Below are 72,089 nucleotides of genomic sequence, written 5' to 3' on the forward strand. Positions count from 1 at the left end.
AAGATGATGATTATTATTCTTAATTAATCGAATTAATCTCATGAATATTCTAACATATATATACTTCCACATGATCAATGATCAACGATTAAATTTGCATAACTTATTTTAAAAATATAATAAATATTAACAAAATTAATTGTACCACGGTAGAAATTATTTGAAAAACTAAGTATATAAATAGTTATCAACTAAACTCTTTTTTCTTATTAAGATAGAATAGTCAAGTATAAGCAATTTGTACGTTCTAATAAATTATACTAGAAGTGGATTATAAGCACGTTTTTTTGTTGAAAGGATTATAAGCTAGTTATTAATAAAGTAAATAGCAAACCTATAATTCAATCATTTCTAAACTTGGTTATAGAAGATATGTACCTATTTAATTTGTAATTCATATTACACGTTACATTTTTTTGATTCATTAATTTGATTATAATTGTTATATAACTATTTTATATAATTTATTTAAGGTTCGTAAAACAGATTACTTATTCGAAGTCTAAATTAATCTTAACAATTTACTAATCGTATATTGAATCTTTTTCATTTATAAACAATTTGATCGAAGACTTAGGGCCTGTCTATAAACAATTTATAAAATATATTAAATCTATTATTGTTGTTTAGTTTTTAATATTGTGAAAATATGTGTTTGAGTGTTATAGAAATACATGTCAGAAATGTTATTATTGTTTAAACACGGCTAATAAATAGTCTCTTAGTATGATTACCTTCTAAACAAGTCCTTGTTATTAGTCAATTATCTATTTTTGTTAGACTAAAAACACATTTACTTTTTTTTTTAGAAAGAAAATACATTTACTTAAATCTAAACTTATAAATTTGAAATAAGTAAAAAATTTTAACAACTTGCTACAGTAAGTTATAACTTACAACTTACTGTAGCAAGTTGTCAAATTTTTTTATGTTTAGCAATTGAAATTGCAAGATTTTTGAAGCTTGAATTTTAAAATAAGTGTTTTTTTTTTTTTTTTTTTTTTTTTTTTTTTTTTGTATACCGGATGCTAATAATCTTACATCTTACAATTTTCATGCACAACCACACCATGGCCAAAAACAGCACAGTTAGTAAAATCTAGGGGCAATTGCCCTGAACTTAAAAGCACAAGGCTGCAAATCGCTAGGTTCAGTCACTGTCCCACTAAATTAACATAAAAATTAATATGAGAAAGAGGTGAATTCTTGAAATTACTACAGTTATAAACAACAACACAACAAATCTAACTGGAATTACAGGGTAAAAAAGAAAAGACAAAACTAGAATTTACAGAATCCTAATTTTAGAGAAAGTCAAGTTCTATATACCCTAAAGTTATTTGAAGCATGCCGTGTGGTTGTGCTAAGGCCTATATCTCTGCCATGTGTTTTTTATTTATTATTTATTTTTTAATTTTTTTGGTTCTAAATATTTTTAAAATGAAAACTTAATTAATATTATAATTAAATTCATTGAATATTATTGTTATTGTGTAACATATATTTTGGGAAATGTTTGAGTTTCATATTGACGTATTATTATAAAATTAGATTGTTAGATTGAGGCCATGATTGTTTCATTCTATTGCACCTGATGGCCTAGTGGGAGATTGATGGCGTGTAGTTACAGCTTCAGTTTTTTCTATTAGTGCACATCAAGTTTGTAAATTTATCAAGGAGACTAATTAAGGACCTTGACCTTCCTGCTCTCAAGGTAATATTGTGAAACAGAGGAGATTTATTTTAGTTACATTTGATTACGATTTTATTTTTGTAACATTTGGCACTGAGTTGGTTCATTTGCAGTTTACTGTGGTCACTGATTTAAGAAGGGAGGAGAAATGGCAGAAAGTGCAGTCAACATAGTCATAGAGAAATTGGTCCTGTTGTTAGTCCAAGAAGCGAGATTGCTAAAGGGTATCCATGAAAAAGTTTCAGGCATCAAATGTGAACTGGAGATGATTCAGTCTTTCCTAAAGGATGCGGATGTAAAAGCTGAGAAGGAAGACATGAGCAATGTTGTGAAAATATGGGTGAAACAGGTAAGGGAAGAAGCTTATCACATAGAAGATGTCATTGATGAATACATACTTCATTTTGTTAATCAACCTTACAGGCAAACGCGATACTTTTACTTCCTCCAAAAGGTTTTTCAATTTACCGTAAATTTGACAGCAAGACATGTGATAGCTTCTAAGATACAAGATATCACTAAAAATCTTAAGGAAAGGAGAGAGATGGCTATAAGCTATCGCTTCAACACTATAGAGCAAGGAGGACCAAGCAATGACGCTAGAAGTGTTACATGGCATGACCCTCGAGTGGCATCCCTTTTCATCGAGGAAGCTGAGGTTGTGGGTATTGAGTCTCACAGAGACAAACTGATAAGCTATCTAGTAGAAGCACAATCTAATCGCATTGTAATTTCAACAGTTGGCATTGGTGGGGTTGGCAAAACTACTCTTGTCAAAAAAGTGTATGAAAATGAGGTGGTGGTAGCACACTTTGATTGTCGTGCTTGGATCACAGTTTCTCAATCATACCAGTCAGAGGAGCTGTTAAGGAACATGATAAAGCAGTTTTACAAGTCAAGGAAGGAGCTTGTTCCTGTGGAAATAGACACAATGAAGGAGACACCGCTGATGGAGCAATTGAGGCTATGTTTACATGAGCATAGGTATCTAGTAGTTTTTGATGATATATGGGAAAAACAGTTTTGGGATTTCATAGAACTTGCTCTACCTAATAATGAAAAAGGCAGTAGAATATTAATCACATCTCGAAATGAGGATGTTGCTCCCTCCAATTATTTGTACAGATTACCAATTCTACCTTTAGAAAAAGCTTGGGAGCTCTTTTGCAAGAAGGTGTTTCGAAATGAAGGGGGAAATTGTCCTCCTGAGTTAGTTGAGTTGTCACATGCCATTGTTGAGAGATGTGAAGGATTGCCACTAGCAATTGTTGCTATAAGCAGTCTTTTATCAACCAAAGACAAGGTTTTCTATGAGTTTCACAAATTGCATGAAAGTCTTAGTTCAGAGCTGAAAAGTAATCCTGATTTAAAAAATTTCACCAAAATTTTATCCCTCAGTTATCATGATCTATCTTACAATCTCAAAGTTTGTTTCTTATATTTTGGCATTTTTCCAGAGGATTACTACATCAATTGTGCAAGGCTAATTTGACTTTGGATTGCTGAATGTTTTGTAGAAGAAATGCAAGGAATAACATTGGAAGAGGTTGCACATGGCTACTTGAACCAACTAATTCATAGAAGTTTGGTTCAAGTGGAAGAAGTCGATTCAAAAGGTATGTGTAGAAGTTGTCGAGTTCATGATATGTTGCATGAGGTCATTCTTTCTAGGTCTGAGGAGTTGAGTTTCAGTTTGGTCTCAATGCAGAACGCAAGTTCTGACAGAATTGGTCGACGAGTTTCAATACAGAACAATGTAAATACTCCTTTGAAGAGTATTACTAGTTCCCAAACTCGTTCTATTCTCATTTTGAGGGTAGAGGAAGTTCCAAACTCTTTTCTTGCTAAATGTTTTGCAAATTTCAAGCTCATAAAAATAATGGATTTTGAAGGTGCTCATATTGATTATATTTCTAAAGAAGTGGGAAACCTATTCCATTTAAGATATTTAAGTCTAAGAGATACAAAAGTACATATGCTTCCTAAGTCCATCGGTAAATTACACAACCTAGAGACTTTGGATTTGAAACGTTCCCTTGTGTCTGAGCTACCGACAGAGATCAGTGGACTCCGTAAGCTACGATACCTTGTGGCATACACTGAAAATTAGGATACTGAATTTGCCATTGATTTTCAACAACCGGTAAAGATACACAATGGCATTGGGTGTTTACAATTCTTACAAAAGCTTTGTAAGATTGAAGCTAACAGCGCTGCCCTTATTGAAGAATTGGGAAGTTTGGTACAATTGAGGAAGTTGCAAATCTCTAAATTGAAGAGAGAAAATGGGATGGCTTTGTGCACAGCACTAGAGAAAATGAGCCTCCTTCGTTCGTTGAGAATCAATGCAGTAAGTGAGGAAGAAGTTTTGGAATTGCAATCAATGTCTTCTCCTCTGCCCCTCCTACAATCTCTCTACCTATCTGGGAGACTAGAAAAGTTGCCAAAATGGATTTCCAAACTTAAGAGTATAGTTAGAATTGGTTTACATTGGTCTGGATTAATGGATGATCCGTTAAAGGTCCTTCAAGCTCTGCCCAATTTGATGGAACTTGGGTTCTACAATGTATATGGAGGTGAGCAATTACATATTGAGGGAGGAGGCTTCCAGAAACTCAAGATTCTATTGCTTGAAAATTTTGAAAGATTGAATAGGTTGACAATAGATGAAGGTGCCCTTTCTCTTCTTGAGAATCTTGCAATTGGATCCTCCCCACAGTTAAAGGAGGTGCCCTCTGGCATCCCCCATCTGAAAAACCTCAAAAATATTGAATTCTATGACATGCCAACTGAATTTGTTCTTAGTCTGCAACCTGATGAAGGCCACAATTTTGGTAAAGTCAAGCATGTTGCCTCTGTTCGTTTTTGGTATAGGATTCAAGGGGAACACTACAAAATCTACAAGCTCGGTGAGTCAGAGTTGTTGGAGCGTTTGCGAAGGTAGTTCAAGAGGTGGAGAACCAAAGTGCCCTCACCACTTTTGAGAAATTATAGGTATAACCCTCTTAGCCATTGTACTATTATATTTATGATATTACCAATGGTTCAAGACACAAACATTAAACTAATGTTTAGGGAATGAACAGTGCTCCCTAAATATAGGAAGCAACTGTAGCTAAAGCTCAACTTGGGTAGGAAATGGGTAAACTAATCCGGTAAGTTTTTGGGTGTTCCTCATTTGTAACATTATCGAGGAATTGAAATTATTTTTACTATACTACTACTGTGATGTAGCAGTGCAGTTAAAAATTTATAACTTGCAGACAATTCTTTTTGTAGCCTTATTAGTTACTAGTTAGTCAGTCAAGTTTATTCATTGTGATAGGTAACACGTTTGAGTTCTTAAGTTTTACTTGCCTTCATATTAGAATTTGTAAGCCTGAATTTCCCCCTCCTCATACTATAGACTGTTTTCTTTTATGCATTGTTTATACCAATTTATTTTTATTTATATTGCTTTTGTTCTAATTGTTAGGCTTCAAATGCCAACGTCTCAAGGTTTTCAAGTGACAGATCAAACAGGATACTGCTCTGTTCTCAATCAAGGTCCAGTCTGTCCAGAACATCAGTGGTTGATTCAACCCAGCATCGCAGCCTTTGTCATTGTATTGTTGTAAATGTGTTATCATTTCTGTATCAAGCATGTTAACCTCTTGAACTCATGCTATGTAAAAGAGTCATGTTTAAGTTATTTTGTATTTGTTGCCTTTAGAGAAGTTTAAATATCTGAAGTATTTCATTGGTATGCTGACATATAATGGCTTTGATGTAGCTAAAAGTTCTATTTTTACGTATATGTTTCCATTGTTCATTCAAAGAAAAAATTAAAACTGTTATGAACAGGATTCTTTGCTCAGATTATGGAATATCCTCAGCTGTCTTTAAATACAAAATGTTGTATCTGATGTGGCGCTGTCATTTCTGTTCTTGTGTAGTTTTCTCTGTTGCTGTAGTGTTGCAGCCTAGTTTGTTGCAGGTTCTGCTCTTATGTTTGGTAGGTACTTTTAGATTGTTGTATTGATTCAGCTTTTGCAGATTATTTTGAACTCTCGTATTGCGGTTTTGACTTCTTGTTTCAAAAACTTTAACTCATTCATCTTTAAAAAAAAAATGAGCTAAAACTTTGCTGTATGCACCTTTCATAATGATAAGAGCATTAGTACTAAACACTACAAATTTAGTTAGTGATGAGTGTCTCCCCAAAAGGCTTATCTTACAAGCTGAATTTTGGTAAGGGAATCCTAACCTTAAAATGCAGCTCCCTTGATTTTTGGAAAATAAATCTGAACCTTGCATTGCAACTAATGGAGGCTGATATGCTATATCTTCCTCATTTCTATCTTTCTCAAAATTTATCAATAGGTGAGTACATAGTGCATACATTAGCTTGTCATTGCCACTGTAGGTCTTACATGAAATTTATCTTCTGTAATTATCAGATATGTAATATAATGTAGTTCTACTAAAATTTACTTATTCCAGTGAAATCTTGACTGCTAATAGATTCTATGAAATTTTCTAATCTAAGTTGACATTTGTTTGTTCTTTTTTTGGGTAAGTATTTCCAAATCATCAAATGTTGGATGTTTTCCTTTGTTCTCTGGGCCATGAAAGTGTAAATGCTAATAGATGGAAGCGTGCCAAAGAATATATATATATATATATATATTTGTGTGTGTGTACTATTATAGTAGTATTAAACCACAATGTGTTATTACAAAAACAAATCAACATTAATGAAAGAACTTAGGTTTATTGAAGAAATTTTCAAAATAGGAGATTATGAATGTAAAACCATTATACCACTGTTTTTATCCCCATTTTAAATAGAGGGCTACTGAGATTCTAGTGAGTCACTGATAGCCTGATAGGCGCTGATTTAGCAGCCAATGTAGAGAGTCCCCCTGTGATGTTAGTGACACAAGTAAATGAGATGCTTCTTTAATTCATTCAAACTAAATTCTGCCATCTTTATGTTCTACTTTAGGCTGATCTTTGAAGACTTTTGCTCTGCTTTTTTCTCCATATTTTGTTTGTTGCAACCTTGAGAAAAAGATAAGACATTACTAATTAAATGAACAGTTACAAAAGTGGTTGAATATGGATTTCTATATTATATTTAATTTTGGTTTAGGGGCATATAGTTTTTTTTCCTTTTATATATAACCATATGGACCACTCAGCAACTCTTTCAATTGTAATCATCCACCCAAGTTTTGATAAAAGAGCTCTAGTGAAGTCTAAATTCCTCTTTAAGACAAGCCCACCAACTTGAGCACAATTAGAATGCAACCCCTTGCCACTATTTGTTAGCTTCTACATGAAATTTCAAAGCCAAGCATAAATGGCTTTCCAAATAGATTTAGGCAGGGCGAATTTGGTTTTAAAGAGTGGTATCTTCCAGGAAGATATTAGGTGTCTCTTATTTCAGGGAAATTAGTTTTAAAGAGGGACATCTTCCCATAATATATTAAGATGTCTCTTATTTCAGGATTGCAGCCCTTTGTCAGAAGAGATTACAAGAAGAGTTTCATTTTGGAGTTCTGATCTATTATCCTTCGCTTGAAGACTTCAGTTGATCCAAAATATCCTATTTAGTATTCAAGTATTTTGGTCAAGTGTTTTCATCCTTCCAAAGAAGGTTGTGAAAGCCATTGAGCAAAAACTGAATAGCTTTCTTTGGAAAGGTTTAGGTTCCTCAACTGTTGGAGCTAAAGTTTCCTTAAAAAGAGGGTGGTTTGGGTTTGAAGAGAGAGGGAGAATGGAACGAAACTGTTGTCATGAAGTTCATTTTGATTATTTTCTTGCAAACAGGTTCTCTTTGGGTTGCCTGTGTTAAAACAACCTCCTGAAGAACTAGAGCTCCCGGTGTGTTAAGGCTCCTTAGAATTGTTCTTGGGGGTGGAGGAAGATACTAAAGCTAAAAGATTTGATGAGACCAAATATCAAGTTTCAGATTGGGGATTGATCTAATAACTTTTTGTTGCATGATAATTGGCACATTGAGAGTCTTCTCTACTTAAAACATGGTTATTTAATGGTGTATGATGCCATATTGTCAAGTGTTATTAGTAATAGAACCTGGAATTGGTTACCTACAAGTTTAGGTGCTATTGTCAGGATACAGAACAGTCTTCCATCTGTGGTCTAGGTGATGCAGATTGGTAGCTTGGATCTCATCTAAATTTGAGCTATATCCAAGGCTCTAGCAGTGATGTCGAAACTGATTCGGTTTCCACAGTCAATCCGAAGCATACTTTTATCAGTTGGTTAATGATGAATGGAAAATTAAGTATCGGAGATAGAATGGTGAAGTAGGGAGTGGGAGGTGATGTTTTTTTTTTTTTTTTTTTTTTTTTTTTTTTTTTTCTCTCTCATGCAGATTAAAGATGGAAAGTAGGAATCACTTATTCTTTGAGTGTTCCTTTGCAAAAAGAGTCTGGAAGGCAATCCTGGCGCTTCTCTTATGCAGATTAAAGATGGAAAGTAGGAATCACTTATTCTTTGAGTGTTCCTTTGCAAAAAGAGTCTGGAAGGAAATCCTGGCGCTTTGTCTTTAGGACAAGCTTGAAGGAAATTGGAAAAAAACTTGATGGAAATTGGAAAAAAAATCATAGTTTGGGCACGAGCTTTACAGCCGTATGTTGCAAGCTTGGCTTAGGTGCAGTTAAGTATCATATCAGGCAGAAAAGAAATGAAATTTTACATAATGGAAATGAGAGTGCTGAGGAGCAAGTGATCAAAATTCAAAATATAAGGAGACAAGTGAAAGCTAGGATTGAACATAAGGGTCAGTATCCTTTTTCTATCACAATGGAACTCTGCTGCAGACGGGGCATTTCTGCAGCAATACTAAAGGCTTCAGTCCTAGTTTTTTTAATGTGTTTTGGCAATTTTTCTTTGTTTGTAATCGGTTTGTTTCTGTACTCTTTCTATCTGTGATGGCTGTGTTCAGCTTGTTTCAATGAAATACCATCTTAACTATCAGCCAAAAAAAAGTTGTCATAGTGTACATTGACATCTATGAAAGGACTGAACCAATGAAAGTAATCCTTGCTTCCTGCTATAAAACTTTAATGTTCCAGCCCCAAGTTCTTGCTTAAATCCTTCCGGAAAAAGTTTGGCTTCAGACATGTTTGGAGTTATCTTGCTCCAACTCATGATGTGTAGTTTTAGACACATGACCTTTTTAATGAGTCATGTGACTTGTTTAAATAATATATATGAATAGTCTTATGAGTTGGAACATATAACTCCAAACATGTTTTGAAACCACCGCTGATAAAGAAGCTTCTTTGGATTGTCCTGGTTAAGAAGTTGCTGAAATGAATTGATGATTTGGCAGGATAAACTTTTTGAACAGACCAAGCATAATATGTAGCCGGACAGTTCATGATAGTTGACTAAACAATAGAATGTGAACATTGGTTAAATTAGTATTAACACTATGGATTTCATAACTTAACTTGCATCCTAATTTTGAGCAGGGGATCCAAGCTACAGGATTGCAACTTTGCAACTAATGGAGGCTATTAGACTATATCTTCCTTATTTCTTTCTAAAAACTTGATAACTGATGAATTATTAATTAACACATCTAAAGAGGCGGTAATTGAATCAAATACATGAAATTTCGCAAAAAGAAAAGAAAAAGAAAGATAGTTATCAAGCAAGGCACCACTTATATGTGTAACTTAACTTGGTCCACCTGAGAACTTGGATCAAACTCATTTTTGGGTTGGTTTCATTCAACAATTGTTGCCTGGTCATATTTACACACTCCACTAGAACGTGACCCACATAACAAGTTGTTAAATAGCTTGCATTCAAGCAGTTGTAGTATCAATATAAGATCTCCTATAGAAGAGGATGGCAACAAAAATCATTGAAAAAATGTGGACTCGTATGTGTAGGTTCGTTTCTTTGTTTTCTTGTAGTTACTTAGCAGCCAATCAGGGAACGAGAGTAGTTTTGACAGTGGGCGTGCAATGTGATATGTGAGGTGAATGGTGATGAGTAGTTTTGTTGAAGTCATTTTACATTTTGTCATTTGTTTATGGGTTGTGAATGTGGTAATGTGGTAATTTTGTCATTTGTTTATGGGTTGTGAATGGTGCATAAATTATAAAGGCAAATGCCATTACCAAAGATGCTGGAATGGAATCGTTATTTATAACGATTTGGCATATCTGGCTGGCATGACCCAAAGAAGGGCATGACTAAAACAGAAGATGCGAACCCCTGGACAGACAGCATCAAAGGTCACCGAATTTCTCTATGAACTGGTTTTCACTTTTCATGATTCGATTTGTACTTGGGTGGAGGAAGCATCAAAGGGATGTAATGAAATCAATATATCCGGTTCCCCCTCCCCCAACCCCCCCAACACCCCCCCCCAAAAAAAAAAAAAAGCGAAAATTTGTGAGAGCTTAACAAGAGAAAACAATCCACATTGCCATTATAGTACGTGAGATCAGTTAATAGGGGTTTTTTTTGTTTGGGAATTTCTAATTCTAAGTTAATTAGCTTTAAGGCGAGTGATATTTAAATTCAGACAAAGTTTGGCTCCAAATGTTTGGAGCCAGTGATTTTAACACCCACTAAAAAACTTAATTACCACAATTACATATTTTGAAAATTTAACGTTGAATTGCATGTTTTCTATATTCTTAACATGCATGTCAAATTTTGTTTCAATTGGATGTTATTTACTTTTCAATTCATAAACTATTTTTTAAGCATATATAATCTTATTATATTACAAAAAACTTGATATTTAAATATTTGTTAATAACATATTAACTAGTTATTGATTTTTGATTTTTTGAAAATTTTGAAAATATAAAAGATATGAAAAGAAAATTTAATCTAATAGTGGATTTGTCAAAATTCTTATCCAATAAAAAGATATTTAGTGATGTTGGAGCCCATAAATTGATTGGGTTGAGACATCTTGAGATTTTAAATGGCTTTACACTAATAATTTGGTTACTTTTGAGAAATTTAAATCCTCACGTCAATTTTTTTTTTGGGGTTAAAAATCGAGCACTGCCTCTCTTTCTCTAGAAAATAACGACTTCAAGCATCAACAACTCCCATAGTGTGACGGGTGTTGTGTACAAGCACAGTAGATTTTATGCCAATAATACATGTGCTCTTTTTTTTCTTATCTTTTGTTTGGCAATCTATTGTACATTAATAAATGTAATAATTGGGAATCTCAGTTGTATGTATAGCTTAGAGGGTGATCTTTCAATTTATTTCTCGCTCTCTCTCTCTGGAAATCTCTACTAAATATCTCTCATTATTCCTATAGAGACTTCCTGTATAAGTAAATTTCAGCCACAAGTTTTTAAAAAAGGATAAAGTTTGGGTCCAACTCAGTTTGAAGTTATATCCTTTAACTCATGACTTGAAAATTTATAAGATTATTCATGTGTTTATTTAAAACAATTCTTATGACTCATTAGAAGAGTTAAATGACTAAAATTACACATGGAGAGTGCCTTTACTTGTAACATAATGGGTGTTTCAAAAATATAAATTGTCATATATGTTGGGTTAAGATGGCTTGACCTCGATTAAGATAGCTTGACCCCAATTAATTAATTTAATTATCCAAGTTGATTAATTAAATTAAATTATATGCAAATCGTGGAGGTACCAACAAATCACCAAATAAACTAATTAAATGTAGTGGAAATTAAATTGACATGGTAATTTGTTGACAAATGGGGAAAACTTTTTGTAAGGCAAAAACCTCACCGGGTGAATTTAAAGTTATTACTCCTAAGAATCTATTAATTAATAATCAGACGGTTAGAAGTATGTAGAATCTTACCACTACCCTATCCTATACCAAAGTACCAACCTATAGTTGAACCTTCACTCTAATATCTAATTGGACTTGATTTTGTAGTAGCCTTCTTTCCTTTGATGCACAAATCTCCAATCTGTGACTAACTCCTTTGCATAGATTCCTGTATGTGACTAACTCTAGTAACTTGAATGATTGTTGTTGGCTGCAAAATTTTTCACTTTATAAACGATAAAAATTAGGAAGCACTTGGTTACAAAAACCTATGGCGTACAAATGCAGTAACTTCTCACAGTGAAAATTAAACTCCTCGTCTCTGTAGCCATGTATGACGTCTTTTAAAATAAGCCTTATATATATTTATGGTTGTGAGAAAAGAAACCCTAAACAAATACATCAACATGGGCCGAAATTCTGATCTAGAAATTTTGAATTCGTAAAGCTTGATAGATTGATCTTGTGTCAAGCTGCCCATTAAGTCTCAATAGTAGCTTTCTATCGAGCCATTTGTCGAGCTATCTCTCGAGCTTTAGTGAAACAGTTTTTCTTTACTTTTTTTCTTGGATCAATCTTCATGTCTTTAATACAACCACTTGATATATATCAAACCCAACTTAGATCTATCCAATTTACAAGTAAAGTACATTTTGTAAAAAATTAGTCAATTATATAGAAAATATGACCTTAACAATATAATTGGTTGGAAAAAGATAAATTCAAACTGGTTCGAAACTTAACTATTTTTTTTTTGATATTTGCAATCTTAAGATTTTACGACTCACCCAAAACTCATTAGCCGAACCTCCATCCCCATTGATCCCGCTAGTCTCCAATTGTTGTTGCCGATCACTAGTCACCAGTAGTTGTTGCTCGTTGCCACTATATATTGCCACTTTCTCTCTCTCATGATTTTTTTATTATCTAAACTTCTCCTTATTATTGTTATTATTATTATTATGGTTGGACGCTAAGAAAATGTGGTGAATATATAGAAAACATGTTTTCTATAGCATTTTCTATAGTATTATTGTGTTTGGTTTGGTGAAAATTGATTTTTGGATGATATTTTCTGCATTTATGGGTGTTTCAGCAATGAAAAATGTTGGTAAATCAGATATTGTTTTTCAGTTGACCAAAAAATAAAGACACTTATGACAAAAATTGGTTTATACTTTTATTTTGCACAAATTATTTTCCACCCTCATCCAAAATTTATCAGTCAAACCTCTACCCTCCACAGCCCACTATTTGCCACCCAACCACAACCCCAAACGCTTCACCCAAATTTGATGACGATTTTTTTTTTAATCTAATTTTTTTATTATATATTTGCTTGGGAGATGAAAAAAATGTGAGAAAATAATAAAAAATAACATTTACAATATATTTGAAAATATTTTCTAGAAGCACTTGAAAATATTTTCCACTGAATCAAAACATAGCCTAAAAATATTTTTTTGGCCATCTGACTGAAAAAATATTTTCAAACGAAACAAACAAGTAAATGCGTTAAGGATCGTAAGAGTCGAGTTTTGCCACGTATCTACATGGTGCACAAGTAGAGAGGTGGCCAAACTCATTTGAGTCGTTATTTGTGTCATACGCAGGTTTTCCATAAGTCAAAAGTGTTGTACTTTCAAAGTGTCTTATTGGAAGATAAAAGTATTTTGTTCTCCTATCACGTTCACGTGTTCTGTTCAACATTCTTGTCTACTGAACATAAGCTTCTAGAACAATAAAGGAAGTTCTAAGGAACAAAATTATCAAGCACACTGTGGATCTCGAAATTAGAGGAGCTGCAGTTAGAGACTAGAGTACGTAAATTATGATAATCTTATCGTTTTTGCTATAGAATATCGACAAACATTTCCTGCAGACTCCTTAAAATAGATTCCTATATAGAATAAAGAGATTGTTTATTGCTAATAATCGAATTCAATTCTTTCTTCCCTCCATTCGATAATGGACCACTCTTGTTAATTAGATGATACTCCTACTTTTCAAATATTTATTTTCTTGCATTCTTGAGTCTTTAGTCTTATTTCTTTGATACAGTATTCACTGCTGCATTCTTCAAAAGATAGGTTCCTCTATGCATGGAATAAAGAACCTGAGCTGAGACACCTTTTAAAAGAAGAAAGAAAAAAGCGATAAGAAGAGCGTCAATGTCATACTTTGCATCTTATTTGGTATGGCCATGGGAATTTTCTTTACACCTCTGGTCTATATAAATTTGGAGCAATTGATAGAGAAAATTCGAGGTCCCCATTTCCCTACAATAGCGTTGTGCGGCTGGCTCTTTCTTCTTTACCATAATGAAAACCATTTAATCACTTGTAAGTTGTAACCATATCTAAGATCATACGTAAAAAACCATTAGGATAGCCAAACACTACAAAGACAAAGGTGTTTCTTCTAGCGTTTATATGCACTCATGTTTTTACGTAAGACTACTACTATCGGCTCAGGTTCCGTCCGATGCCCTTATCTTCTTTCTTGATTGTGTCTAAAATATCTATGTTATTTCTTAGGGTTTTGCTAGGGTTTGTGTCCTTATTTAGTTTTACTTTTATGTTATTTTAATATTGAAATGGTTCCTTAAGCTTGAAATATGCTTGTTATCTATATCTATATCTAATGTATTGATACCTTTTTCATGAAGTGTTTTATGGTTTAATGACACTATCTAAGTCTTCCCATGAAAAATTTATCCTTGAATTCCCCAATCCCACTTGTTATAATCCCAAAAAAGAAAAAACCCTAGTCCTTTGGTTTCATATTGTTTATAATGTTAAACAAATCCAACTTCTTAAGAGAATTTCATTTAATGTATTTTCTTTCAAAATAAATAATTTAAAAGTTTTTAAAACTATCTCATATAATTTAATATTATCAAATAAAACTAATGAAAAAGGGCACTTATCGAATTTTCAAAATGAAGTAAAGGGTAAGTTGGAAAAAGATGATTATTATTATTATTAATTAATTAATCTCATGAATATTCCAACAAATACTTCTGCATCGATCAAATAAATTTATATAATTTTTTTTTTAAATATAGTAAACATGAACAAAATTCATTGTATCATGATAAAAATTATTTTAAAAACTAAGTATATAAATAGTTTAACAAACTACACTCTTTTTTCTTATTAAAATATAATATACTTTTGTATATTCTACTAAATTATACAAGAAGTGGAATATAAGCTAGTTTTTTTGTTGAAAGGATTACAAGCTCGTTATTAATAAAGGAAATAGCAAAAGCTATAATTCAATAATTTCTAAACTTCATTACAGTAGATATGTACCTATTTAATTTGTAATTCATATCACATGTTACAATTTTTTAATTCATTACTTTGATTATAATATAATTTATTTAAGTAAGGTTCTTAAAACAGATAACTTATTCGACGTCCATATTTATTTTAGAACCTAACAACATCAACTCTCAACACTTAGAGATGGTTTATATTGTGATGGAAATTATGCCCTGTTAATGACTTGGCTATAGTGAGAGCGAAAGGGTAGGTGTTTGGCTCTCACAATTTAAAGGGTCTCTCTCAACTCTCAAATTGGAATTAGGGTTTAATTTTGTGTAAAATGAGGTTTACATAAGTTGGGTAGAGGCTTGAATGGTAGAGAAAGTTCGTAACCGAATTCTCTGTTGCTCTGCCCATTTTGGTCGATCAAGGGTCGGACGAAAGTCAAGTGAAATTGGCCCAACTGAAATTCAAATGGCAGCCGCATGTCCAATTCGTGGGACCGAGATGTTGTTTCGATCGAACAAAAATCTTGCTCCAACAGCTTCACTTTTCAGCACTTGAACTTCCCTAAATACACAGCAACCCACCAAAACAAAATATAATATATTTGAATGAAAGTTAAAAAAAAAAAAAAAAAAAAATTTGACAAGGAATTAGCCAACAAAACACCATTAGACTTAACAGAACTTTAGAAGAATTTTCTTATATCTGATCTAATTGAAAAATTATCAGTAATACCTGTTAAGTTTAACAACAGAGCTAAAAGTCTCATTATAGTCGAATCTAGGTTATTGGCCATTAGCAACAAGACAAGCTTTGAATAAGAATTGCTTAACATCAGACTTTCCATTTATTTTATAGACCCATTTATTGGAGAGCACGTTCATGTAGGATGTAGATGATACAAGGGACCAAGGTTATCAACAAAAAAAAAAAAAAAAAGGTGATACAAGGACCAAGTTCCATTTTGTTGAAGTGCATCGAATTCAACACTCATTTACTCTTTCTAGTGGGGTTCTCTACTAGTCTAGCTAATAAAATTTGAAAGAATTCAACGAGGTCAGTGTCAACAGAAGCAAGTAAAAGTAATGCATGGTGATGTTCCTTTTAGGAACTGGTGAACATAGCATGAGATGGTGGATTTTTAACATGTTTAATTGCTTGAAGGATGGTCAAGGGAAGGAGATGATGAGGGGAATTTTTGGTTGAGAGTTCGCTTAAGTAGGTGGCGAGTGGGTGGCGGTTGAAGTAACTGGTTGAGTAGGTGACGGGCTGTGTTACTAGCTGAGGCTTTGCTAGAGTGAGTCAAGCGAGTGATGAGTGAACTTTCTTGTTGAGGGTTTGCTTGATAAGCGAGTGGTGAGCAAGGGCTAGGATAAATTTTTGATATGTGGATGGCAAGGCAATAGGTGAAGCAATACCATGGCAGAGGAGGTTTAGGAGAATCCTCGTGGGAGTGGGACTTAAAAAGAAAAAAGAATTGCACATACAAAATGACGTGAAAGCTAGACACGATTTGTGCTCCCATCAAGACATCGATAACCTTGGCGATTAATTCTAGAGCGAGAATCAATTTTGTGTTTGTTATTAGGTCATAGGCAAGGAAGACACTCACATACAAAAACACGTATGCATGAGTAATCGAGAATGTAGTTAAAAAGTTTTTCATAAGGAGAAACAATGCCCAACCCTCTAATTGGTAAACGATTTACGAGATAAATAGCACGATTGAAGGATTATACCCAGTAACTAGTGTCCATTTCAACATGTGCGAGAGGAGAGCGAGACCAGTATCAACTATGTGTTTGTGTTTGCTTTTAAAGACATCATTCTGTTGGGGTGTGTGTGTTGGGAAATTGCACAAATTCCTAGGTATGTGAGATGGGAAAAAAAAAAAAAAAACAGATAAAAAAATAACACACAACACAAAAAATTCATGTTTTGGCAATTTACTTACATCCATCGAGTTACAGTGATTTATTTTTTTAAGGAAAAATACAAGATGCGGCAGAAAATCCATTGCAGTGATATACTATTAGTTTTTATGGACTAAACTTCAGAAAATCTCTCATCAAAACCGTTGCACTTTTATATCGGGTCAATTCATAATCCGTATCATAAAACACAAATTAACTAGGCTTTACATATATAGCCCAATAGTGTGAAAGTAGGACATGCGACCAAAAATTCTATAATTGGAGGAGACAAAATTTTGGCATGCAGTGTCAAAATACTCTCTTCCTTCATCTAATTGAAAACTTGTCATTCTCGGATGGAGTATCATAGAACTCTTGGTGCCTTTCTTCAACCCTCAATACAAATGTCCCAAAATCATATCGATAGGGACTTTTGAATAAATAAATAAATAAATAAATAAATAAATAAATTTATTTATTTATATAAAAGCTGGATTGGAGTTTACAATTGCTTCAAAGGTTGGTCCAACATCATTTAGAATAAGGAGAATAAGATCCTCTTCATCAACAAGTTTTTTTTACTAATGCACGGCTATCAACGAATTCTACTAAAGAGATTTCCTGTATTGTTGATCTAAAGTTGATGAGTGAGGTGTAGGACTCGAGGACAAGATTGAGATACCTAGCATTTTTCTAGCTATTTACACATCTTACAAAATTTAGTAAAACGAGCTACCACGGAATGAACACTAGGTATAATGGCGTATAAGTGTGGAATTGATCCAAGCTAGTTAGTGAAATTTGTTCTTGTCGATGCCATGTGCGGAAGTCAGGGTTAATTGTGATAAGGTGAAATTAAGATGGACATTTGTTCCATGGACAACATCAATTTAATATTGAATTTTCAAAAAATAGAGAAGAATTGATCAAGACTAAAAATGTATATTGTTTGATCAGCTTGATCGATAAAAGGTGACTAGGTGCAAGGCAATAAGAAATGAGGAGGAGGCCATTATTGTTAAAAAATAATTATATATATACACACACACAAAAGATTCATTAGTTGGGAGCTAAAAGATTTTAATTTTAGATGTCTCTATTGAAAATATCAAGAGGTGCTAATTGAGGTTAGTAGCCACCTTGGGATAGCATCACTTACATTAATGAGCAAGGTTTGGAATTGAATACAAATAATTTTATTTCAAAATTCCTAATTTTCTGTTATTTTAATGATTTATGACTATAGAGCTGGGCCAGTTAGCTTACTGTAATTGAACTTATTTGACATATATTTTTGTGTCATCGTGTTTCTAAATAAGTAGGTTGTTGGCTTGAGGCAAGGATTCTTTCGTTCTACTGCATCGCTGAGTTCGTAGGAGATTTTCCTTTTAGTGCACAATAAATTTGTAAAAGTTTTCAAGGAGAGCAAGGATATTGAGGTAAATTTTGAAACAGAGGCAAGTTTTTGTTTTACATCTAAATGTGATTTTATTTCTGTGACATCTAGCATTGAATTGGTTCATTTGTAGGTAATTGTGGCGAGTGATCAAACAAGGGAGGAGAAATGGCAGAAAGTGCAGTCAACCTAGCTATAGAGTATTTGGTCCCGTTGTTAGTCCAAGAAGCTAGATTGTTGAAGGGTATCCACGATGAAGTTGCAAGCATCACAGGTGAATTAGAGTTCATTCGATCTTTCCTAAACGATGCAGATGCAAGGGCCGAGAAAGAAGACAAGAGCAACGTTGTAAAAACATGGGTAAAACAGTTAAGGGAGGAAGCTTATCACATAGAAGATGTTATTGATGAATATATACTTCATTTTGCAAAACAAACTCACCGGCAAAGGAGAAGTATCTGTTTCCTCCCAAATGTTTTTCACTTTACCATGAAACTGAAACCAAGACATGTGATAGCCTCTGAGATTAGAGATATCAACAAGAAACTCAAGGAAACCAGGGACAAATTTGAAAGATATGGCTTAGAGAAAGGTAGATCCATCAATGACGTTGGAGGTGTTTCGTGGCATGATCCTCGACTGAAATCCCTTTTAATTGAGGAAGCAGAGGTTGTGGGCATTGAGTCTCCCAGAGCTAAATTGATAGAGTTGTTGGTAGAAGGACCGACAAAAAGCATGGTGATTTCAGTAGTTGGCATTGGTGGTCTTGGCAAGACCACTCTTGTCAAAAAAGTGTATGATAGTGAGAAGGTGACAACACACTTTGATTGTCAGGCTTGGATCACTGTGACTCAATCATACAAGATGGAGGATTTATTAAGGGAAATGATACAGAAATTTTATGAGACAATGATGGAGTGCGCTCCTAAGGAAATTGACACAATGAAAGAGACATCTCTAATGGAAGAATTGAAGCAATATTTACGTGAAAAGAGATATATAGTAATTCTTGATGATTTATGGGATACAGAATTTTGGGGACATGTAAAATGTGCTTTCCCAGAGAATAATAAAGGTAGTAGAATAGTAATCACAACCCGAAGTGAGGATGTTGCTCCTTCTGAAAAAGAATCTCCATTTTATTATGTGTACAAATTGCCACCTCTACCTTTAGAAAACTCCTTGGAGCTCTTTTACAAGAAGGTATTCCAACATGAAGGGGGGCATTGTCCTCTAGGTTTTGTTGAGATGTCACGTAGCATAGTTGAGAGATGTGGAGGATTGCCACTAGCAATTGTGGCTATAGGCGGTCTTTTATCAACCAAAGAAAAGGTTCAATCTGAGTGGCACAAATTGCGTGATAGTCTTAGTTCAGAGTTCGAAATCAATTCATGCCTAAGAAGTATCCCCAGAATTCTATCTCTTAGTTATCATGATTTACCTCACAACCTCAAAGCTTGTTTCCTATATTTTGGCATGTTTCCAGAGGATTACTCTATTAATTGTGCAAGACTAATTCGACTTTGGATAGCCGAAGGTTTTATAAAAGAAAAGCAAGGAATAACATTGGAAGAGGTTGCGCAAGACTACTTGGACAAACTCATTCATAGAAACTTGGTTCAGGTTGAAGATGTCGATTCTATTGGCAAAACTAGAACTTGTCGAGTTCATGATATGATGCGTGAAGTAATTCTTTCTAAGTCAGAGGAATTGAGCTTTCGTACTATTTCAATACAAAACTTCTCAAGTTTTGATAAAATTGCGCGACGCTTATCAATTCAGGCCAATATAAATACTCCTTTAGAGGGTATTACAAGTTCGCAACCTCGTTCTATTATCATGTTTGAGGAAGATAAATTGCCCAAGTCTTTGGTTACTGGTTTTTTTGTAAATTTCAAGCTTATGAAAACAATGGATTTTGAAGGTGCCGCTATTGATTACCTTCCTAGAGAAGTGGGAAACCTAATCCATTTAAGATATTTAAGCTTGAGGGAAACAAAAGTACAAAAGATTCCGAAGTCTATCGGTAAACTTCACAACCTAGAGACTCTGGATTTGAAATGTTCTCATGTTTCTATACTACCAGTAGAGATCAGTGGACTCCGTAAGCTACGATATCTTGCAGCGTACATTGAAAACCATGAAGTTGAACTCAATATTGAATCTCGACGAGCAGTGATGATACCAAGTGGCATTGGACATTTAGAGTCCTTACAAAAGTTGTTTACAGTGGAAGCCCACAATGCTAGCTTTATTGCAGAATTGGAAAAGCTGAGGCAATTAAGGAAGTTGGAAATTGCTAAACTGAAGAGAGAAGATGGGATGGCCTTGTGCACCGCATTAGAAAAAATGAGCCACCTTCGGTCATTGGATATCAGTTCGACAAGTGAGGAAGAAATTCTTGAATTGCAATCGATGTCTTTTCCTCCACCCCTTCTACAAACTCTTTGCCTAAATGGACGACTAGTAAAATTGCCGGAATGGATTCCCAAACTTAAAAATGTAGTTAGAATTGAATTATTCTGGTCAAGTTTACTAGATGATCCATTGAAGGTCCTTCAGGCTTTGCCTTGTTTGATGAGTCTTCAGCTTCATGACGGATACAGTGGTGAGCAACTACATTTTGAGGAAGGAGGATTCCAGAAACTCAAGGTGCTAGAGCTCAAAAATTTGGGAGGATTGAATAGTCTGATAATAGATGAAGGTGCCATGCCTCTTCTTGAAGAGTTTGTAATTGGACCCGCCTCACAGTTAAAGGAGGTTCCCTTCGGCATCAAGCATTTGAAAAGTCTGAAAAGTCTGGAATTTTATGATATGCCAAGGGAATTTGTGCTTAGTCTGCAACCACCCGAAGGCCCTGAGTTTTGGAAAGTAAAGCATATTCTCTCTGTTGATTTCTGGTATAGGACTCAAGCGGAAAACTATGAAGGGTATGACATTGGTGAGTCAGAATTGTTGGAATATCTACGAAATTAATTCACAGGTACGCCCCAGTGCCCCACCTAGTAAACCATTTAGACCATTACATTTACCTTATTTCCAAAAGTTCTCGAACTTGCAATTGAAACTTTATTTATTTATTAATTTTTTTTATATCCTTCTGCTACTACATAATGAAAAATAAATTAGCATAAATGGTTACTGTAACCTTTCGATCTTTCCTGTGTTTTCTTCTTTTTCGTACCATTGCTTCTAACTAAATAGTTTGAAACTCATCAATAAGTCTAAATAGTTGAACAAAAATCATTATGGAGGATATATTTGGTGAATCAGTCTCTTATTCTAGTATAGTAATTTGTAACATTATCATGGAATCGACCTTATTATTACCATACTATTGTTGTTGTAATAACAATTTATAATTTATAGTAATTTGCAACCAATTCTTTTAGTAAAGTTCTCATTCACAATACCAACTTTGTTTACTTTGATAGGTAAGGAGCCCCAATGCTCAAATTTTACTTGCTAAGAAGCAAAATTTGTAAGCCTGCATTTCCCTTTTCACATATTATTGACTTTTTTCCTTTTTTACATTGTTTTGACCATTTCATTTTTATTTATATCGGTATTGTTATAACTGCTAGGCTTCAAATCCAACATCTCAAAGATTTTCAAGTGCCAGATCAAACAAGAAACTGCCATTTTCTCAATCAACCAAAACATCAGTGGTTGGTTCTCCCTTGTATAGCTGCCTTTGTCATTGGGTTGTTGTAATATGTTTGTGTTTGACTATATGAAGTGCATGAACCTCTTGAACACATGCCACGCAAAAGAGATATGTTTTAGTTAAATTGTATTGTTGAGAGTGTTTCAAGTATGTAAAGTATTCATTTTTATGCTTGCTTATAAATATAAGGGCTTTGATGTAGCTAAAATATTCTATTTTTAATGATATTTGCCTATAATTTGTGAAAGAGTAAACCATATGTATATATTTTCTCTATTCATCCAAAGGAAAAAAATCAAATTAGAAAACTGTAATGAATAGGATTCTTTGTTCGGATTGGGGATGGTCTTCAACTGTCTTTATAGACTAAGATCTTGAATGTTATATGGTGCTGTCATTTCTATTTTGTGTAGATTCTCTTGTTGCTGTGGTGTTGTGGCTGAGATTGTCGCAATTTCTGTTTTGGTGTTCGGTAGGTGTTGTTTTTTTGTCGTGTTGATTTAGCTTTTGTTGCTTCTTTTGAAACCTCTTCTACTGTGATTCTTGCTTCAATAAATTTGAATACATCTATATAATATTTAAAAGTTGAAGCGTGATATTTATTGTTGCTTAGCTCCTTTTGAGCCACATTAGCATAGCATTCAAATCTACTTCAGTCAATTTTGGTTTATTTCAGCCCACTTCGATCTAATTCGGTCCATTTTGGTTCATTCAGTACACTTTGGTCATTTTGGTCAATTTCAGTCAATTTCAATCCATTCTGTCCATTTCAAACCACATTAGTGTAGCATTGCAATCCACTTTGGTCCATTTGATCTTTTTCAGCCCACTTCGGTCTAATTTGGTTTGTTTTGGTTCATTTAGTCCATTTCTGTTAATTTCGATCCACTTTGGTCCTTTTGGTCAATTTCGATCCACTTCAGTTCATTCAGTCCATTTTGAGCCACATTAGCGTAGCATTCCAATTCACTTCGGTCCATTCGGTCTAATTCTATCAACTTTGGTTCATTTGGTCCACTTTAATCTAATTTAGTCAATTTTGGTCCAGTTAGGTCATTTTGGTCAATTTTGGTTCATTTCAGTTCATTCAATCTTATTCAATCCATTTTGGACTAATTGTGCCATAAATTAATTCTTGTTATAGGTTTCCTTTTCAATTTTTGGCTTAAAAATTCTTTTTTTTTTCTTAATTTTAGTATTGAAAAATATGAATTTTATTCTATTTGAGCCAAACTCTTTAGTTTTGGGTTAAAATATATAAATATATATATATAAACAAAATAGACATTAGAAATTAGAGATATGGACCCTAAAAAGTAATAAAAATGATAAATATTCAAAAGATTACCTTAAAATTCAGGTTTCAATAACATAGGTATTATACTTGTATTTGAAAAGAAAATAAAAATGCTACAAATTCTAAACTTATATAATAGTTTATAAACTTAATGTAATATGTTACATACATACATGTATTCCATGAAATAAGAGCGTACAACTCTTTTTAATATTCTTGGATATGTTTGAATTAATCAATTATTGTGACTTTATATATATAAAATAATATTATAATTATGTGACTTTATATATAATAATTTATAAACTTAATCACTTTAAATACAAAATATATCATATGTTCAATTATATAAAACTTACAAAAATAGAAAATACTTTTAAATAACACCAACAAACAATGCATGGATTTGCGACTAATTTATATAAAGAAGAAAAAAAAAAAGTTAGAAAAAGGTTGCCATATGCATTGGTCAATCCTCAGCCCTTTTGCTCTGTTGTCAGTACCGGAGGTTTTTCATCGGCCTAGCATTAGGCCTTGGTGGGGCACCTATTTGAATGCTATCCGAATATTCCAACTGGACTTTTGGGTCTTTCTTCTCATCTTGCTTTCCCGGCCCACCACATGGGTTCTTGGACCGGGCCTGTTTGTTTCCTCACTACTACCTCATAGGCCCAGGTGTCAAGGGCCTTGTGAATAGGCCGACCCCTACATAATCTTAAACTGTGGATTTTGTCACATAATCCATGTATATATAGATTCCTCTAGGTCTAGGATATGAAGAATTATGGCAATTTACATAAAGAAAAATTATTTAGAGGACAGAATAAGGCCATACCGCTGATTTCACGTGAACTCATTCAGTTGGCATACCACTGCAAATGAGCAAAATGTTTGAACCTATCTTAATTTTGTACTAAAAAAAAAAAAAAAAAACTATGATCCTTTGTCAATGTACGTTCTTTGGTGGAGTATTGGGAAAAACAGATGGAGAAAAATAATAAATTAAAAAAATCTATAAAAAATGGTACGTGTCAGTTTGCCAGCAATGGGAACATCCTTGGTGACATTCGTTTCCAATCAGCTTGTTTTCAACATGTTGAATTTAAGTATATTAGCTTTGTTTGTAACTTTGTTGTTGATGCGTTGGAAGACTTACCTAATGACATTGCCCCCCTTGTGCAGTTGTGCTTAGAGATGTTCATTAATTTTGGCTTTGAATAAATTGCCCAGGCTTTTGGTTTGGTTTCTCAAAAAAAAAAAGAAAAAGGAAATGGTTACACGATAACCCAAAGAAATCCAGCCCACATGAAATTAAACTCTTTATTATTAGTTTGTAAAAGTCGTGGCCAACAAGAATTATGAGCCGTGTGCACTAGGAGCATATAAATGAGATAAAGTCGTGTGAGTGCTCTATAAACAGAAGAGAGAAATTAATATATATATATATATATATATATATATATATATATATATATATATATATATAAAGTGATCTTTCTTGAGCCGTGAGTGAGTGAGTGGAAGAGAAGATTTCAGGTTAGTTCTTATTATTGTATTTGGTGTGAATATTTAAGTTATCTATAAACTTGAAAAGGTAGGTAATTGATTTTATAGTTGTGAATTCCTTTGGATTTTTATTTTATTTTATTTTTAAATTTACATAGATTTGATTGATGCTTGAACCACTTTGAAGTACTCTATATCTTGATAAAGTAGATCTGTTTTTATAATGTTGTACTGTCTATTTTATTTTAATAAATAAATTAATAATAAGTTGGTAAAAATATTGAGATTGCCTAGGTGGGATGTGATTAATATGTGTTGATTTGTCCAATATATGGAGTCAATATTCTACATGCTCCTTGCCCTTGGATGGGTAGCCCACATCTCAAAAAAAAAAAAAGTTGGTAAAAGTCCACTCTTCAAATTTGCTGCTAGCCTCCTCCAGATATAGTAGAGTGATATTAATTGTATAAGAAAAAAAAGAAAAGAAAAAAAAAAATGATGCAAGAGTTAATATGATTTAACTTGACAGACATAAATCCACCTCAAAAATTCCCCAGCAACTGTATCTTTACCATAATGAATTGTTTTGAATTACAAGAAACCTTAAATAGGATATATATATATATATATATATATAGAAGCTAGGTTAATCTTGAGTTTCTTGATTTAATACATTTCAAGATTCGTTTTATGATCATGCCTTTTCCTTGTTATGTTAATCTGATATTGAGTTGATCATATTTAGTTTTTAGGGTTTCTTGTTTTTTTCTTCAGTTTTTTTTTTTTTTTAGTAAGTTTTTTGGTTAACTCAATCTAACTTGTAAAATTTAAGTTCTTGTGTTAGGACTTGGGATGCATACATGTAATCGAGAGTGTGTGTGCAAGATTTCAATCCTACATATGCATATGGTTGAGTACAATGTTATTAAAGCCGGCCCAGCTAGTCAAACTGATAACCCAATGACCTGGCACATAGAATGGTTCTGGTTTACCTTGTTGACATAAGAAAAAAGGATTAGATAATTTTTTGAAAAAGGTTCTAAACTCTAGTATACAAATGTTGACTCTATGACTATGAGATTAAATAGAAATGTCACTACTTTTTTGCTTTAGGTAAAGAAAAGGTTTTCATAGGCTAGGTTACATGAGCTTTCTCCCACCTTACGTCCTTTATCTCTCTCTCTCAATAGTTTATAGAGTAAAAAGGAAGGTATTAGAGAACAAATTCCTGAATTAAGGATTGATTAGGATGGGAAAATTACGATAGAAGATAGTGATTGACAAAGCTTTGTTTTCATTAGAGCCCTGTTTTTATTTAACAACAAAATTATTGAAGAAAAGGGGCAAAGGGTTTGTCTTTTTCGTTTGGAATAACAAAGCCAACCACAAATGCGGCATTATGAAGGTAAAAAAAGAAGAAGAGCAATAGGCGATCAAAAGGAAACAAATGGTGGAAACAATGATAAAAAAACTGGTGGAAACAAAGAATATATGGTCTATTATAAGCCTAAGACCAAATCTTATGTACACAAAAGATTAGGTGGTGGATTCAAATAAAAATAGTGATGTTTGGATGTTTCCTTTTGTGGTATTGCTTGTATAATTCATCCAAAATGAAGCAAAGAGTGGTCTAATCTTAACCCATATATAAGTCCATTAACAGCGCACTTAGAGAATAGAGGGTGGTTCCCAATTAAAAGTGGCTAAGGTGATGCTTTCATACTTCTTTTGATCACTTTTATATGAATCTAGCGACAAATTGTCATTCAATTATATGCGCTAATTGATTATTAAGGTTGAGGGAATCTTGGGAAAAAGATTTTGTTTCCAACGAAGTGTACCTTTTCACCAATATTACATTGAAGCTAACAACATTTTTTTGAACAAAATATATGATGATAAGCACAAACACGTGGAGTTTGCCACACATAGAATTGAGGATTTATAGTTGACCCTAAGAACTTGGGACTAACATTTTGTTATTATTGTTTGAAATCTTTAAAAAAGAGATCCCTACCAATGTTTCCTAGCTTTCTCTGTAAGTATTAGATGTAACTTGGAAAGATCAATCAATGAGTTTTGGCCGGATGATTGGACAGAGTTATCTGTTTTATTGGATGGAAAATCTCTTAGGACGCTCATGGACCAAATGGATTCAAATTAATATATATATATATATATATATATTTTTTTTTTTGGTAGAGGATTCAAATTGATATTGCACTTTATGCAATGAAAAATCTTGTTTTGGATCCATCATGGTGTATTATTATGTTCTAAAAAGTCTAGTTCGCATATCCAATATGGGAACCCCATTGCACGAGTTATGCGAACCCCATTGCACGAGTGACAAGTACCAATAACACTTTTGCTTTTTGCTTTTTCCATTTTTTTTTTTTGTTTTGGGATGCTAGAGCACTCACAGCAAAGTATGTAAAAAATATAACTTTTAGCAACTTAAAAAACAACTTTATCTATTTTAACAGTTTACTTTACAATGCACCCAGCATCAAAGACTATCTTTTTAGCAACCCATTTAAAATAATATAAACAACTCAATAAGATAATAATATACATTCACCACAAAAACCAACACAACAGCAACAGCCACCTCCACCGTCACCCTACTAGCCACAACCATAAACCACAGTAGAAAAAAAAAAAAAAAATCCAGCCACCAACAATGTTTCTCTTCCACTTCTCAACCCACGTCCACCAACCAAAAAAAAAAAAAAAAAAAAACCCTACAATCCAGCCACCACCAACCTTCTTCTTCCACTTCTCAACCACAACCAGAAACACAACACAACTTAATAGAAATCAAACTGTTGGGTTCTAAGATTTTAGGTTTAAATCTATTAGAACTTTAATTTGTAATGTTGGCAAATCATGATCAAAATGTTTAATCTTGTTTTAGACTTGCTCAAAGTGTGTTTAAGTGTAAAGTTGGAATTGAGTGTACTGCAGGATTTACTGTGTAAATCTACCTGGCTCGATTGATCGAGAATTAGACTTGATCGATTGAAGTTTGTGTAGATTGTTTTTTTGCAGAATTTTTCCAACTCAGCCCAAGCTCGTTTGACGTGTAGGGTTTTATATTTTGCCTTAAGTATAAAAAAGAAAACCCTAGCCACGTTTTGAGGTTACTCTTTATGCTGTGTGTGTGAATCTCTTGTGAGATCTAGAGGTGGTTGCCTTCATACACACTTAGGGTTTCCAATCTCAAAAGTGATGTCGAGAGCTTGGTGATCAATTCAGTTGTTAATTCAAAAGCTTAAAGATACACAAGCGGGTGTGCTTGTACTTACTGAGAATCCAAGAAAGAAGTAATCCGTGGACTCGGAGCTATCACGTGGTCGTGGTAGTAAGTTTCCTACTCGAGGTAGCAATAGGATGTTAGTAGTCTAAGTCGCTATTATGTAAATTTCAATTCTTTCATAGTGGATTTTTTTTACATTGAGGATAGCTAGGTTAAATCCTCCCTAAGTTTTTTGCTGGTTTGGTTTTCCTGGATTATCATATCGTTGTGTTTTTTATTTTCCGCACTTATCAATGATATGATTTATATGTGTTAACCTAAATCTGCATAATTTACTTAAGTTAATTACTTGGCTAAATAACTAGGTTAATCTAGCTGTGTTTAAGGGGTCTAAAAATGTATACAAACAAATCGAGCCATCAATGCATAGTCATCATGACCCACGAACCAATCGGACCCATCGAAGCACAGTCACCCATGACCCACAAACAAATTGAACTACAAGATATTGAAGAGACCCATGGCCACACCATCGACCACAACCAACCTAAACCCACGAATTTGAACACGGCGACACCTTACAAATCACAAAATCGGCAACCCAAACCCATCAATCCGATCTCCAAGCTGATGTCCACGAATCTAATCTCACCTCAGCGCTGATGTCCACAATCCGATTTCACATGGGCTGGAGTCAGAGCCAAGTGGAGAGAGTAGAGGAGAAGTGAGAAAGGAGAAAGAAAAGAAAAGAGAGAAAAGAAAAAATATGCGTGTGGAGTGAGAAGTGAGTGTGTGGGGAATAAAAAAATATTTTTTGTTAATACCTTTTAGCTACAATGAGTTGCTAGAGATAGTAGCTTACTGTAGCAATCACTCAAAATTTTTTAGCTTTACCTTCTTTGCTATAGTGTGTGTTTTTGGTGTTTTGGTTGCTAAAATGACTAAATAGTCATTTTAGCAACCTTATTGTGAATGCTCTAAAGGACCTATCACAAAAAGGTCTTGGTGATTTGTACTTCTAAAGACCATTGATAGGCTCCTCATCTCTTTCTCTTGCTAAGTTTTCAAGTTGAGCCTCGAAACTTGTGGAGTACGTGATAGGAAAATTCTTAATTTAAATTGTACTAGCAATGTAAGGTTTACATTATGGATTTGTACACATTTGTTTAGTTTGCAATGTAAATCTTACATGCTAGTACAATATAAACCTATAGATTTTGATAAGGAGACTTAAATTCAGCACATGATATTTCCCTCATTCCACAAACTGGCCAAAATTTTGATGATGAGACTTAAATTTAAGATCTTATAGATCACAATATCATACTAGCCTCATTACATGCACAAAGACATTTTTTTAGTGTCATAATTTTTCATTCATCCCAATTAAAGATTTACAAGTTTTTCTACTAATATTATGCATTTTGAACTACTAATACAACTAGAGTGTTATGAGGCTAACTCCAAAAAATGAACACCAAAAATTAAAATCATATGTTTGTGTATGGATTTGTTCATTTTTTTTAAACTAGCCTCATGACATTCCTAATTGTATTAGTGGTTTTAAATGCATAATGTTAGTGGGAAAATGTGAAAAACTTAAGTTGGTATGAATGAAGAATTATGACACTAAACCAAAAAATAAAAAATAAAAAAGAGTCTCATTGCACATGCAAGCATGTGTGATGAGGCTAGTATTCCATAATCGTCATCCATTTTATTTGTTGCTTGTAATTTGATTGTTAATTTTTTTATTTTAGAAAAATTAGTACAATTAGAAATATATATTTTAGAACATTTATTAAATTAATTTTTTTTTTAAAGGTTAGAAATTATTTTATTTTATTTTTATTGTAAGTTGTGTGATTGCTTCCTCCTTCTGAAAACTTAAATTTGATTTTTCCTTCAATTTCTCAAAACTTAAGATACTGATCCAATGGTGATCATTGGCAATCTAGTCGTCGGAGTCACCACTTTGACTTTCGTTTCCTGTAGTCTGGTCACCAGACTTCTAGAACTAGTAACAGTGATCGTTGGCAATCTAGTCGTTGGAGTCACCACTTTGACTTTCATTTCTTGTGGTCTGGTCACTAGACCTCTAGAACTAGTAGCTTCAATGTTGAGCCATTGGTTTTGGTGGTTTACTTGAAAAATTTTATTTGTCATACAAAACACTTGAAAATATTTTACATATAAAATATTTTACTTTAAAACAAACGAAGAGAAAATATATACTACTTTTTGATAACCAAAATACATTCAAATTCTCCTATTTAGAAATTTTAAATAATAGAGTTAGACATATAAAATTTACAAATTTTAAAACTCCTAAATTTTAAATAAATTTAAAAAATCATTTTTTCCATGTTTCTCCCTCTTTCATGTTTCTTTGCCAAATTCAAATTTGAAAATAAAACAAATTTTTTTTTAAGAAAATAAAACAACTCATAAATTTAAAAACTCCTAATTACTGCATACTCTTAATGCGATAGTTATTCTATAAGTACAAGTGCTTGTGAGGTATGAGGGGCAAGGGTTGGGGTTCGAGTCTCCAAGAGGAAGTTTCACACACATATATACTTAGATTGAGCGAGAGTAAAAAAAAAAAAAAAAAAAAAAAAATCTATCTGTATATATATAAAAAAAAAAAAAAAAAAAAACTCCTAAATTTTAGGTAATTTGTTTTAAAAAAAATTCTCCTTCAACGTTTCCTCATTAAATTCAAATTTAAAATAAAATTTATTTTTTAAAAAAATTACCAAAAAAATATTTTTTCTTTTATAAAGAAGACAGTTACGGTTAAAAAAAAAAAAAAAAAAAGAGTTAAATACAGTTTTTTTTCCCTCTTTGTGCTTTTGAACATATCTAATCCCACTTTCCCACTAACTTTATACTCTCAATAACAATAGTTACTTCATTTTACATGTCTCTCCACTTTTATCTTCTTTTCTCGGTTACTATAATTTCTCATTCATATCCCTTAAATTTAGGCACTATCCAAAAAATTACCTCCCTCTCTCTCTCTCATGCATAAGCACAAGTATTTTTTTTAGTGCTCATTCTTTTTTGTCATCTCATTTTAACATCAATTTTGTTTATAATTCTCAACTTTTAGGTACTTATTTGCTTACTGTTCAATTTCTTCATTTAATTAACTATAAATTGTTTTTTTTTTTTCTTTCAATTTTAAGTTTGTTTGTTTGCAATTTATTCATATTTCTTTTTCTTTTTTTAAATTTTAAAATTTTTTTTGTTTGCAATTCAATTATATTTTTGTCAATCGATCTAATGCAATCATTAACTTCTGCAATGATTTTCTCATGTTAAGCCTACAATTCATTTATATCTCTCATTATCCTTAAATCTATATTTATAAAACGATATTTTACAATCTCGGATTATGTGATAGAATTGCCAAAGAGCTTTGAAATTTCATCTTTTTTATTGGGGGGTTATTTGTGTTTTATGCTTTGGCGTTGTGATTTAATTTTTGGACTTGTTTTGTTATTGAAAATGTATTAGACCGTTTGATTTTTAATTTTTGTTATTGAGGAAGCAACCACACAACTTACAATAAATTTTTTTTTTCAAACCTTCAAAATAAATTTAATTTGACTAATTTTCTAAAAAATATATTTCTAATTGTACCAGTTTTTCCAAAATGAAACAATTAACAATCAAGTTACAAGTAACAGATATAATGGATGATGATAATGGAATACTAGCCTCATCACATGTGCTTAGTGCATTCAATGAGACCTCTTTATTATTTATTTTTTATTTAGTGTCATAATTTTTCATTCATCCAAATAAGGTTTACACATTTTCCCACTAATTTTACCTAGTTAATTAGAACTACTGATGCAACTAGGGATGTCATGAGACTAACTTAAAAAAATGAATAAACCCACACACAAACACATTGTTAGGAACCCATGGGTAGAACTCAACCTCAAAAACCAACTTACAAGGAGAGGATGTCCAAGAGTTTATATACCCGTAGTTAAGTTTATACTTAATCCATGTAGGACACTAGGATCATAACACATGATTTCAATTTTCGGTGTTCATTTTTTGGAGTTAACCTCATAGTACTCCTAGTTGTATTAGCAGTTCTAAATGCATAATGTTAGTGGGAAAACGTGTCAATCTTAAATTTGGATGAAAAAAATTATGTCACTAAAATGAAAAAAAAAAAAAAAAAAAGCTTCATCCGCATGCACAAAGCACATATGATGGGGCTAGTATCCGTAAAGAGAGGAGAAAAAAAGTGCCAAAGTGAGCAATAAAAAGGATATGTTCTTTACACATCATTCACCAGCAGTCAGCACCACCATTTTCATTTCTGACAGCTAACTCGTAGTAATTAAGAGATTAACTTACAAAGGGATTACCAAATAGAAATCCATTTAGAGAGCAAAATCTTAAATATTTGAGCTCAGTAAGTGAGTTCCTAAACAAATATTGTTTTAAATATAAAAACATATGTACAAATAAATCCAGAAAGCCATCCCCATCACCATGCCTAAACTAAAAAACAATACCACTTACAATAAAAATATAATTAAGAAGGTCCTCTTAGAATCTTGTATCCAGATCTTCTGCTTTTCTTCTAAAAAAAAAAAAAAAAAAACATGGGGTTCCTCCTTTACAATCCCAAAACAGATTACCTGTTCTCTCAGCAATTCATGCAAGTCTAGCATCTCTTGCTTTCTCCTAGTTTGCTGTATCCTTGACTCTAATGGTGCAATTTCTTTGATGCAACTAGAAGTAATTGGAGCAATAACAATATTCTAGGTTGCTATTCCATTCCCCTTAACAACAACACCTTAGCTCTTTCTTCTTACTCAGTTTTTCCATTGCCAGACCCGGGCGCCCTTTCTTTTCACATTTTTAATCAATTCACCGAATCATCTTCACCATCCTTACCCTCAATCTGTGAACTTCAACACCTACAATGTTTTTCTTCAAAACCAATACCAACATCATCCACGGCCTCTAATTCAAAACCCACGTTTCCTAGAAATTCCGCTACCGCATTTTTACATTTCTTCTCCATCTGCATACTCGTGTCGTCCAAACTCTCCCAAGGACTTTGCCCCTCTGTTATCTAAACCCATTGAACATAAATAAACAACCCTTTAGAGTGCTCAAAGAATAGAACCATTCAATCACCTGTAGCCCTAACAATTATCAGAGGTAAAGTTGTGCGGCCAAATCATCTAGTAAGGGAGGAGAAATGGCAGAAAGTGCAGTTAGTCTACTTATACAGAATATGATCCCGCTGTTAGCCCAAGAAGCAGCACTGTTTGAGGGCATCCACGACAAAGTAGCTAACATCAAAGATGAACTTGAAAGCATTCAGTCCTTCCTCAAGGATGCTGATGGAAGAGCTGAAAGGGTGGACATGAGCAATGTTACAAAAATATGGGTCAAACAGGTAAGGGAAAAGGCTTATCGTATAGATGATGTCATTGATGAATACATACTTCATCTAGCAAAACATCGTCAAGGGCGAAGGCGACATTTCCATGTACTGTTGAAGGTTTTTCAGTTTATCATAAAACTGAAACCAAGACATGCGATTGCCTCTAAGATTCAAGATATCAACAACGATCTCAAGGTTATCAGGGAGAGAGGTGAAAGATATGGCTTCAGCAACTTGGAGCAAGGACCAAGAAATGACACAAAACATGATACATGGCATGACCCTCGAGTGGCATCCCTTTTCATTGAGGAAGCAGAGGTTGTGGGCTTTGAGTCTCCCAGAGACAAATTGATAGAGTGGTTGGTAGAAGGACCATCTAATCGCATGGTGATATCAGTGGTTGGCATTGGTGGCCTTGGCAAGACCACTCTTGTTAAGAAAGTGTATGACAATGAGATTGTGGTGACACACTTTGATTGTCGTGCTTGGATTACTGTATCACAATCATATAAGATGGAGGAGCTATTAAGGGAGATAATAAAGCAAGTCTACAAGGCAAGAAAGGAGTTTTATCCCAAGGAAATTGATACAATGAAAGAGACATCACTAATTGAGAAATTGAAGCAATATCTAGATGAACTGAGGTATGTAGTAATTTTTGATGATTTATGGGTTGTAGAATTTTGGGAACATGTAAAATATGCTTTCCCAAAGAACAACAAGGGCAGTAGAATAGTAATCACAACCAGAAGTGAGGAAGTTGCTCCGTCAAACAAGGAATCTCCATATTATCATGTGTACAAGCTACCACCTCTTTCTTTAGAAAAGGCCTTAGAGCTTTTCTACAAAAAGGTTTTCCAATGTGATGGGGGGGAATGTCCTCCTATTTTTATTGAGTTATCACATGCCATTGTTGAGAGATGCGGAGGGTTACCACTAGCAATAGTGGCTATAGGGGGTCTTTTGTCAACCAAAGACAAGATTCTCTATGAGTGGTGCAAATTGCATAATAGTCTTAGCTCAGAGCTAGAAACAAATCCCCATCTCATGAATATCACCAAAATTTTATCCCTCAGTTATCATGATCTACCCTACAACCTCAAAGCTTGTTTCTTATATTTTGGCATGTTTCCAGAAGACTATTCTATTAATTGTGCAAGACTAATTCGACTATGGATAGCAGAGGGTTTTGTAAAAGAAAAGAAAGGGATAACATTAGAAGATGTTGCACAAAGCTATTTGAACCAGCTCATTCACAGAAGTTTGGTTCAAGTGGCATGGAGTGATGATGTTGGCAGATTTAGAAGTTGTCGAGTCCATGATATGTTGCGTGAGGTCATTCTTTCTAGGTCAGAGGAGTTGAGTTTCAGTTTGATCTCAATGCAAGACTACACAAATTTTGATAGAATTGCTCGACGTCTCTCAATTCAAAAAAATGTAAATACCTCTTTGAAGAGTATTACTAGTTCCCAAACTCGTACTATTCTCATTTTAGGGCTAGATGAAGTGCCCAATTCATTCCTTGCTAATTCTTTTGCAAATTTCAAGCTCATGAAAACAATGGATTTTGAAGGTGCTCCTATAGATTACATTCCTAAAGAAGTGGGAAACCTATTCCATCTAAGGTACTTAAGCCTAAGAGATACAAAAGTACAGATCCTTCCGAAGTCTATAGGTAAACTACACAACCTAGAGACTTTGGATTTGAAACGTTCCCTCGTATCTGAGCTACCAATAGAGATCAGTGGGCTCCGTAAGTTACGATATCTTGTGGCCTACACTGTAAACAATGATATTGAATATAGTACTGATTTTCGACCAGCAGTAAAGATACACAACGGCATTGGATGTTTACAATCCTTACAGAAGCTTTTTAAGATTGAAGTTGACAACCATGCCCTTATTGTAGAATTGGGAAGTTTAAGACAATTGAGGAAGTTACAAATCTCTAAATTGAAGAGAGAGAATGGGATGGTTTTTTGCACTGCATTAGAGAAAATGAGCAACCTTCAGTCTTTGAGAATCTATGCAACAAGTGAGGAGGAAGTTCTTGAATTACAATCGATGTCTTCTCCTCCGCCCCTACTACAATCTGTCGCCCTATGTGGGCGATTAGAAAAGTTTCCAGAATGGATTTCCAAACTCATGGGTGTAGTTAGAGTTGGATTTTTTTGGTCAAAATTAATTGATGATCCATTGAAGGTCCTTCAAACTCTACCTAATTTGATGGATCTTTGGCTTTATGATGGATATGAAGGTGAGCAATTACATTTTGAAGGTGGAGGCTTCAAGAAACTTAAATGTGTTGGGCTTCGAAATTTGAAAGGATTGAATAGGTTGATGATAGACGAAGGTTCCTTGCCTCTTCTTGAAGAGCTTCGAATTGGACCCTCTCCACAACTAAAGGAAGTGCCCTCTAGCATCCACTATCTGAAAAGCCTCAAAGATCTGATATTTTATGAGATGCCAAATGAATTTGTCCTTAGTTTGCAACCAGATGGAGGCCTTGATTTTGGGAAAGTCAAAGATATTCCTCGTGTCAATTTCTGGTATAGGACTAAAGGGGAAAGCTATAAAGGGTACAATCTTGGTGACCCAGAATTGTTGGAACGTCTTCGAAGTTGATTCATGTAGACCAAAGTGCCTTCACTGCTTTGATCAAATTACAGGTACACTCCTCCCGCTTAGCCATTAGGCAATTACGTTAATTACCATATTACCAAAGGTTTTCATACTTGCAACAAATGAAGAATTTAGATAAAAGAAACTTTCCAAAATGGTCATTGTAACCTTTCAATCTCCCCCCCTCCCCCCTCTCCACCCTTTTTTTAATATATTTTTTCTACGATAATACTTCTTACCAAGTAACTTCTATTATAACAACTAAATAATGTTCCATGTGATGCACGGATAATTTGTAATTTTATTTGAAATAATTTTTTTTAATGCTTTTAAAGACCTTTATATAATACTTGTTTTGTTGTATAATATTTATGTTTTCACACAATATTGTTGAATGCTTTAATACTATATCTTCTTAATTCATATATATATATATATATATATATATATATAAAATTCCCTAGAAGTCTAGAACTGGTTTCCAAATAGTGAATGGAATTGTTTTACTAGTCTAGAATTTTTATGTTGGAACTACCTAGTTTTTTAACATTTCTAGGAGATTATAACATATTATAATATTTACTATAAAAAGTAGACTTTATTTTTTAAACTGATTAAATGATTTTGGAATCTATAAATAAGAATTTAAAATATAAAATACTTTCATCTCCTAAAATTACATAAATTAATGCATCTTATTCCTCCCAAACACTTCCTTAACCTTTCCATTCTCGCAACCAAATACCAAGACCTCAATCTCAAACACATTTAATTATTTCAATGAAAAGAAATCATTTGTAAGTACTAGAATAAAGAGAATGTGATGAAACAATGAAATTTGACTAAAAAGACTTCTATTTATTAAGATTTAATTGCCTTGAGTTGGGCAAACAAATATAAAAAATAAAAATAAAAACAAAAAAGGGAAAACATTTTGAAATCATCAACTATTATTTTTAGTCATGGTTCATACAAATAGTGAACTAAATAGCAGGAAAAAAAAAATTAAAGAAAAAAACAGCTAAGCTCGTCAATAATCAATTAGAAGGTTTCTTTCTCTTCTTCTCTTGTTCTAATCTCACTGTATTGATATAATTACTTGTACGCTCCACCTGCTTAGCCATTAGGCAAATTATATTTACCATATTCCCAAAGGTTTTCATACTTGAAATTGAAACCTTTTTGTTTAAAAAACCCTTTGCTGCTCCATAATGAAGAATTTAATTAGATAAAAGAAACTTGACCAAATGGTTATTGTAACCTTTCAATCTTCCCTGTTTTTTTTCCTCTTTCTCATGCTACTGCTTCTAACTAAATAGCTTCTATTGTAACAATTAGTTTGAAACTAATAAAAAATTCTGTAGACATAATAGTCGGATATTTACCACAGTACGAGTATTTCTTTGTTATTCCAGGACGCATAAACTGGAAATATATGGAACTACTGGGATTTGGGAGCCACTTTAATATCGAAAAAGATGCTTGTATAAATCAGCCTTCACTGTGATAAATTCTATGGGTTGGAGGCTGCTTTAGTGAGAATATTGGGACTCATGAAACATCAACCATTGTCACTTTTTTATGAAACATAAAGCATTTGAATCTTTGGCAGGAAAAAATTGACCAGGAGAGTTTAGTGATAATTCTGCAAGGCTACCGGGAGCTTGTGCTTTTAGATGTCAATAATCAATGTGTTTCTTTTACTTCTAACATTATTATGGAATCGAACTTATTTTTACAATACTAATACTACTGTTGTGTTGCAGTTTAAAATTTATTACTGGCAGACAATTCTTTTAGTAGCCTTATTATTCAGTCAACCAATTTTGTTCATTGTTTGTGTAGGTAACAAGTTTGAGTGCTAAAGTTTGACTTGCCTACAAATTACAATTTGTAAGTCTGAATTTCAGCCTTCCACATATTGTAATCAATTGTTTTTTTTTTCGCATTGTTTATACCGTTTCATTTATTATTTATATTGCTATAGGTATTACTGATAGAGTGATAGGGTGCCAACGTCTCAACTCTCGAGGCTTTTCAAGTGCCAAACCAGACAAGATATTCCTCTTTCCTCAAATAACCAAAGCATCAGGGTTTATTCTACCCCTGCATTGCGGCCTCTGTCTTCACTGTTGTAATTGTGTTATATAATTTGTATCGGGCACATGAACCTCTTGAGCTCATGATGCGCAAGACTGTTGGTATAGTTAAATTGTATTGTTGTCTTCAAAGAGCTTTAAGCATAATTATTAAATTCAGATTGAACGTTAACCCGGTCTAAGAGTTAGGTCATTATGTCACTAGTTTAGTTAGTGAGTCACATAGTTATATAAAAAATTAATAAAGTACATAAATATAAAAATAAGTGTGAAAAGTCATAAAATAAATATGAAAATTGAGAAAACTAGGCATGTCTAGATAATTTAATTAAAGTGAAGTCTAAAAATTAAGCCACCTAATATAATTGAAACTCAGGACTTCACAAGTAACAACACTAATAAATATAAAATAAAAGGATGTCATAAAATTGTAGCAAAAGTCTTTGCTAAATAAAATCTTATTAAATTATATTTCTTAAAATTCTATGAATAAAAGCATGTCTTAAACTTCGAAGTTACATTCTATGCATGTTGCATAGCTCACACTAGTTATTCTAATCTCATGGATTACTATTTGAGATAAAACTTAAAGCTATAAAATCAAGTATCAATCTCATTATAAAATCTCTTGTTTTCATTATACTTCAAATTCAAAAAATGGTATGGCAATCAACCCATTAAGCTGATTCAAAATTACAAAACAGGATGGTTCACAACAATTCGTCCGGGTTAGACGTGCTACAAGAAAATCATTGGATCTTATTGGGCTTTATTAGTTTGATTGCATAAGTGGTCCAATTAAAAAATTGGACTGGTTTAGGTACCTGTTCACTGAGTCACTGGTCCAATTAGCCGGATTGGGTCGAGTTTAATAACTATGGGCTTAAGTATGTCAAGTACTCAAGTATTTCATTGGTTTGGTTGCATGTTATGGCTTGATGTAGCTTAAATTTTCATATAATGACATTTGCCTTGATTGTGAAAAAAGTATACCAAGTGGGCCCCTTGGGGAGTGGTGTGTTGGTAGGAGTCACACCTGCGTGTCCCGTAGTTGCTTGGTTTGAGTCTTGTGTTTTGCAAAAATGCTATGTCACAACGTGGAAAGCCTTAACGCACCCAGGGTGCCCCACGCTATAAGTACTGTGGGTTTAAGTGGGCCGTGCCAATGATCACACGTGTGAAACCCCTTTTTTGTTCATTAAAAAAAAAAAAAATTGAATTAAAAAAACTGAGCCCAAAAGTTGATTTAAGAAACAGGTGAAAAGTAAAAAGAGGTTGCTAGACGAACGTGCAGATTGGTTTAGAATCTTATCCAGGATATTTTAGTAGTATTTTTAGGAGTTGTTAACTTATTTTTTTTTTGAGTTAAAACGATAGTTAGGAGTTGTTATTAGAGTTTGACTGCATTTTGTCACATTGCCAGTAATGAAGGCTGCTAGACTATATTTTCCTTATTCCTTTCTCAAAACTAACGAATCAATTAATTAATACATCTAATGAGGCGGTAAATCAACAGCATGAAATTTCAAAAAGAAAAAGAAGAAGAAGAAGAAGAAGAAGAAGAAGAAGAAGATGGTGTTATCAAGAAAAAAACCACTTATATATGCAACTTAACTTGGTCCACATGAGAACTTGGAACAAACTCATCTTTTTGCGTTGGTTTCATTCAACTATAGATTTGTAGTTCAATCTCTTGATAAATAAGAGAATAGAGAGAGTGAATGAACACACAAAGATTATGTAGTTTAGCCTGATGACTTATATCTACATCTACCGTATAAAACATTGACAGCTAAATTGTATTGTGTGATATTAAGGGGGTGTTTGGTAGTGTATTTTGAATAGCAGTTTTCAATGTTTAAACAACATTACACGTATTTTTATACATTTTTTTACCCACATGTATTTTCAAAAAATACAAAAAACGTTACTAGTATAACATTACCAAATGGGCCCAAATTACAGAAAATCCTAACAGGGTTTATATAGGAGCCGTAGAGTCTAGGGTTAGGCATAGATGGACTTTACGCAAAATTGGGCTTCTTGGGCCTTACATAAAATAAACCAATATAGTTTTATCTTTTAACACAATTCATGGGCTAAAGCTAAAGAGAGACCGGGATTGCTCCTGTTCTGATTTGCCTGGTCATATTTACACACTCAACTGAACTAGAACATGACCCGAATAACAAATTGTTAAATAGCTTGTATTCAAGCAGTTGTGGTATCAATATAAGATCTCCTACAGAGAAGGAAGGCAACAAAAATCATTGGAAAAAATGTTGAGGACTCGTATGTAGGTTCCTTTTTATTTTTATTTTTGTTTATTTTTTTATCGCGTAATTTCTTAGCAACCAAACAGGGATGGGACTAGTTTTGATTGTGGGCCAGCAATGTGATATTTGAGCTGAATTGTGATGAGTTGTTTTCTTAAAGTCATTTTATTTTTTATTATTTGTTTTTGGGTTCTGAATGTTGTAATTGGGCTAAACCTCATCAAGTCATATTTGGTGCACAAATTGAATTATGCTAGGGATATAACTTTTGGCACAATTTTGTGCCACAAGACGAGTTGTGATTGGTAAAAATGCGTCATCACATGACCCATTAACATACCCTTATAAATCACAACTCGTCATATAGCAAATTGTGGCATAAAGTTCTGCAAAAAATTGTGTCCTTAGCATAATTCGCACATATTATAAAGGCAAGATATTACCAAAGCAAAGATGCTGGAATGGAATCTTTATTAACAACGACTTTGCTTATCTGACAGACTGGCTCAGGGGCGGCTGCCTAGGGAATTTTGAGGCCTAGAGGTCTTTTATACATTTAAATTTAAATAAATAATATATATATATATATATATATATTACTTAAAATCTATTCTTTAAGTTAATTTAGATGCATTTTTTATTTTAATGAATTTCTAGTTCACATGTGAGTTCTTTATCTAAATTTTTTTATAACTTTTTTTGAAATTTTTATTATTATTAATAGACTTATATGTTTAGACTTCCAATCGTACACTTTATCAATTTTATCACATCTAAAATGCAGTCGTAGTTTCCATCCAAGAAGGACAACTGCTGCTAAGAGTACATAAATTTTGTTAATCTTACAGTCTTCGCTATTGTATATAGACAAACATTTCTGGCAGATTTCATAAGATAAGATAGATTCTTCTATAGAATAAAGACCTAATCGAATTTCTTCTATGGAATAAAGAATTGCTTATTGCTACTAATCGAATTAAATTCTTTCTCACCTCCATTTGATAACAGACCACTCTTGTTAGATGATACTCCTACTTTTCCATTTATTCGTTGTATTCTTGACTCTTTGGTCTTATTTCTTTGATACAGTATTCACTGCAGGATATAGGCAAACCATTTTTGCATACTTCAAAAGATAGGTTCCTCTGTCCATAAAAAAAAAGATAGGTTCCTCTATGGGAATAATGAGCCCGAGACACTTCGAAAAAGACTATGAAAAAACGATAAGAAGAGAATCAAGGTTATTCGATATGGCCATGGGAATAATTTTCTCTACAGCTCCTGTCTATATATAGATTTGGAGCAACTGATAAGAGAAAATTCGAGGTCCCTTCAATAGCGTTGTGTGGCTCTTCTTTACCTTCATGAAAAAACCCATTCAATCACCTTTAACCATCCCTATGATTATAAGTAAAACAAAAGTATAGCCAAACACTGCAGAAAAAAAGAAAAAAAGAAGAAAAAAAAAGAAAAAAAAGAGAGCTTTCTTCCGGCGTTCATGTGCACTGGTGTTTTTACCTGAGACAGCAATTTTTCCTTGGCTAAGGTTTGGTCAAATTCGCTTATCTTCTTTCTTGATTGTGTCTAATATAAATCTCTATGCTATTTCTTATGGCTTTGGTAGGGAGTAGGGACTATATTTTCGTTTTGTTTTATTTTTATGTTATTTTTCGTATTGAAATGGTTTTATGACTTTTATCTCTTGCTCCAGATATATATGCTTGTTATCATATATATATATATATATATATATATATATATATTATAGGAAATTTAGGGGAAATCAATGTTTAGAAGCAAATCATCTGCAAGATAGTGTTTTCATTTGCCCTAACGTAAATGAATTTATTATTGGGTTACAAGCAAATCATCCGAAAGATACAACTAATTAATCTAGTGTTTTCATTTTCTCGGTGGAATGACAATTTTAGTTACACTATAGACCATTGGCATCAGGTGTGCCAAATGCTAAATTTTTAGCATTTGACACACCAAACACTAAAAACCCACCTATTTCAAATGTCTCAAATCTCAAATTTTTAGCATTCAGTTACAATCATATTCTAAATTTGAGAGGGTACGGACAGATGTCATAAAAGTTTTATTTATTTTTTATTCTCTCTCTCTCTCTCTCTCTCTCTCGGTGTCCTTTGTCTTCTCTGCCTTCTCTCTTCTCTCAAAACTCCCTGCTTCAATGCTTCCATGGCTCTCCATCTTTCTCTACACCAAACCTCCACTGCTCCACCACATAGACCATTGTGAGCCACCCTCTAAGACCACCTTGTGGTGGAGGTGGACAGTTGGTGGCTGTACTGGCCACTGGGTTGGGTTAGTTTTGAGTTAATATTATTTTAATGTGTTGTATATATTATTTTAATGTATTGAATTGTAGAATAGAACATATGATGTAAGGTGTATTGTAAAATGATGTGTTAAAATAGAAAAAAGTAGCTTTTTGATATGTCAAAATAGAATTTTTTTACAACACTTGATGCTAGTGCTTTGTAAACTTAAAGAATCCTATGAATTTACGGTGTGAAAAAAAAAAAAAAAAAAAAACAGAATACAGAATACATATTTCTATTTATAAACAATGAAGAGTTTTCAATGAAAAAACATTTGAAAAGTCACTTATGTTGGGATAAACACCCTAAAAGTTGCCAAGGTTGTTACTAGCTGTTAGGGACTAAAAATATTTCATTTCCCACGATCTCTTATAAACTTTGCAAAAAAGAGATTTCTTGAAATGTCTCCTAGAGCAAGCTCTTCAAAAATCATTTATTTATTTTTATTTAAATCAGGAAAAAAAAAAAAAAAAAAAAAAAAAAAAAACCTTGCAATACCTTGTTCGTATCTCTCTCTAGCAAGGTCTTTTTTCCAAGTGAAAAACAATCTTGATCAAGCAACATTCTGAAACACAAATTTAGGCTAATTTCTAGCCAACTTGACTTTACTCCTCTCTACTCTCTCTCCCTCTCCCCTCGATCCAAACATGAGATTTAAGATGTTACCTCCTCAATAGGTGGCCTAAGCTAGAACCAAAACTCTTTGCCTTGGATCCATAGGAAGTACACACATGAAATCATTTTAAAAACTAGAAATTCAGAATTAGTTAGCATTATTATGGCATTGTGCTACTCCCTGGATTATGAGCATTTACAAGGGAAACCATAACTCTTATTTAGAAGCTAACCACCTCTATGCTCACATAAGTAAAGTTCCTTCTTATGTCCATGTTACACAGATATTTAACTATTTAACTATATTGTGAACTTTATTAAGAGTACAAAACTCATCCTCCGTACAACATAATAAACAACACTAATTAATTTTGAATGAAATTTTAAAATTTTTAGTGTTCAATTAACCACTTATCAACATTTTATTATTATCCTTTAAATCTCTTGAAATCATATCTACTTGAATTTGAAGAGTTTTAGTCCTATTCTAATGGATGATACATTTACCAATTCTTGAGACAAACTTTTGGTTAAAGGGTCTTCCAAGTTATCAATTTTATACTCATCATTAGACTTATATGTTTAGACTTCCAATCGGACACTTTGTTGTATGCTTTTGACATGGTGGCTTCCATATTGGAGTACACCAAAATGTTTAGCATTGTGGCCACAACTTTATGTCCACATAAGAGATTGAAGAATCCATTAACAAAAATTGAGGTTTCAAGTTGTACATGCAAGTTAGATTTGTAAGATTATGTGAGAGAATGGATGATGCATCTAATAGTACATTTAAGTATAAAAGCTTAAGAACAATAAAAAAAGAAAGCTTTAATACTTTAACGTTGAGAGAAATGGAAAGCATAACATGGAAAGTAAAGAAAGCATGGGAAAATACGTGGAAAACCCTTTGAAAGGGATGAAAAACCCTGGGTGAGCAAAGGAAGAATGCCCCTTACTCTTTAGAGCTCTCTATTATGTGAAAATGAAAGCCCTTGTACAGGAGTGACGTTCTTCCCAAAGAAAGTCTTTTCTCTACCTCACTTCCCTACATAAACTTTCAGTTCTTTCTCTTGTTTTCCTCTAGGTTCTTGCCCTCATTGTTCAACAACTTATTCCTCTTATAGTACGAGGAATGTTGTGAGGTACATTAAGACAGGTGTCAAACCCTCATTCGCCCATTTCAAACACTAATACAGCTATGGTACTATACTAAGGCTAGAGGAGAGAGAAAGCATGCCAATGTTAGGGTAGTGGAATGTAAGGTGGCTCTGCTACTGCGTGAGGAGCAAACCTTAGACAAGGAAAGGGACATCAGGGACACTAGGTGTGATACATGTGTCTTCAATAGTGGTCTAGCAAAGTTCAGCCAATAAGGAGTGTTCAATAGCATCTGACCATAGGGGGTCACTATCTCCCTTTTGTGCAAGTGCTGGGTGTCCATGTTAGGTGCAAATCTCACTCATCCCCAAGATGGTCACCCTGTTGGCACAGGCCAAAGATCCTCTCTTTTAGCCAACATTTCCTTTCCTTTACTCATAGCTATTTCATGTGTATGGCTCGAATCCAGCCACATCAACATTCTCACATGCCTTGGCTGGTGTAATATACATTAGCCCCCTGACTGTCAATGGTGTTAATGACCAAAGTCATTAATAGTTACATTGTATCAAACTTCAATGCTGATGTAATCATTCCTGGTGATGTTTGAAACTAGGGCACATGGCATTCATGGGTGTTTCTAGCCGTTTTGGCGTTGCTTTGTTTCCCGGCTTGGTCGAAAGAAATTACTCTTCATAAATGTCGTGTCTCTTCCCTTGACAACGATTGGTGATTAAAAAGGAAAGAAATCTTCCTTTATCCTTCATTCCTTTTGCATCCATAATTTTTTTCTTCCTTCTACTCAGAAAAATCTCCATTGTAAACGAGATGGCTAGCCCTTCGTTTATAGGTTCCAACTCTTCCAAAAACAATTTAGACTCTCCTAGTCATGGCTTGGACTCTCCCAACGTCAACAATGCACCCTGACCATTCCAAACCTCATTCCCCCTCCTCATTCTCTCCCTTTTCCCATCTTCCCCCTTCCCCCTCAAGTTTTTCTTCCCTAAGATGTCCAACCATGGGAAGGTAGTGAAGAACAAGAGGAAAAGGACTCAAAAGAACTTTGGTTGAAGGCTGAAGATGATGCTAAGGATGCGTCTTATGACGCCTTCTTGGGGAATGTCCCAAGGCACAAAAGAAGGCACAGAGGTTTTTAAAGTAGCTTTAACTCGAGTGTAACAGCCTCCAGTGGTTCTGACTCTGACTTGGAGGGGTCAAATTTTTTGGAGGGCTTAGGCTTCGGGGATGAGGAGGAAGAAGATGATGATGAGGAGGAGGACCTTGCTCTGGGCTACCCTCAAGAAGACTCTGATTTGGGGAGAGACTCGAATGCTTACAAGTCTCGCTCTCCTTAAGTTGCTCGCCTTCAAACCTGCAATCCTTTTTTTTTTTTTTTTTTTTTTTTCGGGTTAATGTATAGAAAAGACGTGATAAGCCATAAGGGCCAAACCAGGTGTAAATCCCCCTTTTCCTTTTTGACCAAATATATATAAACAACATAGTTTGTTCTAAAATTCATGTTTACTAATCATATGTTTATCATTATGTTCTTCCTCTAGTTAATGTTCTTGCTAAAAAAAAAAAAAAACTTTCTACAAAAAGGAATAGCACATAAACATATTAGTTAATTAAAATACAAAGCAAAGGTGTAAAATCGAACCTGTTGGAGAAGTTGGTGTTGAAGAGTGTTGACACACCCTTTTTTCATGAATATCTTGCAAAAGTGCATCTTATGCACACTGTATTGGTGTTTTCTGGCTTGGACATCAACAAGGATAGTGAAAGCCTCCTCTCTCTCTCTTGTATCGATGGAATTCCATTACCCATACCTTCTTTACAAGGTGTCAGGAAGTCTCTCTCTCTCGAGATGTTTATGAGATATTAAGACTTCCCTTGTTTGGCAATGGAGAGGTAGCTAACATTTTCTTGTCTCTTTATGAGGCCAAAGCCGTGAAGTTCCTCGAAGACGCAGTAAAGAAAACCTTAAAGAATCTAGTTTTGAAGGTGGCGAGGAAAGGGAAAGCCCCTAGCGGGGATGTGCCAAAAGACACTAACATTAGTGGTGACAAAGGTTTTAGGGCCAACTTTTGGGGGTGGATTAGATACTTCTAAAGGAAATATGCTAATGGCATGGATGAAAAAGCCAACTCAGACTCCCTAAAGGAAGCCACAAACTTCGTTGTAGGAGAAGGTAATTCTATCCCTTATGAACTCGAGGCTTTTATTGCTTTCTTTCTATCCCACCATTTATTTGAAGGATATCCCCATGAGAAGATCCTAGGTAGACATTTCCCTTTAGCTGTCAAGTTGGCCAAATGACACCCGTTTCCCTTTACCCCTTACTTCTTAGGAACTTTGTATTCTCATTTAGATTGCTTTATCCTTGACTTGCAACACTTTTGGGGTAGATTCCAAGTAGAAACATTTGCACCTATAGCATTTTTACAAATTTGATTGTGGGAACACTTTAGGAACTATGCTCTTGCCCCCAAAACTTTAAATTCCTTTAAGACCAATCTGTCATCATCCCAAGGATTACCACAATCATGGGGTTTGAACAAGGTCGTGGTATCTTCTGACAGCTTTCTTTGCAAGGTGTTAGATGACCCTACTGATTGGATAGCTAGGCCTTAATCTCCCTTTAAGAGTGGACTCCTACCTTTGTTTCATTTTTTGAAAAATGAAACTGTTTCTTGTTATAGAAATGCTCCTTGGTTTGAGGGGGAGCTTCCTTTTGTTTCTTGTGCCTTTACTTCCCATCTTTAGGAACATTTTTAGGATGACTTTGAGACCCAAGCCTACAACCCTCAGAGATTTTCCCGCCAATTTGGTTTTGATCAAGGTGTACTGGGGCATTTCTCCATTCCAGTCCTACTTGCTACAATGGCCGAAGATCCTTGAGCAAAAACTAGAATTTTTGCATAAAAATTATGGATGAAATGTGGCTAGGTGGTATTGATAGTGATAAGGATGTCATTGACATTCATATGGATGAAGACTCAATCACCATCTTAGTTATAGATGAACAAGGAGGCATCAAATTTGGAGGCATAGAAGCCATGGAAAATTATAAAAATGATTGAGATATTTCCCTACAAAAAAGTTTCACATATACTTCTAAAATAAACAGTATCATTAGTATCTTCATTATTTAATTTTTATGGGTACACACATCAAGAAACTTGATTCTATCCATGACAATTGGAGGTCAAGGGTCACACTTAGGAAAATAATCCTATATTCAGAGTGTACTAGCTTTGATACTAATAGTTATGAAAATATAGATCCCTTGGTTGATTTTATGCAAAATTAAAAAAAAAAAATTTAACATTAATCAATTATGGGTTTAGAATGATTTCCAAGTTAATTACCATGGATTAAATATGTCACCAACAGAGTAATAAAGCAGTAAATAAAGAACACAACAACATGGTGACAAAGTGGAAAGCTCAAGGTAGGGGTGTTCATGGTTCAGTTGGTGTGGTTATTGGGCAACTTTGTCACCGCACCAATGGGGTCAATTACCCTTTCACCAAATCAAATCATGATCGTCGGAGGTCGGTTCTTTGGCACAACCACAAATCCCAAAAAAAAAAAAAAAAAAAAAAAAAATCAAACCAAAAATTCCACAAATCTTACCTACAACTACCCACAAACCCACGAATCAAACCCACAAATCCCAAATCAAACCCATAAATCCAAAAAATCAAACCCATAGATTAAATAATTAAAACCCAAAGATCAAAGCCCATAGATCAAAACATAAAAACAAATAAGGTTAAAGAGATCCACCTTCAATTAACCATGGTTATATTAGATTTGCTTCAAATTCACTACGTAATTGCTTTAGATTCGCTTCAGATTTGCTTTAGATATGCTTCGATTTTTTTGGGTTTTTGACTTTTTGGCTTTATAGATTATTGGGTTTGGTGTGAGTGTGGGTTTCTAGGTTTGTGGTTTGAGCTTGAGAGAGAGAGAGAGAGAGAGAGAGAGAGAGAGAGAGAGAGAGAGAGAGAGAGAGAGAGAGAGAGAGAGATGGGTTTTAGGAAGATGGTTGAAATCAGATAGATTGGTTTATGAGATATATATTTACATATATCAATGCGGTTCATTTCTTATTTACATACCCTCCCCAGCTCAAAAGGCTTCACTGGACTACTATTGGAAAAAAAATTGTTGTCTCCAACTACCACCTTCGGTTTAGTTAGTCGGCCTATTATGCAATATAGTTCATTTGATTTTGGGGCAATCAATTCAACTCAAATTACGAACACCCCTAACTCAAGGACAAAAATCCAAGGAAAAAAAAAAAAAAAAAAACAACTATGGGGATTAACCACCAACCCCATGAAAATCCACTATTTAGAATAGAAGTTCTTAGAACATAAATAAACCTTAGGTTCTATTGCTACTTCGAATAATGACTTACTCATGTGACCATACATAGCTCCAACTTGGTTGAACTCTTCTATCATGAATTTCCCTCACAAAGTCCATCTGTGGTTCCAAGAACTTCTTGAAGACTTGATCTCTACAACAAACCCTAGAATGGCTTTGTGGGTTTAGCCTTGATCACCAACCTATAACTCTATCGTCTTTAAATTTACTTCAAGATCTTTGGTATAGTGGTTAACTAGAGAGAATTAGCATACAAAACTCTAGGTGAGCGGAAATATTTCTCCTTCTCTCTTGTTTTTGGTCAACACTAATGTCTTTGTATATAGCCTAGCAAGTAGGGCACAAATTAGATTTGAAATAGTAGACTTAATGGACCTTTTAAGAATTTGGTTACTCGATTCTCAATTGATTTAGAAGTCTCAATTGATTAGAAGGTGCCAAGAAACCAGAAACTCCTATATCCTTGATTTGATCTTAGGTTTTCATCTTGAACTTGAAATACAAGACTTAGACTCAACAAAACTCAAAATTTTTCATGGTTTGTCAACATTCAATCTATTGAACTTGTTTAGAAAATAGAGACAAAGAATAAAAGAATAATTTGTGTATTTTTTTGTCTGTAATGGTACAATAGAGTCTTTATATATAGGCAAAAAGTGAGCATAACAAGTAAAGTACTATACAAGAAAAGTAAACTGGGCCTGACCCCAATGGACTAAGGTGTATATACACATAGACTTTGGTGGAGCCAGAAATTTTTTCCCGGAGGGGTCAAGCTAAATATATAATAAAAAAAAAAAGAAATCTAAAGACTAACACGGGCATGCGTGCACTCACGCACGCACACACATATATATACATGGAATGTTTGTAATTTTGATTTAACATATGATATTTTCTTACGTCACAAAAAAAAAATTTACATCAAACATGTCTTTACATCTTTGCAAAAAGAAAAAAGTCTTGACATGTCTAAGAATATATAAATCAATTTAGTAAAAATAAAAATAAATAAAATTGCCTATTTTATACAATAAATACACTTTGATTTAATGAACTATGTATGACATAATGGTAATTAGAGGGGGAAAAAAAGCATGAGTCAACTATATAAATGCATTATATGTTTTTAGTAAAAATCTAGGGGGGAGAGAGAATTTTTGAAAAATACAAAAAATATAAGAGGGAGAGGATTTTTAAAAAGTCAAGGGGGCCAATGCCATGGCCCCCTAAGCCCCTCCAGCCCTGCATATACAGTAATTGAACTTAACAATGTTTTATCCCCCTATAGCCCCCTCCACCCCTGCATTACAGAAATAGAACTTTAAGTACTTAACAATGTTTTATCGTTGTTTATTTGTAGACGCTGCTAGAAAATTCAGAACTTTACTTTTGGTAGTAATTTAGAATTTTTCGAAGAGAAAGAAATAGTGCGTCCGTCCTTATTTGTTTATCTTTCTTGATTTCTAACACTTTTCTTTTTAATTATTTTAACTGTAGATATAGGACTTTGTTCCTATGCCCCAAGGGAAAAACTCCATTAAGTGAATTTTTTGTAATGTAAGATTTCAAGCACTTTTTTAAGATTAGCTTAATTAGACATGTACTTCTCCTTCACGAGGGGAATAATTATCATACATTTATCATCAGGTTGAAGTTGTTGCTTATTAAGACAATTCATGAAACAAGATTATCTCTTTTATTTGTTCAGAACAGGTCAAACGAGTCCATTTTGTTACTTCTTTTACTTGAATTGTTTGTAAAGAACTTGTGAAGGAATTGCAGAATTACTAATTTTCTTCTCTTGCATCTTTTGCTTATTGTCTATTGTATCCTTAATTGTTGCACTCAAAATTGATCCTTACTCAATTTAGTAGGCACCTTAGGATAGCATCACTTAAAGTAATGGGTAAGTTAGATGCTGAATTCATATATTTCCATTTCTAACTTTCTCCTAGTTTGCTGTTATTTAAATGGATAAATATATAAAATAGATTTATATCTTTCCCCATTACATAGAATTTTGGGTTTCAGTTGGAAGCATAGAGTTGGGACTTTTGGCTTGAAGAACTTATTTGACATGGATCTTCGTGTGTCTGTGTTTCTAACATATTGTTATAAAATTAATAGGCGATGACTGTTTCATTCTATAGCACCTGATAGGCTTGTGGGAGATCAACCAGAGTAGTTCCAGCATTAGAAAATTTGGAAAGTCATCAAAGAAATCAAGGACCTTGGCCTTATTGCTCACAAGGTAATATTGTAAAACATAGGCGAGTTTTTTATTATTTTACATTTGAAAGTGATTTTATTTCCGTAACATCTGGTACTGAATTGGTTCATCATCAGTTAACTGTGGCCAGTGATCTAAGAAAGGAGGATAAATGGCAGAAAGCGCAGTCAGCTTAGTAATAGAGAATTTGGTCCCATTGTTAGTACAAGAAGCAAGATTGCTAGAGGGAATCCATGATAAAGTCGAGAGCATCAAAGGTGAATTGGAGTTCATTCAATCTTTCCTTAGGGATGCTGATGCAAGGGCCGAGAAGGTAGACATGAGCAATGTTGAGAAAACATGGGTGAAACAGATAAGGGAAGAAGCTTATCACATAGAAGATGTCATTGATGAATACATACTTCATTGTACAAAAGGTCCTTATGGGCAAAGACAACGGTTCCATTTCCTCCTGAAAATTTTTCAATTTACCATAAAGCTGAAAGCAGGATATGTGATAGCCTCTAGGATTCAAGATATCAATAGAAATCTCCAGGAAAAGAGAGAGATTGCTATAAGATATCACTTCAACACTATAGAGCAAGGAGGACCAAGTAGTGATGCTAGAAGTGTTGCATGGCCAGACCCTCGAGTGGCATCTCTTTTCATTGAGGAAGCTGAGGTTGTGGGTATTGAATCTCATAGAGACAAATTGATAAATTGGCTGGTAAAAGGACCATCTAATCGCACAGTGATTTTAGTGATCGGCACTGGTGGTGTTGGCAAGACTACTCTTGTCAAGAAAGTGTATGACAATGAGAAGGTGGTAGCACAATTTGATTGTTGTGCTTGGATCACTGTGTCAAAATCTTATAAGATGGAAGAGCTATTCAGAGATATGATAAAGCAGTTCTATGAGGCAAGGAATGAGTTTGCACCTAAAGAAATTGACACAATGGAAGAGATAAAGCTTATTAAAGAATTGAGGCATTATTTAGATGAACAAAGGTATGTAGTTGTTTTTGATGATGTATGGGATACAGATGTTTTGGAGCGTATAAAACTTGCTTTACCTAATAACAAGAAAGGTAGTGGAATTGTAATCACAACTCAAAATGAGAATGTTGCTTTCCCTCACATTGAATCTTCATCTTATTATGTGCACAAGCAAGAACCTCTGCCTTCGGAAAAAGCTTGGGAACTCTTCTGCAAGAAGGTGTTCCAACTTGAAGGGGGCAATTGTCCCCTTGAACTGGTTGAGCCGTCACGTAACATAGTTGAGAGATGTGAAGGATTGCCACTAGCAATTGTGGCTATAGGTGGTCTTTTGTCAACCAAAGACAAGGTTGTGTCTGAGTGGAACAAATGGCCTTGTAGTCTTAGTTTTGAGTTAGAAACTAATTCATGTCTAATAAGTATCTCCAAAATTCTCTCTCTCAGTTATCATGATCTACCTTACAATCTTAAAGCTTGTTTTTTATATTTTGGCATGTTTCCAGAGGCTTACTCCATTAATTGTGCAAGACTAATTCGACTATGGATAGCCGAAGGTTTTGTAAAAGAAAAGCAAGGAAAAATATTGGAAGACGTTGCACAAGACTACCTAAAACAACTCATTCATAGAAGCTTGGTTCAAGTGGAATGGGTTGATTTTGATGGCAGCATTAGAACTTGTCGAGTTCATGATATGATCCGTGAAGTCATTGTTTCTAGATCAGAGGAATTAAGTTGTTGTCATGTTTCAATAAGGGATTGCTCAAGTTCTGATGGAATTGGTCGGCGCCTCTCTATTCATAACAGTTTGGATACTCCATTGAAGATAACTACTAGTTCCAAAACTCGTTCTATTATTGTTTCTCGAGCAGATGAAGTGCCCAATTCTTTTCTTACTACTTGTTTTGAAACTTTCAAGCTCATGAAAGTAATGGATTTTGAATGTGCTCCTATTACTTACATTCCTAAAGAAGTGGGAAACCTATTCCATCTAAGGTATTTAAGCCTTAGAGATACAAAAGTACAGATGCTTCCTAAGTCCATAAATAAACTACACAACCTAGAAACTTTGGATTTGAAACGTTCCCTTGTGTCCAAGCTACCAACGGAGATCAGTGGGCTTTGTAAGTTAAGATATCTTGCTGCCTACGTCGAAAATGATGATATGGAATACCATATAAACTTTCGAAAAGCAATAAAGGTACCAAGTGGCATTGGGCATTTAGAGTCCTTACAGAAGCTTTATAATGTTGAAGCTTGTAGCAATGCCTTTATTGCAGAATTGGGAAAGTTGAGGTTGTTGAGGAAGCTGGAAATCACTAAATTGAAGAGAGAAAATGGTAAGACTTTATGCATTGCACTAAAGAAAATGAGCGACCTACGATCGTTGAGAATTGGTGCAACGAGTGAAGAGGAAATTCTTGAATTACAATCGATGTCTTCTCCTCCGCCCTTCTTACAATGTCTCATCCTAGTTGGGCGACTGGAAAAGTTGCCAGAATGGATTTCCAATCTCAAGAATATAGTTACCATTGCCTTATACTGGTCAAGATTAACAAATGATCCATTAAAGTTCCTTCAAGTTTTGCCTAATTTGATGAATCTTCGGTTTCTTGATGGATATGAAGGTGAGCAGTTGCATTTTGAGGGAGGAGGCTTCCAGAAACTCAAGTATCTAATGCTTGAAAAGTTGGGAGGATTAAATAGATTGAAAATAGATGATGGTGGCCTGCCTCTTCTTGAAAAGCTTCGAATTGGACACTCCCCACATTTAAAGGAGGTGCCCTCCGGAGTTCATCATCTGAAAGGCCTAAAAAATATAGAATATTATGATATGCCGAGGGAATTCGTGCTTAGCATGCAACCAGATGAAGGCCCTAATTTTTGGAAAGTCAAGCATGTTCACTCTATTAGTTTCTGGTATAGGATTCAAGGGGAAAAGTATAAAACTTACAAGCTCGGTGATCCAGAGTTGTTGGATTTTTTACGAAGCTAATTCAAGAGGTGAGAACCAAAGTGCCTTACCACTTTCTAGAATTTACAGGTATAATCCTTTAAGCTATTACACTGCTATATTTATGACGTTAACTTTGGTTCATAGTTGCAATAAAAACTTTTTCTTCTCTTTTTATCCTTTTATTGCCACAGAATGAAAGATATAATTTTTTGCTTTTTTGTTTTTATTTTTTATTTTTTTTATACAAGATAGAATTCTACTCTAGCCTAATCTAAATGTATATGTGTATGAAACTCTCTCTTAGAGACTTAAACCTCGACCCTTGCCCCCCACACCCCACAAGCTTTTATACTTATAGAGTGACCATCGCACCAAGGGTGTGTGGTGAAAGATATAATTAATACAAAAGGAAATGGTCCAAATTATTACTACAACCCTTCAATCTTCTTCTTCTTCTTCATACTCTGTTCCAAATTAAATAGCTTTTATTGTAACAATTAGCTTGAAACTAATCAATAATTGTGGCATTTTATGTGGTCTTAGGGGAAATTTGGTTGGATTTGTCCCCATCAAAGCTGTTGGATTGGACTCAACACAAGGACACCAGGTCTTCTTCAACTGGGTTTTTTTTTTTTTTTTTTTTTTTTTTTGGTTTCTATTTAATTTCCAAGAAAGTTTGCTGGGGGGGGGGAATTTGTTGAATTTTATGTGTTCCAAAATTCCAATTTCCTACTAGTTGTTTCTGTTCAGGTTTTTCTCAATTGCATAGAGGTGAGAGGACGGGGAATTTATTTATGAATTCAAGGATTTAAGATAGAAAAATCAAGGTGCTTTTGTGTTTGGTTACCATGAAAGTCAAAGAAAATCTGGGATTTCTAATTTCGTTTTTGTTGGGGGTCATTTTTGCTGCATAGTCACATGTTGTTTGCTTGAGGGGTGACCTTACTAGACCTGGATTTGTCTGGGGAGTTGCATTTGGAACTCGACATTGGGCTGCATAGTCCAACGGCTTCCAGAGTATTTTTAGGCCTATAAAATGGGTAAAGCCCAAAGTCTAAGAATTATAATAATGGTTGAAATAATAATTGAATAAAGTAATATGTATTTAGTGAAATATTTTTGATTGAATGATGAGTTAAAGATCATAATGATGTATATTGGGTGATGTCCAATATTAGGGAATAATTAATTAACTATCATATGTCCAGAAATGGGATGGGTCCAAAGTAGTCCATGTCCAGTTGTGGTATAGCTCATGTAATAAGGTATGTTCAGTAGAGTTTTATGTTCAAATGATACATGTCCAGTAGTGACAGATCAATTTATTAGCTAGTGTATGTGTTTATTAGATAGTAATGTAATAGTAAAGTAATTTGTATTTAAAGGTGAAATAGTCATATATTCAATGATGTAAATTTAGAGATATGGAAACATAGTCACTTATCTTGTATGGTTTATAGCTCCAGATGTATAGCGTTAGTGAGTTGATAGTATTCCAGCAGAATAACTCCAGTAGTGGAGAGGTAGTTTGCCATGATAACTACAAGATTGAAGGGAAAAAAATAGGTGCAATTGGGGGGAGAGAGAGTATGTCCAGCTATGTGTAGAGGCTGGTTAAGTTTGTCCCCTTTATCATGCACTGAAATGAATTTCCCCTTGATAATGCTCTTCTAGTTATTAGAAGTTATGAATAGTATTGTCTTCCATAAGAAGATTTTTAGTAAGATAAGCCTGTGCCTTCCATGAAAAAGGCTTTAATATGAGGTCTTGGTGCCTTCTAGGAAAAGGGCTTTAGTATTAGAAGTTTATGCCTTCCATGAGAAGGGCTTTTGTAAGAAATCTTTGTGCCTTTTAGGAGAAGGGTTTTAGTATTAGAAGTTTATGCCTTTCATGAGAAGGGATTTTAGTATGAGTGTTTGATATCTCTTGGGAAGTATGGAGATGGTAAAAGATATAGATGTTTTGTGGGATGTAGTATTTGTAATTTGTATGTGTAATAAGTATGGGTATTTGGTGACAGATGGGTTTGTAATATATATAAGAAATATGTATAGATAAGTTGTGAGAGATATAATTTGTAAGATGTATGAGCAATATATAAGATGGTAAAGGAATGCTATTAGAGCTACTAGAAAGATTATAGTGATAGCTTGTGTTGCTTTCCAAGATATGGGATTCTGTAAGAGAAATGGAGCAAGAGATGTTTAGAGATATGGGCAGCAAGATAGATGTATTTTCTGAATATGGAGAGTGAGAGAATGGGCATAAGATGAGTAATGGTGTGTTGTAGAAATGTGGCTTGGTCCTTTATATAAAGAGCCAAGTTTGAAACTAAGTCAGTTCAGTTGAAGGAAAGACCAGCAAAAACGAAAAGGATTTTAGTAAGAAAAAGATAGTTTATTTAGTTGGTTTTGGTTTTTAGCCAAATAAGGAAATTCTGTAATGTTAAGGCTGCTAGGTCAGCTGTCACATCTGTTCTGAAATAACCATCACAGCTGTTTGAAAAAAGCTGCCACAGCTATCATAAGACAACTATTGCTTAGAGCTGAAGTAAATGAGGTTCGCTGGATGATGTTAGGCTGCTGGGGAGAATATTTAGCATTTATTTCTTGGATTTAGCTGAAAATAGTAAAATCTTTTTAAGGATATCTTGCTGTTTTAGGTATAGCATCTGGTTGTTGGGATTGAGCATTAAATGGTTGGTGATGCCACTTTCAGCCAGGTGTCAAATGCTGAACACACTGCTGGTGTTTTGTTGGAAAGGTTTCCTTTTTTGGGTATTTATATTATGACAGCTAGATATTAAAGATATTATGAATATTTTATATTTGAAGATTAAGATAGCTAACAGATTTAGCCATGTGTTTGAGTTGGATTTTAGTTGAAATTAGTAATATAGTTTATGTGGAATAATATAATTATGTTTCTAAATTCATATAGGAACAGTTGGAGATTGAATGAATAGTTATTTGATTAGCATTTAGATGGCTGGAGTTTTTAAGTATTTGTTATATGATAAGTATTAAGTTTTAATCAAAGGGCAGTTGGGAGTTCTCTCATTTTAAGTGTTTATGTGATAAGAGAGGCTTATCACATTGGCCCGTTAGAGTTCAGGGAATTGGAGAAGACACGCCAAGCAACATATTTCTTTTATCAACTTCAAAGCGCTGGAGCTTTACTGAACATACTTCTTAACCCTCCAAACCACGACTCTCAAAGTTTCCTTAAAGAGACTCATGAGCTTGGATAATTAGCCAAAGATGAGATGACATACCTTGAGCTTTGCTGTCATTTTGTGTAAATATGGGCTTTGTTGGAGAAGCCGCTTTCCATGAATATGAGAGAGGTAATGAGAGTTGTGAGTTTTGATTCATTGCTTGAGCTCGATTCATATATTGATGTTGATAATGTCATGGGTCATGAGCCCAATTGATGAAGAGGAAATGTGGACCATGAATCCACTTCTTAAAGTGAATATGTTGTGGTCCATGTGAGCTCAATTATTGTAGTTGAATGAGATATAAGCTTATTTTGGGTTTTAAATAAATTTACCCAAAAATCAATAATATGTTGATGTGGTGTGGGTTGCCAATGAAGTAATGCCATGTGGCATGAAAAAAGAGTCTTTGACAGTTTTTATCTTTAAAATTTGCAAATTAATTTTTTTTTTAAATAAATGCTAACGTGACATTTTAAAATATATATTTAACAATAGTTTCATGATTTTATTTGCCATATCAGCATCACATATGCTAACTATGCAAACCGTTTGCCACGTAAATATTTTCCATTAGTGAGTTAACAGTAGAGATCAAATTAACTGTAAGTTGAAAATAGCATGAACCAAATTGACTGCTATCAAAATTTAAGGACCAAATTAACTGTGACTCCAAAATGTAGCGACTGCACGGCATAATCAAATGACATGACATATTGAAAATGACATGGAATTATTTTATTGGACAAACTAAATATATGTGACAAGCTTATGTGGCACTTAACGAAAAATATGAACAAAATGACCATTGATGCAAAGTACAAGCGAAATATAATTTTAGGAGGCAAAATCTAAATTCTGAAACTTTAAGAGTATAAAATCTAAAAATCTCCTAACTTTAGGGGTATAGTTTGCACTTTAGCCTTAAAAAAATGGTGGCATAAATATACATATATACTAAGAAATTGTATATGTCATTAATTACATATAATAATAATAATAATTCTATCCATTTTAAAAAATATTGACAAATAAATCTATATATATAATAATAGGTGAAACTAAGAGAAACTCAAATTAGAATTCCAAATTAGAGTTCCAATTTTGTGCCATGTGTCCTAAATTATTTATTCTGAAAGAGTTTTATTTCTTAATTTTAGAATCAAATGTGGGACCACATCATAAATATTCATCCAAGGGAGTTATTAAGTACAAAAACCAAAGAGTCCAGAATAAATGAATCGTTAAACAAAAAAAGAAAAAAAAAAGTGCTTCACAATAATTTAAAAAAAAATGGAAAATTTACCTTTTATACTTAATAATTTCCTTACAAATTTTTTTAAAGAGTTAACAAAATATAAAAATGATTGTCAATAGTATTTAAATTATATATATATATATATATATTATATTATTCATCTTATTGTATATCTTTAAGTGTATCCATGTGTATGCATGGGGTTACAAGCTAGTTAATAATAATGAGTCGAAATGGATGGTATGTTGACTCTCCCAATCATTAATGTAATGAACAAATTTTTCTTAAGCCAGCATTGAATCCCACACTCGTAAGACAATGACACTTGGAATTGGCTCAATAAAGTCCAGCCCAAACTACATAGAAACAATTCCAAAATTTTCACCTAAAGACAACGTTTGACCTGAGGAATTATGCAATTATGTATATATTATAACTGTCTAAATGCACTTATCAAAAATATATACACACACATATATATTTGTCTAAATACTAAAGGAGACGTATTGCATAATTACATGAGAAGACGAAATTCAAGTTGCTTTTGAAGGATTTTTTGTCGGGTTGGGTTCAAGTTACGTCTGATGTAACTCTAAGCAATGTTACACTACCTAATAACTTGTTATTGAATTCATACTTTGAAAATCCAACCATTGAATTACATATTCTATATGTTTTTAACATGCATGCCAATCTGATGTAATTTATCATTCGATCCATAAACTCCTCTTTTATGCATTATTTTAAACTACAAAAACTTAAATTTAAACAATTGATTGATGACATAGTTATCAATCTTTGATCATCTTTAAATTTTGTAAGTATGAAGAATATATGAAGATAATGTAATCTAGTGGTTGATTTATCAAAATTCACGTCTAATTAAAAAATATTAGGTGGTATAATTAATATAACTTAAAGTTATATCATGTGTAACTTGAACTCAACTCATACATATATATATATATATATATATATAGTCGATTTATCAAAATTCACATCTAATTAAAAAATATTAGGTGGTGTAATATTACTTAAAGTTACACCAGGTGTAACTTGAGCCCAACCCATATATATATATATATATATATATAAATATATATTGATGATGCAAAGAAAATCAATAGGCTGAATGCTCCAGACTTCAATGGGCTAGTGGTTGCTTAAAAAGACTGAAAAGAAAGAAACACAAGATCAAAGATGATCGGGGTGAATTGGCCAAGAATTCCAACTTTTTGGGATAGTGGAAACTTACTTTCATTTGATGTGGATGAGTCTTTATATAGTGAGCCTTGGAGTGGTTACTTAATTGATAACTTCCTCAAACCATACGGAAGTTACAAGGTTCAGACACAACTTCTACAACTGCTATAGAAGTTAGAAGATTTAATCTTATCTTCTATAACTGCCATTGGAAGTTGAGAGTTTAGTGAGAAGTTAGAGTGTTAAGCAAGGATTTTGATCATTCTCCAAAATAGTAGAATGTAGTTCAAAATATAAGTTTATGTGTATAAATTCATCCTGAGTGTTGAAGGGTCATCCATCTGCTTCCATGTTTGGACGACCTTCCTTAATTTGGACGGCCTCCTTATGTTGGACAACATTTTTATATTAGGATAACCTATGAATGATACAATGGACGAACTGGAGCAGGCCCAATCGTCATGGTTTCCTATGTTCTCTAGACGACAACTCAAGGACGAGCTATACTTGTCTTTTCCCATCAGTTGCCCCCTTATCCTTGTGTTGTCTATTATCAGATAGCCCCTCCTCTCTTTTTTTCTTTCTTTTTTTTCCTTTTTTTTTGACACATGGCCAATCTGGTGTATTTCAATCATGTCGTTTCTTCTTTCAAGAAAAATGCCACATGGTTTCTCCTGGTTGTCGCTTCAGATACCAAGCCTCATTGCCTATAAATAGTAGAATTCCTCTCCTACCCTTCACATTTCTAAAATTTTCTCCCCTGACATTTGTCATCCAATGCCTCGTCTAGAAGTCCTCCTGCGTCCTTAGGCCTTCCTCGTTTAGAACCAAGTATTTTCTTCATCTTCGTCTTTAGGTTTTCCTTTAAGTTTTTCAGATGTCTAAAGTTGTGATATCCTCGTCTAGTGATAGTGATAATAGGGAGATAAATGAGTATCACAATAGTACTGGTGATAGTGGTTCTAGTAGCAATAGTGGCAGTTGGAGTGATAGTAGTAGTAGTAGTAGAGGGAACACCACGGATGAGCAATACACGTCTAGAGTTCCAGGGGTTCCTTTAGAGGTTCTTCAGGAAGCATTTAGGACGGGGACAGCTTCTGGGTTACAGGCTAGTACCTCCACAAGTGTTCCCTTGTCCACTGATTTAGACGAGGTAGAAACTATGTATAGTTGTGCTATAGGTGTCCATTCCAAGACAAATGAGCAAAGGCTTATCTCCCTTAGAAGTTGGTACCAAGTTCTAGACGACCTTAACCCTAGATTAGTCGTCCGTGGTGAGTGGTGTTGTAAACCTCATTTTGGAATAGGTGTTTATGAGGTTTATCTTTGGGGGGACTTAGATTTCCTCTCAATGCATTTGCTAGAGAGTTACTTATTAAGCTAGGTTTAGGAGTATGCCAATTTAATCCCAATGCATGGAGGCTTGTCGTCTCTATGCAAGTTTTCTGGAGGGAGGTGTTTGAAGGAGATCGTCCTCTCACTGTGGACGAGTTCCTTTACGGCTACAAATCCTCAGAAATTAGTCAATCCCTTGGTTTTTATCAATTCACAGCCAGAAGTAAAGATTGTAGGTTAATAAGGTCTCTTCCCACATTTGATAGAAATTGGAAGACAGAGTTTTTCTTTGTCTCTAGTTTTTGGGCTGCAAACCCTGTTGAGGTTGGCAGGGATCTATTCGGCCCCTATACTAGAGAAGTAGGGAACCTTCGTCCAGAAGGTATGTTTCTTTCCTATTCAATATTTTCAATCTTTTTTAGACTCGTCTAACATTTTTCTTCCTTTTTTCCTTTTTTAGCTGTTAGACGAACTTCTTTAAATAGATTTCATCTTGAACGCATCATCTATTTGCTGATAGGGGCTTTCATTCTTTGGTTGCTCTCCAATGTCTTGCAACTTGGGGACTTGGACTTGAACCATCCCTAGAAGCCCTAGCCCACAAGCTTACCACTCGCAGACGTAAGTTTTTACTTAAGAGATTTAAAAAAAAAAAAAAAAATTATATTTGCCTTAACCAAACTCTAACGCTCTTCTCCATAGGGATGGCAACCATGAAGGAAAACAAAGGAAAGGGATTAGTGGATGAGGTGACCTTGCCAGAGTCCCAGCCTCGTCCTTCTGCTGGAAATAAAAGAAAATTTTTATCTAAGATGCTTGATTTGGGAAATCTTCCCAATCGTTGAGGAAATAGGAAGGTGAAGCATGGGTTGTCCAAACTTGGGGTAGCCAAGTCTGGCTCAGTTATCCCTCCTACCTCTCAACAATCGTCCATCCCAATTCTTGATTTAGACTCGTCTGCACCTGCTAGAGTTACCCCATCCAAGCCTGTGGTAACCATCTCGTCCTAGCCTTCTGGAAGAATTCCCATAAACCTTCTTGAGAATGAAGGTCTAGCTTAGGAAAGGTTCCAAAGGGCTGTGACTGACGAGGACATGGTTATGCGCTATGACATGTCCTTGAAAGAATTTGAACACTTTACTGTTCATGATCTCTTCAAGGTATGTTTTCGTTATTTTGTTTTTATTTCGTCTTGTCATATTCACATCTCTCGTCTAACTAACTTGAATTAATTGCATATGTAGGCCATGTCAAAGTTCATAGTCGCGTCTAAATAGGCTACTGAGATGGATCAAAACAGAGCAAGGCTTGAAGCAAAGATTAGTGAGGTGTAAGAAGATTGTAAGGGTAAGGCTGAGATGGCAAGCAAGGCTATGGACGAGGTCAAGGAGTTGAAGAACCTCGTCGAAGAGCTTAAAGTTGACATCGTCGAGAAGGATAGTCGTCTTGACCATCTTCAGAAAGGGAATGACGAGTTGCACGCCCTTCTCAAAAAAGCCAAAGAAGATGCTATTGAGGAGTTCAAAGCTTTCAATCAGTTTACTGTCCTTTTGGACAGAAACTACGCTGCTGGCTTTAAGGATTTTCGTATGGATGCTGAAGAACGCTTCCTTGAAGTTAACTTTAGCTCCATCAAGCTCAATATTGGTGCTGTAAGCTCTCTCCTTTAGAAGAGCTCTGAGGATGTCAACATTGAGGACGATGCCACTACTCGGCCTACTCAGGATGAGCCTAATTCTGGAGATAACCCACCTCAGTGGAAGACGTTTGAAATTTTATCTTATTATAATTAATCTCCCCTTCTTTTTATACATTTAAGTATGAGTTTCGTTGTTTTGGACCATTTGAATTTATTTAAGTACATTTGACTTGTCCATATTTTTGGAGCAAGTTCTGATACAATTGCCTTTTAGGCTAACTTTATAAGGGTTTTTTGGACAATGGTTGTCTACCCTTTTAGATATTTATGAATGAATGTTTGTTTTCATCCTCATTCTTTATTCTTTATTAGACATGCTATACTTTGTTCATCGACGAGCTTTCTTTTGTTTATATCGTCCATGTTTTATCTAACGGTTTTAAGTGTGGTCTGTCCACTTTATGAAGGCATTCAGTTCGTCCATAGTATGAGAACTTTTATGCTCAACATTCCATTCATTATATTTTGCATGTGTAACTCATCTATGAATGGAATCCCTTTCGCCAACTTTCTTCGTCCATAAGTTTGACTTATTGCTCGCATTAATCTTCGTCTTTGGGTAAGACGTTTTCAGCATTTACTCGTCCATAGATTGGATTGTTTAACTGATGAGGTTCATCCATGGATTTTGAATATTTTTACTTGCATGCTTTTTCCTTGTCCATTAATTAGACAAATATACCTTAGGTTTCACCTTGTCAATTGAGTAGACAAACCTCGTCCATTGATTTAGACGAGTGTACCTTAGGTTTGTTTTTCTTTGCTTTATGAAAAACTTATAGACTTTACATCCCTGCGTCTAGAGATTTTACTCGTCTCGTCTTAGGCCTTTAGCCTTGTTGTGGATTAGTTTAAATGAAAATAACATGAAAGTTAGAAATTCACACAACAATATATATATTGGGAATTCAAACATAACATAAACATTGTCCACAAACATGGCACATGCTTAGAAGCTAGTGCCTTAAGTACATGACTTCGTCTATCATGCTTAGAATACTAAGCCACATATAGTACTAATAACGAACAAAAGTAGACATAAGTAATGGAAAGCCAATATAGTACCAATAATGAACACAAGTAGACATAAGTAATGGAAAACAACAAACTTTGGCTTGTCTGGGATGATACCTCATTGGTAATATTTCCTTAAACACTTAACATTCCAAGGGTGTTCCAACTTTCTTCCATCCAAGGTTTTCAAGTAGTACGATCATTGCCTCTTGCAATTAATAACCCGGTAAGGTCCTTCCTAATTAGGCCCTAGTTTCCCATGAGCTGGGTTTCTAGTTGCTATGGAGACCTTTTTTAAGATAAGGTCTCTAATGTTGAAGCACCTGGGTTTGACCATTGCATCATATTGCCTTGCCATAAGGTTTCTATACCTTGCTTTCCTCTGCTCTGCATCCATTCTTACCTTGTCTATAAGATTGAGGTTGAGATGAAGTTGTTCTTCATTCCTCTCATCCTGATACTTCATCACCATGTGGTTAGCCATGTGTACTTCTGACTCCCTTTGCCCCCTCAAGCCAAGTCTTGATGATTTTCAACAATGATCGATTTGCAACTTCTGCTTGTCTGTTGGCTTGTGGGTGGGAGGGTGAGGAATAATGATTCTTGATTCCAAGTTACTCATAAAAATTCCTGAAAGGTGTGTTATCAAATTGTCATCAATTGTCAGACATTAGTACCCTAGGTACCCCAAACCTGCATACGATGTTTTTCCAAACGAAGTTCTTGACATTTTGTTGTATAATTTTTGCTAAGGGTTCAGCTTTCACCCACTTAGTGAAGTAATCAATCCCCACCACCAAAAACTTCATCTGTCTAGTTCCAATTGGAAAGGGACCCAAAATATCAAATCCCCATTGTGCAAAGGGCCATGGAGCCATCATTGGGGTAAGGTACTCTGACGGCTGTCTAGTGACGTTATTGAATTGTTGACATTGATTGCATACCTTGACATACACCTTAGCATCAGCTTGAATTGTTGGCCAGTAATAACCTACACAGACGACCTTGTGGACAAGTGATCTAGCTCCTAAAGGATTGCTACATGCTCCCTCATGAACTTCTCTTAATACATAATTTGCTTCGTCTGGAGCTAAACACCTCAAGTAAGGCTGAGAAAAGCCTTTTTTGTATAACACCTCATCTATAAGGACGTACTTGGCTGATCTGATCTTTAGCTTTCTGGCCTCGTCTTTTCCCTCTAGAAGCCTTCCTTTTTTTTAGATAGGTGACTATTGGGGTCATCCAATTTTCTTCGCCTTCTATCTACTACACCTCTGGAAGATCTATGCTTGGCATGTATTGGACTTCATCAAACTCGTTCATTGATTCATTTGTTGATGCTTCTTTCACTAAGGCGTCTACTTCCATGTTCTCTTCCCTTGGGACTTGAATGAAACTAGCTTCCTTAAATCTCTTTACAAGGCATTTTACCTTATTAAGATATTTCCTCATCTGTTCTTCCTTAGTTTCATACGTTCCATTCACTTGACCTATAACCAATTGAGAGTCTCCCTGGACGAGTATTGACTCTGCCTCTAAGGACTTAGCCAACTATAGCCTTTTAAGAAAGGTTTTATACTCAACTTCATTGTTAGTTGTTTGATACTATAGATGAACCTTGTGCTTCAACTTATCTCTTTCTGGGGACTGCAAAACAACTCCTATTCCTCCTGCATGTAGTGTAGACGATCCATCCATATTGTCGACCCATGTTTTAACGTCTTCCATCCCGTCTAAATCACTATGACTTGGAGTGAATTCTGCAATAAAATCTGTTAGAGCTTGAGCCTTTATTGCATTTCTTGGTTGGTACCTGATGTCAAACTCACTAAGCTTGACAGCCCACTGGATCAATCGTCCTGCGGCTTCCAACTTGTTCATCGCCTTTATGAGCGGATGATCTGTCATAACATTGATGACGTGAGCTTGGAAGTATTGCCTCAGCTTCCTGGAAGCTGTTATTAATGTATAAGCCAATTTTTCCATTAGCGAATATCATCCTTCTGCTCCCCTCAGTGCTCGGCTTGTATAATACACAAGCTTCTGCACCTTCCCTTCTTCCCTGATCAATGCTGAACTTACCGCATATGGGGACACTACTAAGTATAAATACAACTCCTCACCTGATATGGATGGACTTAGTAGGGGAGCTGTGGTAAGATAGACTTTAAGATCCTGGAAGGCCTTTTGGCACTCGTCCGTCCATTCGAACGCCTTCTTGAGAACTTTTCAGAAGGGTAAATATTTATCTGTAGCTTTGAAACAAATTTGTTCAGAGCTGCAACTTGTCCAGTGAGGGATTGAACTTCCTTGATATTCTTTGGTGGTTCCATGTTCAATATGGCTTGGATCTTATCTGGATTTGCTTCAATTCCCCTTTATGAAACCATGAATCCTAGAAACTTCCCACCCGAATGCACATTTACTTGGATTAAGCTTTATTTGGTATTGTCTAAGTGTATCAAAGGTTTCCTATAGGTCGTCCAGATGTTTCTCCTCGTCCAAGCTCTTCACTAGCATATCGTCCATATACACCTCTACATTCAGTCCTATCTGTGGACAGAACATGTGATTAACTAACCTCTGATAAGTTGCTCCTGCATTCTTCAAGCCAATGGACATCACCTTATAACAAAATAAACCTTGATTGGTAATGAAAGATGTCTTCTCTTGATCCGTCTTGTCCATCTTTATCTGATTATACCTTGAGAAGGCGTCCATGAAACTTAGCAACTGATGACCTGCTGTTGAGTCCACCAACTGATCAATGCATGGCAAAGGATAACTATCCTTAGGGCAAACTTTATTCAAATCAGTGAAGTCTACACACATCCTCCACTTGCCATTTGCCTTCTTGACCATCACCACATTAGCTAACCAGTCCGAGTAATAGACTTCCCGAATAAATTGCGCTATGGTTAACTTCTAAACCTCTTCCTTGGTAGCATTGTCTCACTCAGGAGCAAAGAAATTTTCTTCTGACGAATAGGCTTGGAAGATGGATGCACATTCAACCAATGAGTGATAACACTTGGGTCAATTCCTGGCATGTCTTCATGACTCCATGCGAAAACATCGATACTCTTCCTTAAGAACTAGACGAGGTCTTGCTTCATTTTCTCTTTCATACTTGTTCCAATTCTGGTAAACTTCTCGAGATTACCCTCTTCCAAAGGGATGTCTTCCAGTACTTCAGTGAGCTTTACAACATACCTTCTCTCCTTAATGCTCATTGCCTGCATGCGCTCGTCCATAGCCAACATGACTAAATAACACTCTCTTGTTGCTAACTAATCTCCTTGCACTTGTCCTATTCCATACTCTGTAGGGAATTTGACTGATAGGTGGTAGGTAGATGTTACTGCCTTCCAACTGTTTAAAGTTGGCCTTCCAATGATAGCGTTATAAGAAGATGAACAATCCACCATAAGGAAATTCACTTCCTTGGTTATTTGTTGTGGGTATGATCCCACCATTACAGGTAATGTAATGGTGCCTATATGTTGCACTTTCATTCCTCCAAATCCCACTAAGGGTGAACATACTGGACGAAGATGATCTTGTCCAAGCCTCATTTGTTGGAAGGCGGGGTAATACAAGATGTTTGCCGAACTTCCATTATCCACCAGCACCCTTCTAGTTGTATAATCCGCGATGAGTAAAGTGATGACGATCGCATCGTCATGTAGGTGATGGATTCTTTCAGCATCTTTATCCATGAAAGTAATGGCTGGCTCGCCTGTCCCCCTCGTCCTTGGTGATCATCTAGAGAGTTGGACGTTTTGTACCACCTTGAGATACGTCTTCCTTGACTTGGAAGACTGCCTTGTTGGAGTTCCTCCTATAATAACCCTTATTTCTCCAAGCGAGGGCCGTGATGACTCTTCTACCTTTCCTTTCAACTTCTCGTTTTTATGATCTCTTCCAATGAAATGTCTTAAGTTTCCCTGTCTGATGAGGTTCTCTATTTGCTGCTTTAAGTTATAGCACTCGTCTGTGTCATGCCCATGATCTCTATGGAAGCGGCAATATTTGTTCTTATTGCGTTTATTGGGATCTTCCTTCATCTTCTCTGGCCATTTCAAGGATGGATCATCCTTGATTTGCATATGTACTTGATCAAGTGGAGCATTCAAGGGCGTGTAGTGCTAACTCCTTCCTGAAGACGAACCTACCTTTCTGTTGTCTCGATCCTTCTTTTCTCCTGTCCGGGCCTTCTTTGGATGAGGACCCTGTTCAGGATGATGTGGGAGATCTGCTTCCATTAGCTCGACTTTCTTCCTCTTCTTGGCTATGATTGCATCCTCTGCATTCATGAAACTTTGGGCTGAATGGACGAGTTCAGCCATGGTTTAAGGCTCTTGCTCATAGAGCTTATGGATGAATAAATCAAAATTAACTTTATTATGAAAGGCTGCCAATAACAACTTGACGTCCATCTCATCTACCGTTAGGGTTTCCCTGTTGAAATGAGTAATGAATGACCACAAGCTTTCATTTTCCCCTTGCTCTATGGTTAACAAGCTAGGCGAGGAGCACTTATGTCTTTGTCCCCTGATAAAATTGTTAACAAACAACTTACTCAATTCTTCGAAAGAACTCATAGTGCTTGGAGGTATCTTACTGAACCACACTCGTGCTGGCCCTTTAAGGGTGGTAGGGAATGCCCTACACATAATCTCATTCGGAATCCCTTGAAGATGCATTGCAGTCTTGAAGGTTGCAATATAATCACACGGGTCGCGCATTCCATCATATGAGTCCAGGGAAAGCAGCTTGAACTTAGAAGGCAGGGGATGACTATTGATGGAAGTCATGAAAGGGGAATTAGTTCAATGAATTAAATCATCTACGAGATTCACCCTTCTAATGTTCTTCCTCATCTTGTCCATGGCCTTCCTCATTTGATCCATCTCCCTCTCCAAGTGTGGCACTCTTCGTGAAGCGGTACCCCTTGACTGGTTCTCATGCTCAGGGTTTTCTCTTTCTCTAACTTCTTGACTCTGGGCTTGTCCTTCCATATATCTTTCATAATGCTGTCTCCTTAGAGTAATCTCCCTGGTCAATTCTTGGTTCTGACGGGTTAATTCTGCCACGGGGGCTGCCATGGATTGTACTTGTTGTATGGAAGGCGGTTGCATGACAGATGTTGACTGGCGATCACGATTAGGATGACTAGAAGCGTTTCCACTCTCCTGGTGGCCTGGACTAGTGGACATTGATCTTGTCCAAACCATGTAGCCTTTTGTCAGAGAAAGATAAATTGCAAAACGCAAGTTTAATCTCTTCCCATAAACGGCGCCAATAGATGATGTAAAGAAAATCAGTAGGCTGAACGCTCCGGGCTTCAATGGGCTAGTGGTTGCTTAAAAGGCTTGAAAAGAAAGAAACACAAGATCAAATGTGACTGGGGTGAACAAGCCAAGAACCCTTCGATGCTTAAGTTAGTTTTTTTTCTCTAGAACTTAAGAATTCCAACTTTTTGGGATAGTGGAAATTTACTTTCATTTGATTTGGATGCGTCTTTATATAGTGAGCCTTGGAGTGGTTACTTGATTGGTAACTTCCTCAAACCATACGGAAGTTACAAACGAGGAAGTTACAAGGTTCAGACACAACTTCTACAACTGTTATAGAAGTTAGAAGATTTAATCTTATCTTCTATAACTACCATTGGAAGTTGAGAGCTTAATGAGAAGTTAGAGCGATAAGCAAGGATTTTGCTCATACTCCAAAATAGTAGAATATAGTTCAAAATATAAGTTTTTATGTATAAATTCATCCTGAGTGTTAAAAGGTCGTCCATCTGCTACCATGTTTGGATGACCTTCCTTAATTTGGACGGCCTCCTTATACTGGACAACATTTTTATATTAGGACAACTTATGAATGATACAATGGATGAACTGGAGCAGGCCCAATTGTCGTGGTTTCTTATGTTCTCTGGACGACAACTCAAGGACGAGCTATACTTGTCTTTTTCCCATCATATATATATATATATATATATACACACATTATATTTTGTCAATAGAGCTCTCTCTCTCTCTCTCTCTCTCATTAACTTGAAAATAATCCAGAAAGCACGAGCTTTGATTGATGAGTTCTAGATAGCGAATTTTCAGACTTCTCGACCCATCATAGAGAACAGTCCATTGTGGATTAGTCCGAAGCCTCCTTGAAATAAGATCAACATCGATGAAACAATCTTCACACAGCAGCAGGCGTCAAGAGTGGGAGTTGTGATCCGTGATCATGAAGGCAGAGTTGTAACTACCTTAAGTAAGAAGCTGTGGTATCCTTTTGGCCTTCTAGAGGCCGAAGCTATGGCTTTTGTGGAGGCAATAGATTTCGTTTGGGATGTTGGTATAAGGGATGCTCATTTTGAATGTGATTCTCTCATGGTATGTGATGTTGTGAGAAGTTTGAGTACTCCTCCAATTGGTATTAGCAACATTGTTTTAAGCATGTGTCTTAGATTACAAGATTTTCGCTCTGTGCAAGTGTCACATGTTAAGCGATTTGGAAATAAACCAACACATATTTTAGCACAATATGCTAGGGATTTAGATTCTTACATAACTTGGGTAGAGGAAAATCTGGTATTCCTTAAATCTACTTCAGCTTATGATGTATTGAATTTATCTTCATCTAAATAAAGTTACTCATCTTTTCATTAAAAAAAATAATAATAATAATCGATATTCTTAAAATAATAACGCAACTACAATCCATAATTACCTTAAAAGCACACCTCTAGTAGGTCATGAATAACACCAAGTAACATATCAAAATTTTTTTTTTTTGACATGGACAGATATATTAGCTGGTCATGAGTAACACCAAGTCAAGTCTTCAAAATTGTCTAAACTTCCCTCGAGTGACCGAACAAAGAATCAAATAATAATTTGTAGAACTGTACTTTACTACAAATAAGTTATAAAACATGCTATCGATTATCTCAATCATTTCAAATTTAAAGTTGTAGCTGATTAGTTGTACACATATATTAATACCAAAAAAAATGTAATTAATAACACACACCTATCCAGGAAGATAACTAGATAATATGTTGCAACTTGGGTTTTGATGATTAAAACTTTGGCGAAAACACCATTTTAGTTCCTATATTTTGTGGTCATAGTCAATTTAGTCTCTACATCTTGGTAACAATCAATTTGATTCTTGCTAATTTTAATTTGCAGTCAATTTAGTCTCTATCGTTAACTCACTAACGAAAAATGCTTACTTGGCAAACGGTGAACATAGTTAGCACATTTGATGGTGACATGGCAAATAAAATAATAAAAATAATATTTAGTAAATATTTTTAAATGCCAAGTTGGCATTTTCCCAATTAAAATAAAAATAATTTTAATTTTAATTTCGCAATTTTAAAGGTGGAAATTAAAATTAGGAATCAGATTTTCATTGATTTTCTTCAATTTTTATGGCAACCAAACACAAAATCACCTTCTTCATTTTTTATTTTTTTTTTAATCCTTGAATTCATAAATATATTCCAAAACATGTCACTTCTATACAATTGAGAAACATCTTGATCAGTAAAAACCAATAAGAAATTGAAATTTTGGAATACAAAAAATTCAAAAAAATTTCCCTAGCAATCTTTCTCGGTAACCAAACAGAACCAAGAAAAAGGAAAAGAACAAGAGCAAACCCAGATGGAAACCCCTCTCATTTCGAGTTGGTATCTTTATGTTGAGTCCAATCCAGTGGCAACAAACTTGACTTGTTTCAACCCACTTTTCTCAAGGGTTGACTAAAAAGTGCCGAAACCTCCGCTAAAAATTGGGGTGTGCGGGTAAGCTTGATTAGCTTTATTCCGAGGGTCATTAAAATCCTCGAAATAAACCTAATAATCTATTAAAATTAAATTAGGCGGTTTTTACACTCCAGCACTAATTTTAGCTCCAAATTTAAACATTTTTCAACGCATCCAATCACAACCTTTGATAGAAGATATCTCAAAATTTCCAACCCTTGAAATAAAGTCCAAAATTAAAATACAAAAGGGAAAGCTCATTTTTGTTCATGCTCCACAATTAGAAAATTCTCTCAAAATCAGAGCTCATCTCAGAAAATTCTCTCAAAATCGATCTGAGCTCATCTCAAAAAACTCAAAGATTGGAGCTCATCTCATCTCCAATGAGTTGATTTGCGGTGGTCAGCTATCTCATCTCCGGCGACAAGCGAGCTGTTGATAGACTGAGCACTCTTTGCCACCCCATTTTCCGATTACAGGTTTGTCTTTCTCTGTTTGTTTCCCAAGAAATTATGGAAATTACATAGCAGAACTATCCAAACAATTTTTGGTATTCTCTCTTGTTTTCTCTCTCTCTCCATCGGTAGAAATTTCTCTTCCTCACCATTGGTATAATTTGGGGGTTAGGATTTGGATTACATGTCCTTTGGAATCTGAAGTATAGGTTGGATCTAAGAGGCTTGAACATATTCCGATTTTTCTAACTTTCAA

General features: G+C 34.6%; 4 protein-coding genes across 4 annotated transcripts; all 4 read left to right on the plus strand.

Annotated features, from left to right (window-relative positions):
- The first annotated feature begins 1,711 nt into the window (after nt 1–1,711).
- On the plus strand, nt 1,712–3,201 carry LOC115955342 (disease resistance protein RPM1-like). Its single transcript, XM_031073444.1, has one exon. The coding sequence runs from the start codon at nt 1,842–1,844 to the stop codon at nt 3,183–3,185; it is 1,344 nt and encodes a 447-aa protein (XP_030929304.1). The 5' UTR covers nt 1,712–1,841; the 3' UTR covers nt 3,186–3,201.
- A 14,822-nt stretch (nt 3,202–18,023) lies between these two features.
- LOC115955336 (disease resistance protein RPM1-like) lies at nt 18,024–21,889 on the plus strand. The gene is made up of 4 exons (XM_031073433.1): nt 18,024–18,134; nt 18,225–21,074; nt 21,526–21,572; nt 21,676–21,889. The coding sequence occupies exon 2, from the start codon at nt 18,260–18,262 to the stop codon at nt 21,065–21,067; it is 2,808 nt and encodes a 935-aa protein (XP_030929293.1). The 5' UTR covers nt 18,024–18,134; nt 18,225–18,259; the 3' UTR covers nt 21,068–21,074; nt 21,526–21,572; nt 21,676–21,889.
- Nucleotides 21,890–33,059: 11,170 nt separating this feature from the next.
- On the plus strand, nt 33,060–35,873 carry LOC115955509 (disease resistance protein RPM1-like). The gene has a single exon (XM_031073640.1). It carries the CDS (start codon nt 33,060–33,062, stop codon nt 35,871–35,873), a length of 2,814 nt encoding a protein of 937 aa, XP_030929500.1.
- Nucleotides 35,874–41,581: 5,708 nt separating this feature from the next.
- LOC115955287 (disease resistance protein RPM1-like) lies at nt 41,582–54,489 on the plus strand. Its single transcript, XM_031073370.1, has 4 exons — nt 41,582–41,791; nt 50,835–50,958; nt 51,054–53,953; nt 54,410–54,489. The coding sequence occupies exon 3, from the start codon at nt 51,089–51,091 to the stop codon at nt 53,903–53,905; it is 2,817 nt and encodes a 938-aa protein (XP_030929230.1). The 5' UTR covers nt 41,582–41,791; nt 50,835–50,958; nt 51,054–51,088; the 3' UTR covers nt 53,906–53,953; nt 54,410–54,489.
- The last annotated feature ends 17,600 nt before the right edge of the window (nt 54,490–72,089 follow it).

The sequence above is a fragment of the Quercus lobata genome, chromosome 8, assembly GCF_001633185.2.
Source record: "Quercus lobata isolate SW786 chromosome 8, ValleyOak3.0 Primary Assembly, whole genome shotgun sequence".
Taxonomy (NCBI): Eukaryota; Viridiplantae; Streptophyta; class Magnoliopsida; order Fagales; family Fagaceae; genus Quercus; species Quercus lobata.

Bases quoted from the DNA above. Each gene is read 5' to 3' on its own strand.
- LOC115955342 (XM_031073444.1), top strand. From the start codon at position 1,842: ATGGCAGAAAGTGCAGTCAACATAGTCATAGAGAAATTGGTCCTGTTG.
- LOC115955336 (XM_031073433.1), top strand. From the start codon at position 18,260: ATGGCAGAAAGTGCAGTCAACCTAGCTATAGAGTATTTGGTCCCGTTG.
- LOC115955509 (XM_031073640.1), top strand. From the start codon at position 33,060: ATGGCAGAAAGTGCAGTTAGTCTACTTATACAGAATATGATCCCGCTG.
- LOC115955287 (XM_031073370.1), top strand. From the start codon at position 51,089: ATGGCAGAAAGCGCAGTCAGCTTAGTAATAGAGAATTTGGTCCCATTG.